This window comes from Oncorhynchus gorbuscha, linkage group LG06 (assembly GCF_021184085.1).
Source record: "Oncorhynchus gorbuscha isolate QuinsamMale2020 ecotype Even-year linkage group LG06, OgorEven_v1.0, whole genome shotgun sequence".
Lineage (NCBI taxonomy): Eukaryota > Metazoa > Chordata > Actinopteri > Salmoniformes > Salmonidae > Oncorhynchus > Oncorhynchus gorbuscha.
Window position 1 is genome coordinate 69,663,432 of NC_060178.1, and position 72,089 is coordinate 69,735,520.

Below are 72,089 nucleotides of genomic sequence, written 5' to 3' on the forward strand. Positions count from 1 at the left end.
GGTGAAAATATTGTTGTTTGAAGTTTTTTTTGTTTTTTGTAATAGACGAGGCAGTTTCACAATTACTGATTCCAGCTTTAAGATGATTAATCACCAACACATTCATTTGGAAAGTTGGATAGTTGATGTGTGAGCTGTGTTAAATTGTGTGTTTTACCTGGAAATAATGACTTATCTGATGCTGAGAGATAAACAGAGAAAAGGGCATAGGGCCATAGAATCAATAGTAAAATGCTGCAATAGGACATTCATCGAATTTGTTCACAACTTGTTACCATATAAAATGCATTAGCATGACATCAAATACAAAATAATACCAATGTCATATGTCAAACACCATCAGTTATGTAGCCCCTGGGGTTTTGCCATCCACCCCCTCCCTATATGAATGTGTGACTGTGTGGGTAGAACAGGTGCACGCTGGTACACCGTTACATGGCTACCTCCTGCCTCTCCGTGTGTTGTGTCCTCTTTAGTTCAATGTTCCTGTAGTCGAAAAGGGCTTTGAGATCAACCTTGTGAAACACCTGCATCCTTCCTTACCCCCCTTAACCCACCCCTTGTTTCAAAAAAAATACTCCACCGCTCTCCAACCTGAGCAAGGGGGGATGGAAGGAGGTAGTTGGGGAGGGGTGAGATCGCTGCTACCCTATAGGCTCTCTTTCAGGGCTTTAGTGTAGAGAGAAGTCGGCTTGCTGTCCCACTGTGTTTCGCCCCCCTGAACGCGCACAAGACGCCCATTCATGTCCTTCACCCCACTCCTTTATCCGCCCCCCACCACCTTCCCCTTTCCTCTCTTCTACCCCAGCTGAGGCAATTCAACTCGGGCCAGAAGCAAGGACCTTTAATCTAACAGAATGTACCAGGTACGTGAACTATTTAACTGCTATGCTTGTTCAAGGGGGTCGACAAGAAGGCTAAGGTAACCAATGTGTAACCAAAAGCCCCAACATTTATCCTTGGAAAGGGATGAGTACATTTCCTTTCCGTTGTTCCCAACAAAGGCCAGCAGGCACAAATGGTCTGCAATCAGTGTCACCGGGAAGTGGAGAGCAATTTGTTTCTATTAAACAGGACAGTCCCCCTTCTTGATTTTGTTGGCTTTTGTCCTGCCAGGTAACCTGTGCCAGTCATGGTCTTCAATGTGAGCTTCCTTTGACCCCCCCCCTCCCCAAAAGAAGAAACCCTGCTTACACACACAACCCTGCTTACACACACAAACATACATGCGTGCGCTCACAATCCCCCAGTGGTGATAAAGAAAGTCAACTTAAATGCGACATTCAGGGAGAGGCCTGTTAGGCTGGCTACTGCACCTGGTGGTGATTTGTCTCCTCCAGTTCATGGTTGGGTCACTGCAACACACCACACTCCCCATCATCCCTCCCAACCCCACAATCATCCACCCCTCCCCCAACCCCCAACATACAACTCCCCTCAACAAGCCTCTGTCCTCCTAAACCATAAGCCATCTCCCAGGCCTCTGTACCGTGCCACATCTGTGACTGCTTGACCCCTCTGATTTATCCTGGTCCCTACGAGGCAGAAATACAATGCTGGCCCACTGTAATTCATCCACACTGCCCCCCATGCTATACAGGCTCATTCACACACTGTGACAGAAACAAGAAGGCTGCTTCCACAAGAGGGTGTATCTTTTTTATATTTAAACCCCAGTGTGAGCCATCCATTCAGACAGTGCTTCAGATATGATGGTTATTGAGTGTGACTGTATATCAGTCAGGATACCGTAATGCATGCCAATGGATAAGGGCAGTTATTTTGGTGGTCCTTCTGTAGCTCAGTTGGTAGAGCATGGCGCTTGTAACGCCAGGGTAGTGGGTTCGATTCCCGGGACCACCCATACGTAGAATCTATGCACACATGACTGTAAGTCGCTTTGGATAAAAGCGTCTGCTAAATGGCATATATTATTTTACCACACAATAAATGTGTTTATGCTTATGAAACAAAGTGACATGGCTATTGGTGACTGTTTCATATTTTTTCTACAGTATATATATACATATTTTTATATAATGTTTTTCTGTGTATTTTTCAATACATTTCAAAAGTATATATATATAAAAGATTTACCTAAATTTGTGTAGGTGTAAATCCTCCTCTCCAGGATTGGAAAGTGTCTGTATGGTGACCGATACAGTAAGTAAACAGTTCAAATATGTGGTAGGCCTACTTGGGATTTGCATAGCCCTGATAAGGTATTCAGGTATGGAGCTCATCTGAGAAAACATCTCAGTTGTCATATCTAATTAAAATCCAAATAGGGAAGTTGTGGCCTCAATATATTATACTATAAAATTTCACTAGAAAAAAAATCATCCTCTCTTTACTTTCCTCTACTATCTTCCCTATTTGTCTCGTCTCTTCCTATAACCTATTCCTATTCTCTCCTCTCGTGCAGTTAGCCACTGGACACATATGCTTCAATTAATTTAGCTAATGAGTACCTCTAAAAGACACGCCCCCCTTCCACTCCATCTAACACCCCCACCCCACCCCACCCCAACCCCCTCTTCCCTCCTCCTCCTCTCTTTGTATCGACGCCCTGGGACCCCATCTGGGTTCTTTAGGAGGCATGAAATGCACAGAAATTATTAGTAATCATCACACACCATCAGAAACTGATCCTAAAGCTGTAATTACATGATAAATGTCCGCCTAACACATGCCCCCTATTTAGCAGCACCCTGGAGACTGGGGATAATAGACAGCTAACAGGGATCTGCAGAAAGGGCCTTTCAGCGCTAGCCTGGCCTATTGTCTACACGCCAATACACCTCTGCCTCCGTTTGGCAACACAGACCCCAATCAATCCTCCCTCACCCTGTTTAATTCCTCATCCTCAGCCACCTTTAAGTAGACAATTATTTGCGCCACAATGCTGATGGTACAAAACACTTTCACATTAAAGAAATATATTAATATGGACTAATTTCAGGAAATGTTGCAACATTTTGAATGCAGCTGGCTGTCTTTGCCCGATTTACTTTTTAGCTTGTTGTTTTCTTTTACCCTTCTATTTAAAGCTGTGAACCTGATATGAGCACAATTATTTTAAAATAGCGACTGTTTCTTGATCACCTGTCAACCAGGCCTGGGCTGTACGACACACATTATGCCATGGTTGCAGTTGGAGTTTCAACTTTAACATACAGGACGAAATGTGTGTATTTCGATAATTCTTTCACCAGTATGGTACCGCAGTTGCATGGGGGCGCCAGCAAGGTCTGAGCTGTTTTCCCCAAAAATGATTCCTTGCTAACTTCTTACATTTCTACGCATTATGCCATGGGGCAAAGAGAAAAATGAGTAGTTTTATAGCTAGTCTCATGCTATTCTACACATTTTTACATGAGGATGATGAGAAAATATTGCTGTTTTAAAGCTAATATTGTGAATTTCTACACATATTGCCATGGGGCTGACAGAATTGAGCATTTTTAAAGCTAATTTACTGTAATTGATTTTTTTTTCTGACGTGTTCATGTGCAATTTGGGGAATGCGCTTTTTTGGTGTAGGGGGCCTTGCACGAGCTGCAGGGGTGAGTGGTACACCAGTGTCTTACACTGAGGTGATGTGCTGTTTATGTTCCAAGGAATAAGGTCGGTCTGTAGGTGTGTCACACCTTTCAAGACAGATACACTATTCAAAAAGTATTCTACTCAGAGGCAAAGCATACTGTATTAGCTATGACTTTATGCATTCTGTTAATTACCGACACGTGATTCGGCTTTTAAGGACGAGCCTTAAAATATGTGCATTTTGGGGATTAGTGTCCTAGAAAGTGGATTCTTACAACAGCAGTCAAGGGGATGTGAAAACATGGTTCAAATAGGCCTTGCAGTATAACTGATACCTTGTTGCTCTGCAGTTTTAATGCAAATAAGGAATACATGAACAAATAATGGTTCATATGTTGTGACATTTCTCCTCATATTTGTTTTTGCATTTTCCAATAAACTGCTTTGGACTGAACATTGCAATGAGCAGATGTTGACTTCAACACCTTGTGCGCCTCTATATCAGATATGCATGCAAAAGAGTATGTTTTTATCTTAATACTGATACCAAATGAGGAATTAATGTTTGTGAAAAACAAGCTCTATTTGCCTGAGATTTGCCTACCTGGCTTCAAACAATGGCCAAGTCGTTGGGAATATGGTATATGTTAGCCAGGTGGCCGGGTGCTTTCAGGCCGTTAAGCAAATTTGATTTCTACCGTACGCTCACCTTGTAAGAATAATAACACTGATCCTTTTTACAATGTGTTGATTCATTACACTTCTCATTCAAAGTCATATAACTGATTTAAAGGACTTGCAGTGACTCTTGTGGGAAGCTTGTTTTATCCCCCTCCCTAGCAAAATGACAGTTGAAATGAAAAATTGAAATAAATAAGATCGTAATAACCAAGTGACTGCTCAGTTTGTGTTTTTTAAAAAACAAATGTGACATCAGGCAGACCAGACGTACTGGATATGATAAGAGCATGATGAAAACTCTCATAGGCCTAACAGTTCTTCAGTTTGCCGCTAGGTGGCAACAGTTGACCTTTTCTCTTATATTTGAATGAAAAAAAATGACCTTTATTTAACTAGGCATGTCAGTTAAGAAAACATTCTTACTTACAATGACAGCATACCAGGAAACAGTGGGTTAACTGCCTTGTTCAGGGGTAGAACAACAGACTTTTACCTTGTTAGGGATTGGATCTAGCAAGCTTTTGGTTACTAGTCCAATGCTCTAACCACTAGGCTACCTGAAATCTAAGGCTGAAGAGAAGGGACGTGTTATTCTATGGTGTTTATGTATCTACAGTCAAAGAACAACATAAAATATGTTTATTAATCTAAGAAGATATCTGTATCCCCAAAAATAATGTAAGGTTTTCAGTATTCAGTTCTTATATGCATAGTCACTTTAACCATATCTACTGTTCATGTACATACTATCTCAATCAGCCTGACTAACCGGTGTCTGTATGCAGCCTCGCTACTTTTATAGCCTTGCTACTGTATATAGCCTGTCTTGTTACTGTTCTTTTGTTTCTTTTCCTACCTATTGTTCACCTAATACCTATTTTTGGCACTATTGGTTAGCACCTGTAAGTTAGCATTTCACTGTAAGGTGTAACACCTGTTGTGTTCGTCCCGCGTGATAAATACACGTTGATGTAATTTGAACAGTCCATGGTAGGAGTAAGCAGATTCTAGATGTACGTAGGTAGCCTACTGTATGTGAACTGGACATCATAGGACTCCTGCAGTTTTAATCTCTGACTGATGTCTGACTTGTTATGGTAATTAGTATGAGTTTTCCTGGTCAGGACAGGTAGTTTCTGTATCACAGTTCTCCTTCTTGTCACCTCCGCTGTATAATGCATCAATACATATCTGGGTTTCACAATCGGATTATTGTAGCCTTCCTCAACTAATTTTATCTTTATTTAACTAGGCAAGCCAGCTAATAACAAATTCTTATTTTCAATGACAGCCTATGAACACTGGGTTAATTGCCTTGTTCAGGGGCAGAACAACAAATGTTTACCTTGTCAGCTCTGGGATTCGATCTTGCAACCTTTCGGTTACTAGTCCCAACGCTCTAACCACTAGGCTACCCGCTGCCCCTAATCTGAAATTGTACCTCTGTTTACACAAATGCCAACTGAAAATCATCAATTTCACTCACTATCTACATTTGTATTTAAATTATCCCCATGCACAACACTTAATGGTAGATCATAGTATTATGCAAACAACAACTGGGCAACTCTGTTGGTAGGCGATACTTTGTCTACATAATAGCAATTAGGCCCATCTTATTTGTGTCAGAGGACCTCCTTAAAATGACCACAGACACAACTGTCTTTTTTTAAAGGTTAAAAGGGCTGCCAAACCAAAACTAAAGTAACCAAGACGCACAAAGAATCAAAAGCACAGGGATTTGAGTGAAACCACACAATGTCACAGACATGTCAGCTATTTCCTAATTGATATCTCCAGCCATTCAGTCAGTCAGTCATTGAGTTGCTAACAGCGCTCAGCAATGCCCTGAATGACAGGGACAAGAATTCCCCCTGGGGATGGGCTGTCAGGAGAGTCGTGTGGACAGGGACACTTCTCATTAACGTCTGTTAATGAGGAGGAATGCCTGGTGATTGTTGGATCTTGACGCCCGCCCAGAGAGAGTCGGCATGTATGTGCTTTTCCCTGAGCTGGCCTCTTAGCATCAGCTCTTTGACTGGCAGTAATGGAGACTTGGTCAAGGAGAAAGAGCATTCCACTAGGCCAACACTGAGCAACACAGTTTCTGTGGCACTCTGACATTCTGTTCCTCAGGACCTCAGCTACATGAATACTGTAATTAAAGAAGCACCGGTGCTAGCATAGAATATATTATACTGTTACAATAACCATATCGGTGAAAATGTCTATAGGTAAAAATTGCAAAGGTATATTTGGTATTTCATTAAGATCCCCATGACATAATACAGAACATTAATAGACAAGAACAGCTCAAGGACAGAACTACATCAATTGAAATATGGCACACGTAGACTACATATCAATACATGAACACAAACATTCTAGGTCAAATAGGGGAGAGGCGCTTTGCATTTAGGCGTTGTTAAAAAACCATGTTTGCTGTTCATTTGAACAATATGATCTGGAAGGGAGTTCTCTATAATACTGTATGCTTTGTTGAATTTGTTCTGGATTTGGGGACTGTGTGTGTCAGAGCTGTGTGTAAGTTGCAAACCATTTGGAACATTCAACACATTAATGTTGCAGTCAGTCTCTTCTCAACTCCTAGCCAAGAGAGACTGCCATGCATAGTATTAATATTAGCCCTCTGATTGCAATGAAATGCAAGATGTGCCACTCTGTTCTGGGCCAGCTTAACTAGGTATTTCCTTGCAGTACTCGACCACATGGCTGGACAATAATCAAAATAAGACAAAACTGCAGCCTGCAGGACTTGCTTTTTGTAGTGCAGTGTCAAACAAAGCGGAGCATCTCTTTATTACGGACAAACCTCTCCCCATTTTTACAACCAAATAATCTATGTTTTGACCATGACAGTTTACAAGCTAAGGTAAATCCAATACATTTAGTCTCCTCAACTTGTTCAACAGCCACACCATTCATTACCAGATTCAGCTGAGGTCTATAATATATAGAATGATTTGTACCAAATACAATGCTCCTAGTTCCTCAAAAAGTTCTACAGTCACACCATTGAGAGCATCCTGGCCGGTTGCATCACCGCCTGGTATGGCAACTGCTCGGCATCCGACTGTAAGGCGCTACAGGGTAGTGCGTATAGCCCAGTACATCACTGGGTCCAAGCTTCCTGCCATCCAGGACAAACACACACATGTCATTGACCCCCCCCACCACCTTTGTTTTTACACTGCTGCTACTCTCTGTTTATCATATATGCATAGTCACTTCACCACTACATAAATATACTAATTACCTTGACTAACCTTTACCCCCGCACATTGAGTCGGTACCGCCTGTATATAGCCTCATTATTGTTATTTTATGGTGTTACTTTTTATTGCATTTTTTAAACATTATTTTGTAAATATTTTCATAACTCTATTTCTTGAACTGCATTGCTGGTTAAGGGCTAGTAAGTAAGCATTTCATGGTAAGCTGTCACGTTCTGACCTTTATTTCCTTTGTTTTGTATTTATTTAGTATGGTCAGGGCGTGAGTTGGGTGGGCAGTCTATGTTTGATTTTCTATGATTTGGGATTTCTATGTTTCGGCCTAGTATGGTTCTCAATCAGAGGCAGGTGTCATTAGTTGTCTCTGATTGAGAATCATACTTAGGTAGCCTGGGTTGCACTGTTTGTTTGTGGGTGATTGTAAATGTTAGTGGCTTGTATCAGCACAGGTCTCATTTTGTAGCTTCACGGTCATCATTGGTTTATTGTTTTTGTTACTATTTTGTATAGTGTTGCAGTGTTCAGTGTTCTCTTTATTAAACTTTACTATGAACACATACCACGCCGCATATTGGTCCTCTGATCCTTCTCGCCTCTCCTCTTCAGATGAAGAGGAGGAAGACCGTGACATAAGCCTTACACCTGTTGTATTCGGCACATGTGACAAATGAAATTTGATTTGATGTTTTGGACCAGTTTATTACTGGCCACCTATTCCAAACAGACTGCAACTCTTTGTTAAGGGTTTCAATTACTTAGTTAGCTGCTAGCAGAACCCCTCGACAACATTCCGCTGAAAAGGCAGTGCGCGAAATTCAAAAATATTTTTTTGAAATATGTAACTTTCACACATTAACAAATCCAATACAGCAAATGAAAGATAAACATCTTGTTAATCTACCCATCATGTCCAATTTCAAAAATGCTTTACAGCTAAAGCACAATATATGATTATGTTAGATCACCACCAAGTCGAAAAAACAGCCATTTTCCAGCCAAAGTTAGGAGTCACAAAAAAAATATATAGAAATATAGATAAAATGAATCACTAACCTTTGATGATCTTCATCAGATGACACTCATAGGACATCATGTTACACAATAGATGTATGTTTTGTTTGATAATGTGCATATTTATATCCAAAAATCTCAGTTTACATTGGCGCCTTACGTGCAGTAATGTTTTAATTCCAAAACATCCGGTTATTTTGCAGAAATACTTATAATAAACATTGATAAAAGATACTAGTGCTATTCACAGAAATAAAGATAGACTTCTCCTTAATGCAACTGTTGTGTCAGATTTCGAAAAAACTTTACGGAAAAAGCATAATCTGAGAACGGTGCTCAGAACCCAAAACAGCCAGAGGAATATCCGCCATCTTGGAATCGACAAAGTTAGAAACAACACCATAAATATTCACTTACCTTTGATGATCTTCATCAGAAGGCACTCCCAGGAATCCCAGTTCGACAATAAATTACTGATTTGTTCCATAAAGTTCCATCATTTATCTCCAAATAGCCACTTGTTAGTGTGTTCAGCCCAGTAATCCATCTTCATGAGGCGCAGGCACTTCATCCAGACAAAAACTCTAAAAGTTCCGTTACAGTCTTTTAGAAACATGCAAAAAAATGTCTGGAATCAATCGTTAGGATGTTTTTAACACAAAACATCAATAATGTTCCAACCGGAGAATTCCATGGTCTTCAGAGAAGCACTGGAACAAGAGGTAACTCTGTCTGGAGCGCGCGTCATGAGACCAATGGTCTCTGCCAGACCAATGAGGCCAAGCTTTGAAAACACACAGCTCTGACCACTTCCTGGTTGGATTTTTCTCAGGTTTTCACCTGCCATATGAGTTCTGTAATACTCACAGACATCATTCAAACAGTTTTAGAAACTTCAGAGTGTGTTCTATACAATACTAATAATAATATGTATATATTAGCATCTGGGACAGCGTAGGAGGCAGGTCACTCTGGGCACGCTATTCATCCAAAGCAAAAATGCTGCCCCCTTTCCCAACAAGGATAGAGAAAACCCTCTATTAGATAGAGAGCCCTGAATCCACAATATGGCAGAGGTTGAAAATCCATAACACATAAGTTCTCTCAACAACAGGTTATGGTCAATAATGTCAAAGGCTACACTGAAATCTAACAGTACAACTCGCACAATCTTCTTATTATCATTTTTTTTCAACCAATCATGATACATTTGTATCAGTGCAGTACAAGCATGCTAGAAGTATGTTGTTCGTTTGTTTGCAGAGAAATAGCATTGTATTTGGTCTAACACAATTTTTTCCAACAGTTTGCTATGAGCTGGCTACAAGCTGATTAGCCTGCTGTTAGTAAAGGCGTCTTTACCACTCTTGGGTAGCAGAATGACTTTGGCTTCCCTACAGGCCTCAGCACAAAGACTTTCCTCTCGGGTCAGATTACAGATATGACAGATAGGAGTGGCTATAGAGTCAGCTACCATCCTCAGTAGCTTTCCATCTAAGTGGTCAATGCCACGAGGTTTGTCATTATTGATCGATAACTATTATCTTTCCACCTCTTCATTTTATTTTTTATGCATGAGAACTATGGTTCACCGTTGTTGGCATTTCCTGCTTAAGTTTTTTAATTTGACCTTTATTTAACTAGGCAAGTCAGTTAAGAACAAATTCTTATTTTCAATGACGGCCTAGGAACAGTGGGTTAACTGCCTGTTCAGGGGCAGAACGACAGATTTGTACCTTGTCAGCTCGGGGATTTGAACTTGCAACCTTCCTGGTCCAACGCTCTAACCACTAGGCTACCCTGCCGCCAATTGTCCACTTTGCCAATGAAGTAATCATTCAAATAACTGGCAACATCAAATTGTTTTGTGTTAGACCCAAACTGTTACAGACCTAAATCCATCCTGCCCTGCCTTTCTAAAGTCTTTGAAAGCCAAGTGAACAAACAGACCACTGACCATTTCGAATCCCACCGTACCTTCTCTGCTATGCAATCCGGTTTCCGAGCTGGTCATGGGGGCACCTCAGCCACACTCAAGGTCCTAAATGATATCATAACCCCCATCGAGAAAATACAGTACTGTGCAGCCATCTTCATCAACCTGGCCATCGCTTCCGACTCTGTCAATCACCGTATTCTTATTGGCAAACTCAACAGCCTTGGTTTCTCTAATGACTGCCTCGCCTGGTTCACTAACTACTTCTCAGATAGAGTTCAGTGTGCTCTTGCTGCTGGTGATTCTTTGATCTACCTCTACGCAGATGACACCATTCTGTATACATCTGGCCCTTCTTTGGACACTGTCTTTACAAACCTACAAAAGTGATTCAATACCATACAACACTCCTTCCGTGGCATCCAACTGCTCTTAAATGCTAGTAAAATGAAATGCATGCTCTTCAACTGACCGCTGCCCGCACCTGCCCTCCCGACTAGCATCACTAGTCTGGACGGTTCTGACTTAGGATATGTGGACAACTGTAACTACCCAGTGTCTGGCTAGACTGTGAACTTTCATTCAAGACTCATATTAAGCATCTCCAATCCAAAATCAGATCTAGAATCAGCTTCCTGTTTTGCAACAAAGCCTCCTTCACTCATGCTGCCAAACATACCCTCGTAAAACTGACTATCCTACCGATCCTTGACTTCAGCGATGTCATTTACAAAATAGTCTCCAACACTCTACCCAGCAAATTGGTTGCAGTCTGTCACAGTGCCATCCGTTTTGTCACCGAAATCCCCATATACTACCCACCACTGCGACCTGTATGCTCTCGTTGGCTGGTCCTTGCTACGTATTCGTCGTCAAACCCACAGGCTCCAGGTCATCTATAAGTCTTTGCTAGGTAAAGCTCCAACTTTTCTTAGCTCACTGGTCACCATAGCAACACCCACCCATAGCACGCACTCCAGCAGGTATATTTCACTGGTCATCCCTGAAGCCAACGCCTAAATTTTTCTGCCTTTCCTTCCAGTTCTCTGCTGCCAATGACTGGAACAATTTGCAAAAATCGCTGAAGTTGGAGACTTATTTCTCACTCAATTTAAGCATCAGCTGTCAGAGCAGCTTACCGATCGCTGCAGCTGTACACAGCCCATCTGTAAATAGCCCATCCAACCAACTACCTACCTCATCCCATTTTTGTTTTTGTTTTTCTGCTCTTTTGCACACCAGTATCTCTACTTGCCCATCCTCATCTGCACATCTATCACTCCAGTGTTAATTGCTAAATTGTAATTACTTCGCCACTATGGCCTATTTATTGCCTTACCTCCTTTTGCCATTTGCACACACTGTTGTGTTATTCACTGTCCGTTTGTTTATCCCATGTTTAACTAACTCTGTGTTGTTGTTTTTGTCGCAATGCTTTGCTTTATCTTGGCCAGGTCGCAGTTGTATATGACTGGCCTGTATGTGGGACGTGTCCCACCTGACCAAAAGCCAGAGAAAATGCAGTGCGCCAAATTCAAATAAATTGCTATAAAAATCAAACTTTCATGAAATCACACATGTAAGATACCAAATTAAAGCTGCACTTGTTGTGAATCCAGCCAACATGTCAGATTTCAAAAATACTTTTCGGCAAAAGCAAACGATGCTATTATCTGAGGATAGCACCTCCGTAAACAAAGAGAGAGAAGCATATTTCAACCCTGCAGGCGTGACACAAAACGCAGAAAAAACTATATAAATCATGCCTTACCTTTGACAAGCTTCTTCTGTTGGCACTCCGATATGTCCCATAAACATCACAAATGGTCCTTTTGTTCGATTAATTCTGTTGATATATATCCAAAATGTTCATTTATTTGGCACGTTTGATCCATTTATTTTGCGCAATGTGACTACAAAATATCTCAAAATATACCTGTAAACTTTTCCAAAACTTTTCAAACTACTTTAGTAATACAACTTTAGGAATTTTTAAAGTAAATAATCGATCAAATTGAAGACGGAATGATCTGTGTTCAATACAGGAAGAAAACAAACTGACGCTACCTTTCTGGTCACGCGCCTCTAACAAACAGTACACTTGAAGTGACCCTCATTTTGAACAGGGCTACTTCTTCATTACACAAAGGAAAAACCTCAAACAATTTCTAAAGACTTGTGACATCCAGTGGAAGCGGTAGGAACTGCAAGAAGGTCCCTTAGAAATCTGGATTGAAAAGAGAGTGACCTCGAAAAAAAATCGGAATGGTTTTTCCTTAGGGTTTCGCCTGCTATATAAGTTCTGTTTTACTCAGACATGATACAAACAGTTTTAGAAACTGCAGAGTGTTTTCTATCCAAATCTACTAATATGCATATCTTATCTTCTGGGGATGAGTAGCAGGCAGTTGAATTTGGGCATGCATTTCATACGGATGTGAAAATACTGCCCCCTGTCACCAAGAAGTTAAATAAAAGTGAAATTTAAATTTAGAAAAATAATTAATAAGCTATCTGATACGATGAAGGATGGAGTTGAATTTGTCTTTCTGCCCATAATTTCATTTAAGTACTGCAATGTTTTTTTTTCTCTCCATAATTCTTTATACCATTATACCACCAGCCAGACTTATTAACCACTCCTTTTGCCCCATCTCTTTCAACCATACAGTTCTTCAATATCTCATCCATCTACCGAGCCTTGACAGTTTTAACAGGCAGTTTCTTAACAGGTGCATGTGTATCAATAATTGGAAAAAGCTATTTAATAAATTCATGAACTACAGGTTTGGATGCTCCTTAATAATCACATCAGACCAATAAATATTTTTAACATCATTCACATGAGAGTCACAGCAAAATCTTATGTATGATCTCTTATACACTATTTTAGGCCCAGCTTTCGGAACGTTGGCTTTCCTGCATATACAGTGCAATCGGGAAAGTATTCAGACCCCTTCCCCTTTGAATAATTTATTTACATAAGTATTCAGACCCTTTGCTATGAGACTCGAAATTGAGCATCAGGTTTCCATGGATCATTCTTGAGATTTCGCTACAAATCGATTGAAGTCCACCTGTGGTAAATACAATTGATTTGACATGATTTGGAAAGACATACACCTGTCTATATAAGGTCCCACAGTTGACAGTGAATGTCAGAGAAAAAACAAGCCACGAGGTCGAATGAATTGTCTGTAGAGCTCCGAGACAGTATTATGTCGAGGCACAGATCTGGAGAAGGTACCCAAGAAATGTCTGCAACATTGAAGGTCCCCAAAAACACAGTGGTCTCCATCATTCTTAAAGGGAAGAAGTTTGGAATTACCAAGATTCTTCCTAGCGCTGGCCCCCCGGCCAAACGGAGCAATCGGGGGAGAAGGGCCATAGACAGGGAGGTGACCAAGAACCGGATTGTCACTCTGACAGAGCTCCAGAGTACATCTGTGGAGATGGGAGAACCATCCAGAAGGACGACCATCTCTGCAGCACTCTACAAATCAGGCCTTTATGGTAGAATGGCCAGCCCGAAGCCACTCTTCAGTAAAAGTCACATGACAGCCCTCTTGGAGACTCTCAGACCATGAGAAACAGTATTCTCTGGAGAAAAAAAACGCAGGATTTTGCAACTTTTCCTCCCTAATGTAAACACCTATTTCTGTTAGCGGGAGCACATTGATTTAAATTGATCTATGTACATAAGCACAATAGCGTCACACTACTCAAAATCTAAAAGATGATTGATAAATCACATTTCACCATGTGAGCAAATTTCACCCCTCTTGTGTATAGCATGAGTAGATATGTCATTTGTCTTAATGCAATGCTGCTAGCTAGCGTAGCCCTTTGCGTGACCCATAATTTGCCACTAACAACTGCTGTGGGCTGGGTAATGATGGCTTTTCATTAGTGCTAGTGGCCTAGACCAGGATTAGTTTAGCAAAAGGGTCCTTCCTGTAATTGCATACCATTACAAATATAGTAGGTAAAGTGTAGAGGGGCCATCCATGCCCCTTTGCTAACCGTTAATAGTAATTGAACAATTAAACTTTAGCGACTCAATTACCTCTTCACAACAACAGAGCTATGGAACATAGAGGCAGTAATCATGGTAGATATTGTTTATGGGGGAAAGGATTTAAGTGGATGATAGATAATGCTGATATTATCTACCAGTGCCTGGATGCTGCTGTAAAACATGACAAGTAAACAGAAAATGAAGATGGATGAGGAAAACCTGTAAAGGGAATTTGGTTTCAGGTTCCATTGTTCAATTTTACTTTAAAATATAATCTAATGTTACTAGCTATATTTTGAATTCAGAAATGAATGCCTATTTTGATGATTTATTAATAACTAATTAGGTATCAACTTCTACTGATTAGTTATATAGTTAACTGAAAAGTAATGCTTCAGCCTGGTCCTCATTCTTGAATGTGGAAACAAAAACACCAGACCCAAATCACTGGGAGGGAAAGAGTGCTCTTCACCAAGCCCATATTCACTCCAAGTAGGAAACACACTATGCAGCTCCTCATTAAGTGGAATTAAAACTGTGCAGGTTTATAATTATCAAATAAATCCTGATCCACATGAATGGATTAATGTGCATGCCATAATTCTCCCTCACTCAGTGGAGCTCTGGCAGTGAATGAGTCTTTTGTGTCCCCCAGTAGGGAAGCTTTTGTAAAATTACACCCGCGCATAATGATGCTAATCATAAATTAGCATTTTAAGATAGGGAACTGTGTGTGTGTGTGTGTGTGTGTGTGTGTGTGTGTGTGTGTGTGTGTGTGTGTGTGTGTGTGTGTGTGTGTGTGTGTGTGTGTGTGTGTGTGTGTGTGTGTGTGTGTGTGTGTGGGTGGGTGGGTGTGTGTGTGTGTGGTGTGGGTGGGTGGGTGTGTGTGTGTGTGTGTGTGTGTGTGTGTGTGTGTGTGTGTGTGTGTGTGTGTGTGTGTGTGTGTGTGTGTGTGTGTGTGTGTGTGTGTGTGTGTGTGTGTGTGTGTGCGTGCGTGCGTGCGCATGTGTGTAATAATTACCACGCCTCTTGATTTCAAAGTATGGCCTAAGCAGTGGATTACATGTAGGAAACATCCAATAACAAGCAAGCATTGGTAAACATCACTTCGTTTTGCTCTGGGCTGCCCACTCTCTCCTTGTTTGATGACAGAATCAAGAGAGGATTTGATTCTAAGAAGTGACCTGTTTTTTTATTCAGAACACTCTTTTTTTCTACTATTTCTCTCGCTCAATGTTTGCTTGTATGTTTGGATCAGAATTAATAAGATTAGTGGTTGTTTGGGTGTACCCATCAATCAGTCATCATCAATCAGCCACCTTTTGTTAGTTTGTAGCTGGAGAGAAAGCCCTCCCTCTCCCTCCATCTCACTCCACCTCTCTCTCTCTCTCTCTCTCTCTCTCTCTCTCTCTCTCTCTCTCTCTCTCTCTCTCTCTCTCTCTCTCTCTCTGTCTCATTGCACAAACATGCACACATACACAAAACTGAAAGACAAGACACACGGGGATGATACTAGATTCAAGTTTCAATTCATGACTGAAAGTAGCAGGTGTGTGTTTCATTCCCCACCAATGAAAGAGGCCCTGCAGTGTGGACTCCTTACTGTAGGGGGTTGACCTCTAAGCAAAAGAGACAAAGAGACCAATCTAGAGATAGGGCCCACTCAGTGTCCACTTATCACCAGGCTGGAACCCTGGACAATTAAAACCTGCTTGTTTGATGTCACAATTAACATTGGACTGTTTGCTTGGTCATTAATCTCAATATGGTTTCAATTCTCCTCTATTCATTGGTGCATCTGGGCCCTACCCACTTATGGTTATGTTCATGGAAACATTGGACATGATGAAAACAAGAGGAACCAGCAACAATTCCCCCTCTGTTTATCGTCTTGTATCGCTCTTTAACCATTCTTCAATGATTATTACTCAACTTGTGAGTGTGACTGATTTAGTGTGTTATGAGGACTGAAGTGATGTTATCACCAAGATGTCGTGAACATACTTGTAGAAAGCGAGGAGCCACGAGGGTCTTAGAATTGTGTCAGTCTGGTGCTCGTAGGTCTTGTCTGTCACGATAACTATAATCTTTTTCAGTTGCCAGACAGTGACTTTCTAAGTTGTGTAGTTGTATACTCTTTGCATGAAAAATACTGTTTATTTCATTGAGTGAACCACATATCAAAATGATAACTGACCTAGTTTGTCTTCAAACAATCGACTATGATTATAACCATCCTGGCACCACAGCTATCGTGTCATTACATTTCAATACCATTTTCCTAACCACAGGATTTCATTGTTCGAGAATTATTTCCTGTAAACATAACCACTGTTGTTGGACCTCCAGGTAAATGCTTATTGGCTGTTATTTTTAAAGACCATACTGAGCCGTGTTGCTTTGTATTAAGTTTAGCCCTGCTAAACAAATTGAGTTTATGTTTTCAAAGCTTATGACATTACTGTGAAAGGGATATAGCTTTATACACCAGGAAACTAGCCAGTTTCCTCAACACGAAAACCCCTAATGGTTCCTTATCTGGTTCTTAAATGACGCTTGACAGCTAGCTGAAACCAGCGCCTGCTCTGGTCTGGAACAAACTGGGGGTTGTTCTTCTAAGCATCTTCCCCTTTTGGTTGTGATATTAACATGATCAGTTTTTGGTTTGGGTGTGAGGTCATTTCCATACTGCTGTTTACATTGAGTTTTCTTAACGGTCTCCCCAAATGTCAACGATTTTTTCAGTCTTAGGTGTATGTTTACCTTACTTGTGTTAGGTAAAATTGAGAACTAAGAAGTAAGGTTCCCGAAAATGACATGGGGTTTTTACACTCATTAATTAACTATTAGTGGCTGGTTGGTGTGAGACCAAACATGTCATTCATTTTTTTTTAAAGAGACAATGAATAATAGTCAACACACCAGACAGTCAGAGTTGTAACAGTACTGGAGTTAGCTATGATAAGCTAATTGCTCATTCTTGTCGGCAGACCCTGGCATTCCTTACGTTTTCACTGTTGTCACAGAGAAAGCACTGTAAGCAGACAATCATGCGAGACTTTCAGTGATGTGTAATATCAACACATAACACAGGAAGGCAAGGTCCTAGATCGGGCTCATCCACAGCTGTGAATCCATCTGTACACTAGGTGGTGCCCCATCTCTTTAACCAGATACAGTAGAATCAGGTGGCGCCTCTCCTACTGTAGTGCTCAGTAGGAAGGTGCTAGATGTATTCAAATGTTTAGGCTACTAGTTTAACCCTCTGTTCAATCTGCTAATATGCTTGTGTTTATAGACGGGTTGGTTGTTTAGCAACAAAGCGGACCCGTGCTCAACTATGTGGCAAAACAGACGGGGTTGGCTTAGATTGTTGACATGTAAACTATATTTCGCTTCCAAATGTTTATTGAAAACATAAATACAAGTGCACAATGAGTGCTTGTTGTCTCTCAAATAGAATGTTATACTTGTTGGTTCGCTAGCTAGCGAATTTGAGCTATATTCGTATAGACATGACATTGGTCAAAAAAACTCAAAACAAGACATGGTATCAATAACAAGACACAATGCGCTGAAATGAGCCACTTCTTGTCATTGTTGCAAGCTATCTGGCCAACCAGAATCACGTCAACACGGAATTCTGCCCCATTGAAGTGTCCGCATTGTTTTTGCGTCGTTGTCAGCTAAGCCATCTATTGTTTATTCAACATGACTGACCTCAGAAGCATGTATGCTAGAGGGTTTTAAGGGTGTCCTCATTGCATCCACCACCCAAGGAAAGGCAAGCTATATGTATAAGCAGATCCAAGATATCTAGCATAATATGTATTAAAATTGTACTTATAAATATGTATGTTCACCTGAACAGAGAATGGCTTTCTGTACTACACACTCATGCACACATACAGTACATACAGTTTATGCCCCCCCCCTCTCTCTCTCTCTCTCTCTCTCTCTCTCTCTCTCTCTCTCTCTCTCTCTCTCTCTCTCTCTCTCTCTCTCTCTCTCTCTCTCTCTCTCTCTCTCTCTCATACATGCACACACTCATACACACACACATTCCCCTCCCTCCTTTGCTCCGTTTGTCTGTATCCCTATAGAGGACTATTCTTCCTCTCACTAACTCATAATAATGTTAACCGAGGAGAGAAAACTAATGATAGTTGATTAAAAGTAATTCAGTTGATGAAAGCCCCAGTGCCACTGCTAAGAGACTCCAGTTTCGGCTTAGGAGGGCCGCAGCTGGAAGTGTAATTACATGGGTTGATTTATACGTGATTAAAGCTCCTATATAAGTCACCCCTTTTGAAAAGAGCAGTTAGCTACTTATACTTTTCCCCAAACTGCAGCAATTTCGCATAAAATGAATGTATGTAGCTCCTCCGAGAGCATATGGTATATTTCTCAGCTATTAATAATTCAAGGCGAATGAGCAAAAATTAGTTGGCTCGGTTACTGCCACGTTTGTCCCACATTAATTCCGCCAACGTTTTGTAAATGGAGCTATTAGGCTTAAAACAAAGCACGGTGAATGGCCACGGTTTGCCATGCTTAGGAAAAGAGAAGGCCTCATTCGTACACCTGTCATTCTCTAGTAATAGTGCACTATTAGGGGTTGCAGGGAAAAGACGTCACACCTATCATACCTTCTGTAACTGAGAAAGCAACGGGAATTGAGATCTTTAAACAGCCCTTCATCATACAAAGGTAGCTTGGTGTCTGTGCGGCAATCATATCTATCCTCTAGATAAGAATATTTGTCACACTCTTGGCGGTTCTAATTTGTTTCAAGATTATAAATATATTTTGGGTAGACTGTAACGCATTATTTGGTTGCACTATACCATGTTATTTCTTGTTATCCCCTTCAATATCCATGGTCTTTTTTGGGAGGGTTAATGTATCTCTTCGATTAGCCTCTAACAACACTAGATTAATGAACAGGTGTCCTTTGAGAGGTATTGCAAAACTTGACACCGTGCACACACACTTTCAGTTTTCCCATTCAAGTGGGCTCTATACTACTCACAAACAAGCACATACGCGTAAGAATGCACGCGCGCACATACACAACCACACAAGCCGCTCAATGGGACTGAGCACATTGTTGCTTTAACCTTCTGTGCCAGTCATTCCTCTCAGACATCCAAGCCTTGGCAGCCAGCTCTATTGGCTTTTTGTCATGGAGCTTTGGCTCCTACGGTCGGGAGAACAAAAAGGTGAGAAAATAATCCTCCCTTTCAGGTCTTTTCCTCCTCAAGTGGTGGTTGTGAGAGTAAAGAGGAGGCTGGGGAGTGTGGGGCCCCTATGCTCAGGGGCTGTTAAGCCCAGCAGATCATTAGGGTCTGAAGAGGGGCCACACGTCAGAGAGTCTGAGACTTTCACCTCTGGCCACTCCAGAGCATTCACCGGGGGTGAACTGTGAGTAAATGGCCTGACCTGCACAATAGCCCAATGCCCTCCACTGGATGCTTGAAGTTGGACACTGATATGGTGGACTGATGGAGAGAACAGGACTGAGGGAAGCTATAGATTTCCTTTCCAATCTCCAGGACAATGTTGAGTTTTAATGGCAGGGTAAAGAGGGATCAGGTGCGCACTCTTTTACCTCTGTATTCTTCCATCTTCTGTGGCTGTGCAGGACTACTGGTCTGGTAGACTCTCTGGCAAGACAAAGAGCTGTGTAGCTAGAAAAGAGTGAGGTGTGTGCCCTTTGGTCGGGCACGAAGTCATAGTCAGTAATATAGTACATGTAGTTTCTTCCGTTACGTCCCATTATGTGATGGATATGCATTATAATATATACATTAGCCCACAGGAAGAGAGCAGTCATAGTGAGGTCATAGCTCTTAACTAGTTCATCATCGTCAATAAACGGCCAATGACAAGTACGTTCGCATTGGCTGATTCATTTATAAAGTGTGCATTCTCTCTCTGTCTCTCCCTCTCTCTGTCTCTCTCTGTCTCTCTCTGTCTCTCTCTGTCTCTCTCTCTCTGTCTCTCCCTCTCTCTGTCTCTCTCTGTCTCTCTCTGTCTCCCTCTCTCTGTGTCTCTCTCTCTGTGTCTCTCTCTCTCTGTCTCTCTCTCTCTCTCTCTGTGTCTCTCTCTCTGTGTCTCTCTCTCTCTCTCTCTCTCTCTGTCTCTCTCTCTCTCTCTCTGTCTCTCTGTCTCTCTGTCTCTCTGTCTCTCTGTCTCTCTGTCTCTCTCTCTCTCTCTCTCTCTCTCTCTCTGTCTCTGTCTCTCTCTCTGTCTCTCTGTCTCTCTCTCTCTCTCTCTCTCTCTCTCTCTCTCTCTCTCTCTCTCTCTCTCTCTCTCTTTGGTTTGAATGTCACCACTCAGCAGGAGGATTTAACGTTGCTTTTAACCCTCACTGCCACTTAATTACCTTGACATTTACCCAGCATTCAATCAACTCTCTACCAGCAAATGTATCCCCATCACTTTTTTGTATTTCAGAAGGGCACAGTAATTATGCATGTTGTTAAGAGTCTCTGCTAAATGGAACTATACATCGACAACTACGTACAGTATACTGCAGGCATTCTATTTGCCTGTTTCATCTACAATACAATCGTGGCCTTACAGTGACACAGGAAAGGACAGAAATACTATTCATGGAAGTATCAGATGAGTAAGGTATTGAGGATAGGAACATGCAGCACTCTCTCTCCCCTTCCTTTATTGCCCAGGTTATTATCACATGGCGTGATGGTGTGATAGGAGTGGAACATGCAGCAGGGGCTCGTCCATCACAAGCGTCCGCAACCCGAATTGAGATTACATCTGCATTTGAATTAGTAACATTATTCTCCAATTTGGCTCAGAGTGAACATTGTTCCATTGAAGATGAAATTAAATTAGAAACTGAGTGAGTCTTTAAATTCCAGATTATAAATCACGGAATATAATTCACCTCCTCGTACCTTAAGGGCAATCACATTATCCTAAGCGATATTTTATCCTCAGACCCGGCAAGTGATATCATCATGGCGCTCAGTCACACAAATCATGTTTTCTGGGGAGCAGGAAATACTTATTTCCCTCCCGAATTAGACATAAAATATGAATATTGTCTCCTGTATGAACACTTGTTTTACATGAAATGTAATAGTCCTTTGGAGCTCATAAACATTGTACCAAATTACTTTATCTAAGTGATAGAACTAGTCACCTTTCAACAAGATGAATCCTGTCAGTTGAAAGAGTTGAGATTTAAAGAGTTGCTTCTCCTTTATCTGCTTATACCTGATGGGGAGGTTCTAGGGGGAGTCTATGGTGAAGGCCTATCACGTTGAGTGTTCAGTGTTGTTCACTATCCAAATGGAAGCCGTGAGGACATTCAGCAAGAGAGTGCTAGAATAAACCATTGTAAATAGTAAATAGTGCTCTAGAGCAGGGTTCACTCTGAATGACTAGCCCTTAGTAGTTTATTTCCAAAAAGTAGTTGTATTTGTTTAATGGATAGTTCACCAAAATTTACGAAATGACGTATTGATTTCTTTACCCTGTAAGCAGTCTAAGGACAAGGTATGACAGCAATCTATGCTTTGGTTTAGTTTCCCTGGCACTGTTTCCACCTGCCACCGTTTACGCGGCAGCGTAGCCTAGTGGTTAGAGTGTTGGACTAGTAACCGGAAGGTTGTGAGTTCAAACCCCTGAGCTGACAAGGTACAAATCTGTTGTTCTGCCCCTAAACAGGCAGTTAACCCACTGTTCCCAGGCCGTCATTGAAAATAAGAATGTGTTCTTAACTGACTTCCCTGGTTAAATAAAGGTTACAAAAATAATAGAAATCAAAAAGCATTTGTGGCACAAATTCAGGTCATGGGACTGATATTAAGATTTTCCTCACTTCACGTTCAAATCACTGTACACAGCTTCTCAATCAATTGTATATACTTTTGGATGAATTGTTTGTAACTAATCATGATTGTAACTACTCATGGGTGAACATTGCTTAGTTAGATAATACAATATGAATTGGCCTTAGATGCATACGGTGGCCAAACTCTTTGTCTGTTCATCTGAGTGGCTATGTGCCCACTGCCCAGGCCGTATTAATTATAAATACACTCCACTAAACCCAAATACTATGATGTTTCCATAAGCAGGAGAGATCTGGGGGTGATAAACATTTTTGTTGATCAGATATGAATCACGTGAGGATTGGGTGCAGTATTGAAAGGCCATAGAGAAGTGATTGTGCTTGAATATCCCTTTCAGTTTGATATCGCTACTGCTTCATTTGATTTCTGTTTAGTTTTGCCCATTGTTGTGGTTTTATTGAGGTGGGCCGTTTCATCAACCCAATCGGGACTTCTGTTATTCTGTTTTTAGGTTCAACTGGGTTGATTCCAAGCTTATTGCACATTTGCCAGACACAATCTCGGGTATTCAGAAGTCTTACATTTAATTACTACTATCTATTGTTGCGCTAACATGGTGCTATGTGTGATAGCGTGCTTATGTGTGTTCGCGCGAGTGTTGAATGTGACTGAACTCCTGCAGCCTACATGATATACAGCCGTATTTTCATGGAAACAATGCTTTGGTGCTTTTCCCATTAAAAGCAATAAACCTTGACAGTCCATTGGAGATTCACCCCAGAGCACTGCACATACTGTATAAGATCCCAGACATGTACATACAATATTCCTCTGGATGCCTATTGAGTGATTGATTTCGGGGGCCATGTTTAATGTCATCATCAATACTAGCCTTTGGACCTAAAGAAAGGATTAGTAATAGCCATGCCATAAACACAGTGCTAATGCATATGCATTGGTGTGTGCAGCACAATCCGTTGCCATGCCTTGCAGTGTGTGTGTGTGTGTGTGTGTGTGTGTGTGTGTGTGTGTGTGTGTGTGTGTGTGTGTGTGTGTGTGTGTGTGTGTGTGTGTGTGTGTGTGTGTGTGTGTGTGTGTGTGTGTGTGTGTGGGTGGGTGGGTGTGTGTGTGTGTGTGTGTGTGTGTGTGTGTGTGTGTGTGTGTGTGTGTGTGTGTGTGTGTGTGTGTGTGTGTGTGTGTGTGTGTGTGTGTGTGTGTGTGTGTGTGTGTGTGTGTGTGTGTGTGTGGGTGGGTGGGTGTGTGTGTGTGTGTGTGTGTGTGTGTGTGTGTGTGTGTGTGTGTGTGTGTGTGTGTGTGTGTGTGTGTGTGTGTGTGTGTGTGTGTGTGTGTGTGTGTGTGTGTGTGTGTGTGTGTGTGTGTGTGTGTGTGTGTGTGTGTGTGTGTGTGTGCGTGCGCAAATGTGCATATATGCATATGTGTGAATACTATCTGTGTCTCTGTGTGTATATGCATGCGTGTGTGCATGTGTGGGTTTGCTTGGAGTTGAATCCATACATGTCCTGTCAAATGGAAAACACACACACGCAGATCCAGTTTTATTCATCTTCTCATCTTTGCATTAAGCCATGTTGGGAATCTTATGATTTAAGAGGAGTTTGATCTGAATGACCCTGGATGTTTGACCTACCTGTGTAGAGATGTTCCTGTCCTGGGTTAGCATGGCTCTGTTAGTCAGAGCAGGACGGTAATGACCACTCTCGGATACTCGGAGCCACAGGGCATGGATGTGATGGGCTCCAGCTCATCCACATATTAATATTAATACTAATAAAAGCAGTCTGTCTGGCTTGGAAACATCAGCTAGTCTCATGCACAAGTAAAAGCCCATTATAACTGTAACCGGGCTGTGTTTGCGGACAGACCCTTTCCCAAGGTCAGTTTGAAACGTTTGCCAACAGGAAACCTACACAGAGTGATGGTTGTTCACACTGTTAAGGAAAAACATGCATTATGTAAATTATTCTTCTTTTGGAATGGAATAGACAACTACAGACAGCATGCTAATGGCTGTAATATGGAAACATTTTAATGGTTTGCGATGTGTGTGTGTGTGTGTGTGCGCGTGTACATGTGTGTAACCCCTGCGTTTGTGGTTTTAGCCTTTGCCAAGCCATCTATTTGTTTAATTCCTTGGATGGGGGAAAACAGTGTACCAGGAAATGTTTTTGTGTGCTGTACCAGTACCAGTTCATTTCCAAAGTGGTTTGTTAAATGTTTGTGTACACACACAGCCAATATAATGTCAGTTGGGTAAGGTCGCTGTTGCAAAGGAACACAATGTATCCATGTCTCTCTGCCACCTGTGGGAGGAAGTTAGCTAGGAGGTAACAGTCAGTTGTAATTGCCACATTTATAATTTGGCCCATGATGCAGTATCATTACCTGGAAGCATTTTTATTTTTAATATTTTTTTTATTTTACCTTTATTTATTTAACCAGGTAGTCTAGTTGAGAACAAGTTCTCATTTACAACTGTGACCTGGCCAAGCTAAAGCAAAGCAGTGCGACACAACACAGAGTTACACATGGAATAAACAAGCGTACAGTCAATAACACAATAGAAAAAAAGAAAGTCTATATACAATGGCATGAGGAGGTATGGCAATAAATAGGACATAGTAGCAAAGTAATTACAATTCATCAGATTTAACCCTGGAGAGATAGATGAGCAGATGATGATGAGCAGATGATGGTGTGTAAGCAGTGATACTGGTGTGCAAAAGAGCAGCAAAGTAAATAAAAACAATATGGGGATGAGGTAGGTAGATTGGGTGGGCTATTTACAGATGGACTATGTACAGCGGCATCGATCGGTAAGCTGCTCAGATAGCTCATGTTTAAAGTTAGTGAGGGAAATGTAAGTCTCCAGCTTCAGTGATTCTTGCAATTCATTCCAGTCACTGGCAGCAGAGAACTGGTAGGAAAGGTGGCCAAAGTAGGTGTTGGCTTTAGGGATGACCAGTGAGAAAAAACCTGCTACGGGTGGGTGTTTTTATCGTGACCATAGAGCTGAAATAAGGTGTAGCTTTACCTAGCATAGACGTATAGATGACCTGGAGCCAGTGGGTTTGACGACGAATATGTAGCGAGGGCCAGCCGACTAGAGCGTACAGGTCGCACTGGTGGGTGGTATAAGGCGCTTTGGTAACAAAACGGATGGCACTGTGATAGACTGTATCCAATTTGATGAGTAGAGAATTGGAAGCTATTTTGTAGATGACATCACCGAAGTCGACATTGTTGATATATAAAGAAAAGAGTCGGCCCGAGGCCCTTGAACTCTGTCTGCGAAGTAGTTGGTGAACCAGGCGAGGCAGTCATTTCAGAAACCAAGGCTAACGTGGTGACTCTGCTAGCTAGCCAACTCTGCTAGCTAGCCAACAGCTAGCCAACGCTAATAGCGTCTTCTGAGGATCGGTAGGATATTTAGTTTTACTTGGGTAAGTTTGGCGGCGTGAGTGATTGAGGCTTTCTTGTGAAATAGAAAGCCAATTCTAGATTTGTTTTTGGATTGGAGATGTTTGATTTGAGTCTGGAAGGAGAGTTTACAGTCTAACCAGACACCTAGATATTTGTAGATGTCCACGTATTCTAGGTCAGAACCGTCCAGACTAGTGATGCTTGTCGGGGGGGCGGGTGCGGGCAGTGAACGGTTGAACAGTATGCATTTGGTTTTGCTAGTGTTTAAGAGCAATTGGAGGTCACAGAAGGAGTGTTGTATGGCATTGAATCTCGTTTGGAGGTTAGTTAACACAGTGTCCAAAGAAGGGCCAGATGTATACAGAATGGTGTCGTCTGCGTAGAGGTGGAGCAGGGAATCACCTGCAGCAAGAGCGACATTGTTGATATATAAAGAGAAAAGAGTCGGCCCGAGAATTGAACCCTGTGGTACCCCCATAGATACTGCCAGAGGTCTGGACAACAGGCCCTCCAATTTTACACACTGAACTCTGTCTGCGAAGTAGTTGGTGAACCAGGCGAGGCAGTCATTTCAGAAACCAAGGCTATTGAGTCTGCCAATAAGATTACGGTGATTGACAGAGTCGAAAGCCTTGGCCAGGTCGATGAAGACGGCTGCACAGTACTGTCTTTTATCGATGGCGGTTATGATAACGTTTAGTACCTTGAGTGTGGCTGAGGTGTACCAGTGACCAGCTCGCAAACCGGATTGCACAGCGGAGAAGGTACGGTGGGATTCAAAATGGTCAGTGATCTGTTTATTAGCTTGGCTTTGAAATACTTTAGAAAGGCAGGGCAGGATAGATATAGGTCTGTAACAGTTTGGGTCTAGAGTGTCACCTCCTATGAAGAGGGGGATGACCGTGGCAGCTTTCCAATCTTTAGGGATCTCGGACGAAACGAAAGAGAAGTTGAACAGACTGGTAATGGGGGTTGCAACAATGGCGGCAGATAATTGTAGAAGAGAGGGTCCAGATTGTCTAGCCCAGCTGATTTGTACGGGTCCAGGTTTTGCAGCTCTTTCAGAACATCTGCGATCTGGATTTGGGTGAAGGAAAAGCTGGGGAGGCTTGGGCAAGTAGCTGTGAGGGGTGCAGAGCTGTTGGCCGGGGTTGGGGTAGCCAGGAGGAAAGCATGGCCAGCCGTAGAGAAATGCTTATAAAAATTTCAGATTATCATGGATTTATCGGTGGTGACCGTGTCGCCGAGCCTCAGTGCAGTGGGAAGCTGGGAGGAGGTGCTCTTGTTCTCCATGGACTTTATAGTGTCCCGAAAACTTTTTGGAGTTGGAGCTACAGGATGCAAATTTATGTTTGAAAAAGCTGGCCTTTGCATTCCTGACTGACTGTGTGTATTGGTTCCTGATTTCCCTGAACAGTTGGGGACTATTTGATGCTATTGCAGTCCGCCACAGGATGTTTTTGTGCTGGTCAAGGGCAGTCAGGGACATGCTTATTTAAGATGGTGAGGAAATTACTTTTAAAGAATCACCAGGCATTGGTGATGAGGTCAATATCCTTCCAGGATACCCGGGCCAGGTCGATTAGAAAGGCCTGCTCGCAGAAGTGTTTTAGGGAGCGTTTGACAGTGATGAGGGATGGTCGTTTGACCGCAGACCAATAGCAGACGCAGGCAATGAGGCAGTGATCGCTGAGATCCTGATTGAAAACAGCAGAGGTGTATTTGGAGGGCAGGTTGGTCAGGATAATGTGTATGAGGGTGCCCATGTTTACGGATTTAGGGTTTTACCTGCTGTTTTCCTTGATAATTTGTATCAGAGTGAGGGCATCTAGCTTAGATTGTAGGACTGCTCGGGTGTTAATTATATCCCAGTTTAGGTCACCTAACAGAACGAAATCTGAAGATAGATGGGGGGGCGATAAATTCACAGATGGTATCCAGGGCACAGCTGGGAGCTGAGGGGGTCTATAACTGGCGGCGACAGTGAAAGACTTATTTTTGGAGAGATTCATTTTTAAAATTAGAAGCTCGAATTGTTTGGGCATAGACCTGGAAAGTATTACAGAACATTCTCTGCAGTAGATTGCAACTCCTCCCCCTTTGGCAGTTTTATTTGACGGAATATGGAAATCTCTGAATTTTTGGTGGCCTTCCTAAGCCAGGCTTCAGACGCAGCAAGGACATCAGGGTTGGCGGAGTGTGCTAAAGCAGTGAGTAAAACAAACTTAGGGAGGAGGCTTTTGATGTTAACATGCATGAGACCAAGGGTTTTTCGATTACAGAAGTCAACAAATGAGAGTGCCCGGGGACACGCAGGGCCTGGGTTAGCCTCCACATCACCCGAGGAGCAGAGGAGGAGTAGGATTAGGGTATGGCTAAAGGCTAGCAAAACTGGTCGTCTGGTGCGTTGGGGACAGAGAATAAAAGGAGCAGATTTTTGGGCGTGGTAGAATAGATTCAGGGCATAATGTGCAGACATGGGTATAGTGGGGTGCTGGTACAGTGGAGGTAAGCCCAGGCACTGAATGATGATAAGAGAGGTTGCATCTCTGGACATGCTGGTTATACTGGGTGAGGTCACAGCATGTGTGGGAGGTGGGACAAAGGAGGTATCTAAGGCATGTACAATGGGACTAGGGGCACCGCAGTAAACTAAAACAATGATGATTATCCTAAACAACAGTATGCAAGGCATATTGACATTTGAGAGGCATAAAGCGAGGCATAAAGCAATCACGGGTGTTGATTGGGAGAGCTAGCTAAGTCAACAATGGGTAAGACAACAACAGCTAATCAACTAAGTCAACAACAACAGGTAAAATGGCAATGAATGGGCAGAGAGGGTCGGTTAACTACCCACAGGGCCTGAGTTCAGGGCTAGGGCCGACAGATAAACAAATGTAAACAAAGTGGAATACCGTGATAAATGAACAGTCCAGCAGGCATCAGCTATGTAGCCAAGTGATCATAGGGTCCAGTGTACAGCAATAGATGAAACAGGGAAGCCGCTAGTTAGTCGTTACTACGCTAGCATGCGGGAGACACAGTGTTTAAAGTTAGCAGTCCAGGGTAAGTAAAAGCGTCTGCTCCGTCGTCCGGCAAAGGCCGGTTGAAGGCACAGCTGATGGAATTACGCCTGCGGACCAGTAGTGGTGGTACGGCGGGGCGCCGTGTCAACGAAGGGACAGGGCCAGATGGCAAAATTTGCGGTAGTTGTGGTAATTTCGTTTGCTAGCCGGGAGATGCGCCTGGCTCAGGGCTAGCTTCTGGGCTGGGTCACTCAGTGGCAGCTAGCTAGCTGTGATGATCAATGGTCCAGGGTTTACGGCTGGAATCTGCCGTTGTAGTGGAGGAAAAACAGTCCGAGGCTGGCAGGTATTATCCAGGCTAAAAAAACGGCTGGTGCCTGAGCAGAGGGTAAAGGCCGCTAGCAGAGGCTAACAATGACTAGATAGCTAGTAACTTAGTTAATTAGCTGGTAACCTTCTGATGAAGGTTTTGGCTATAGGGTCTAAAAGAATAGCGTATCCGTGTCACATTGAGTAAGGCGGGTTACCGGAAGGTATATTTAATTTAAAAATGGAAAAAGAGATTGAAAAATGAATTGGAATATATACAAAAAAATAAATAAATACAAAAAGTAAACAAATGTATTATCACACAACAGACAGCGAATTTGCAAATTGCAAGATTCTAAAACTTCAGGACGTGCCTTTCTATGTTTGTATCGTAGCCAAGAATTTCAAGCACAAGGGCAATGAGAAAATAAAACAAATATGATTTTAAATTATAGTTATTGAGCTGTATCAAAGTCAACACTGTCACAGCTTATTGTGAAATAGTCACAAATTGCTTATTTGTGACAGGCACATAAAAAATAGTAATCGCAATGCATTTTGTGTGTATCACACAATTTTTTTCTTCATAACGCATTTGTGTACATTACACAAATTCCAATTTGCTGTGGCTAACATTAGCTAGGCTAGCTAGGTGGCTAACGTTAGCTAGGCTAGGGGTTAAGGATAGGGTTATGGGTTAAGGTTAGGTTTAGGGGTTAAGGTTAGGGTTAGGGTTAGTTAATATGCTAGCTAAGTAGTTAAAGAGTTTAGGAGGTAGGTTAAATGGTTACGGTTAGAGTTAGGGGAAGGGTTAGCTAACGTGCTAAGTATTTGCAAACTAGCTAAAAAGTAGTCAGTAGTGTCATGTTTTGTCTTATATTGTCTTGTCATTTTGCTTTCCCTTCTGTTCGTTTTCCCCCTGCTGGTCTTTTTAGGTTCGTTCCCTTTTTTCTCTCTCCCTCCCTCTCTCTCTTCTCTCTATCGTTCCGTTCCTGCTCCCAGCTGTTCCTATTCCCCTAATCAATCATTTAGTCTTTCCACACCTGTTCCCTATCTTTTCCTCTGATTAGAGTCCCTATTTCTCCCCTTGTTTTCCGTTTCTGTCCTGTCGGATCCTTGTATATTGTTCACCGTGCTGTGTCTTTGTCTCGCCCTGTCGTGTCGTGTTTCCCTCAGATGCTGCGTGGTGAGCAGGTGTCTGAGTCTGCTACGGAGTATTGCATATTTCCTTTTCTGGAATAAAGACTCTGTTTTCGCCAAGTCGCTTTTGGGTCCTCATTCACCTGCATAACAAGTAGTTGCAAAGTAGCGGAAAAGCAAAAGTTATCTATGATGAGATTCAAACACAAAACCTTCGGTTTGCCAGACATTCACATTATACGCCCATCTTAAGAAACCTACGGTCTTTACATGTGATTGAAGTGCACTTTATAAAAAATCATGTAATGTACAGAAAAAAATATATATACTTTTTCATGTGCCTGTCACAAATGTCCAACAAGCAATTCTTGTCTATTTCACAATAATCTGTGATACTGGGTTGATCAAAGTCAATTAAATAAATGTAGAGGATGTTGACAGAATGGAATGAAAACCATATTTCAATGCTAATAGCCATGATGTCAGTTGGATGGCCTATTCTTAGAATTTCGATGGAATTCAACAGGAAGGTAAAAATAAGGAGGAAATGAGCCAACAATGGGCAATATGGTTTCATCTGTATTTGCCACTACAAGAAATGCATATAACTACTGGATGCTTTGGGTTGAGATGCATAGAGGCACTGTACAATTTGTGCTTATATTTCTGTGTATCAGGCCTGTGTATCTGTGAACAGGCATGGCGATATCTATCCTGGTTCACTACAAAAGAGAAGACAGAGGAGCAGCCCAAAAGGCATTCCAGAAGGTGTAGAGTGCTAGCAGTTTCCACCCCCACCTGGACTTCCTTGAACCAAACAGAACCTTTCTGTGTCAGTACTCTGAACAAGAGGGGGGCTGAAGGGATAAAGGACTCTATTCTCCTACTACACAGCCTATTAGGCTTCACAATACAGTCATGTATCAGGATATTTTTTAGTTGAGCAAATTAAACTCTGAGCCCCTGTGGTTTTATGAAGGAGGATGCTTGACACTGTCACTCACCCCAAACAAAGACACGGAGACACATGAATGCCTTAAAAGATGGCTCCCCACCATGAATATTACCCAGAGAAGAAAATGCAGGAGTGAGTAAAGAGATTGAAAGAGAGATGCCCTAAGCTCCGATCTCCTATCCTGTTGTGAAGATGTACTGTACACAAAGTAGAAAGCTTGTAATGATCTGGGGTGTTAACGCACACCACAGCTCCAGGAAGTGATTCAACTAAAAGAAAAAAGGGGGGAAGGAGAATCTAAATAGTTGCTGGGAGGGAGTTAAAACAAAACCTCCAGACTAAAACAAGTTTGTGCCTCTCCTGAGGGGAGAGCGACGCCTGGTAATATTTCACCACTGATGTGCCCAACAATACACGCCTGGTGACAAATAACCCAGGACATGATTGAAATCTGACAAAATAACACTATGTTTTATAATAACGTCCTCCAGCAGAAATATGGCTGTAGTAACTAAACAGTGCTTCATCACCCCATGCCACTCTCAACGGTTCCCCATTAAGGGCCAGATCATTGTGTTATGCCTCCTCCTCTCCTCAGCTGACCGCTGGACTGACAGTATAGGCTTGGCGCTCTGACATTGACAAATACTTGCACTGACAAGGCTACAAATCACACTGAGACAAGTTTTAAAACTCAATATTCACTCAACGTGCATCTGCTATATTCTCATTAGAAGTGTAATAATATGGTAGTCTCTCTCTCTCCCCTTTTTTATTATTACGGTATTGACAGCCGACCATAATAACGTTGTGCTGCTTTTATGCCATGGAGTGAAGAAAGGGTGATAGAGAGAAATGGAGGACAGGGTTAATGGAGGCCTTGGAATAAGTGAGATGGTTGAATGCTTACATGGTACAGTAGCAAAATACTGTTTTTGAAAATAGAAAATACAGTACCATCCACCCCTTCTACCTTCCACCACTTACATTATTCCTACATGTTTCTTATTTATTAAGTCAAATGGTCTTCATATTTACCTAAACCATGACTAATTTCGATCAATCTTGTTCATCACTATTATCATTATTATGATTGGATGCTGGTTCCTTTGCCTTGCTGGTTCCTAGTCCCATGTTCTGTGTGTTCATCTGTACAATCTGAACTCATAATTATAGTCGAATCTGTCGTTGTCTTCAGCTTTGTCAACTACGTAGGCCCTAATATGTGCATGATACGTGCCAGTACGTGTGCTTAAGGGCCTTTGTTAACATAAGGCCAAATCTGTAATGTAGCACAGACAATTAAGTGTACAAGTTTTGTATAAATGCAAAATCCCTCACTGTGAATTATTTAATCCCTCCTCTCCAGTTCATTTAATAGAGCTCTTTCGGCTGCAATTTGAGTCACAGAAAACTAATTTCATTCTGCTGTTTGATTTAATTAGATTTTATGATATATGATATTGCTAATTCGGTGGCTCACCATGCATAGTCTGGGCCTGTCCCGTGCACTGTCGGCGAGCTGTCAGAACCCCATTTTTAACAGTATTGAAAAATTCAAGCTTTATTATTGCCCCCTCACTCATTTTCTCCCATCAGGAGGAAAGTAATGAGCTTTCCCCATCTTGTCTCTCTTTCCTTCACTTGCTTTACCGCGTCTCCTTTTACCTCTCATTCGCTCACCCTCTCTCACTCTCTTTCTCTGAGACTACCAGTGAGTGTTTCAGAGAGAGACAATACAAGGACAGGTACAGGAGAACAAGGGAGAGCAATATGAGGTAGGAATAGACAGTGTCAAGGAGAGACATAAAATGAACATAAGTACAGGAAGAGAGAGTAAGGAGGAAAGAGAGAGAAGGAATGGAACAAAATGAAAGGGTATCAGAGAGAAGTGTAATGAAAGTGGAAAGAGAGTGAAAGAGAGATGGACAGAGAGAGAGAGAGGAGGGGGGTGGGAAGAGAGAGAGGGATGGAGAGCTTGCCATACGCTCACAGTGCTCGGGGCTTGCTGCACTTGCATTAGCTCTCTGATTCATGAGTTAAGTTTCCCCAACTGCCCGCAGCTATTAGCTTTCTGTTCCTTTGGCTGTCATTTAGACTCCAAAGAGTATTTTGGTTAATGCACTGTTTTAATGAGAGCGCAGGGCACGCTAATATATTTGACTGTATGAAAGGTCACAATAGAAAACAAAACAGATTGGGGGGAATGTAGCACAGCGGAGGTGCTGTCAAGACGCAAGGCAGGTTTTCAGGGAGCGGGATTGAGGGGTGGGATGGAGAAAAAGAGGGGATGGAGGGAAGAGGGGGAGTGTTAGCCTGTCAGGCAGCCCACAAAGCACCGTTCCACGGCTCACTCCACATATATCCCCAGCATCCCGATCTCCCTAATAGGCCTAAAGAAACTGATGGGCTGCCACTCACCCCAACAGTTGCACCCCATCCATCACAGGCCTTAAGGAGAGAAAGGAAGAGAGATGGAGATGGAGAGGGGAGAGAATGGGGCCATGTAAGGGGCAGACACCTAAAGGAGGCACGTGTTTTATTACCCATATAATCACTAGTCTGATTGCCATACAAGCAATGGAGTCACACCTCAGACAATTTATGGCCATCCAGAAACAAGATTCCCACCAACCAGTTAAATATCTTAGTTGGAACGCAGGCCAGAGACAGGAGGTGGGCAGCTGGCTAACAGGGACGGAGGCCTGTCCAATATGGTGGAACAAAATTCCATAAAACTTTACTAATGTGAAGTAATTTCAAAGAAAGATTCCATCCGATTTCCCAATAACTTAGAACACGATCTTATTTGGATTCCCTTTGAACATGTTGTAATTTGTCATTCAGTTTGTGGATATTATTTTCAACTATCTTCAATTTGATCATACGATGTATCAGCTTGAATTACAATTATTTGTATGTTTGTGACTATTGGCTCTTAACCTTGGGAACCTAATATACTGTACGTAGGTCGGTTTACTTCACATCCACATAGGAAAATGACAGGCAAGGCAAAGTTATCACAGGTCTAATGAACAGTGACTCAATTGTGCATCAACAAGCACCGCTCTCCCTTCACTTTGCATAAAGTAAACATGTCTTTGGCGTGTCATCATAGGAAGACGGCGTGGGGCCATCACAGGAAGCAGAGTGGTGCAGACGTTTAGGCCCTGAACCCCATCATCCACTCATAATCAACGGTAATCCATTAAGAATGAATCAAACATTTACAGAGGTGCTATGGCAGAGAGGGAAGCCTATTCATCATAACCTCCCTCCACCTCCCTCCACCACCACCACCACCCTACCTCGTTTCTCTCCCTCTCGTTATGCTCTCAATCTTCCTATGCGAATGAGGCCAGGGAGTCGAGCTAGCTGACGCTGAGACTTGTGTACAGAAATGATCAACAAATATTCATCCATTATGAGGAGTGGGCAGAGAAGCATGCGACTTGAAAAGCCTGGCGGTGAGCTGAACTCACAGCGCCCCTTCCACGTAGCACTTATTCACCTGGGCAGGAAGTGACAGAACTGTCCAGGTGAATTAACAGCACATGTCAAGCTTTTTTTGTTATAAATCCTGGCCTACTGTAACCCTCATTTTCAGGTGCTGTGTATGTACACGGCTGATGATATATCAACACTACTCCCAGATGAATCATTCAGAGGGGTGATTCCAGCAGTGGAGTCAGGACGGGGTGAGGATTTGGACACATTGTTGAGGATGTGGTGTTTTGGGGGCGAAAAGTGTCTCTAATGTTCATTGTTGGTGCCTGTAGTGCCCTGGGCCCAGACTACTTCCTCAGTCCCCTATTACTGGAACCATTTGTTTATTGGGCCGTAATTACAAACTTCAAGCCCAGAGGCAATCAAGCAGAGACCAATAACCCTGTAATGATGTGTACATTGGAAACAGAATATAACCGCAAAATAATAGAAAGATTTGATTGCGTCTCAAAAAAAATCAATATGACCTTAAGACACCTGATATTGTAACGCTCGATTCTCGTTACATGTTGTGTTCATGAAGGTATTGCATGTTGCTTTTTAATGTGTCTTATAAAGCCTACGTGAAGTGTCTGCGAGATAAAACAGCATGTTTTATTTAGCTGTTTGGTGCGTGTTTTCTCCACACATAGAAGGTTTAAAACCACAACCTTATCTGAATAAAAAACATCCCATTTCCAGCACTCCAGAACCCATCTACAGCTCCTAGTGTAAGAAATGCAATCCCTATTACCGCTGGATAAAGTGTACCCTTTTTTTTATTTGAAATGAAAATGTCAGTAATTTCTTGGAGATTGATGACTCCTTGCATGCAGGCCCAATAAATGAAAAATAGATGAGGCTCAGTTCTCTCTTTTAATATTTAAGGCAATATTAAAGTCCTCTTACATCTCATAGAAATAGTTTTATTTTAAAGGAATAAGACCATTGGGCATTGTTTACTGAACACCTCATGCATATTTGATGTGCCCCGACGGTACTTAGAGAAATTCAAAGTCCGATGGAATCGTTACTGTTTTGTACGTATAAAACGACTTAAGAGGACGTAAAATGCCATTGCTGCACTCCCTTGTCGCTTGACGGGGAAATTCTCTGATGATGGTGGTGTTGCTGGTGCTAAGATGGAGGGAGGGGGTCGTACAATAGATGGCAGAGATTTTTTACTTCTTCTATTGGATTGTAAATGAGGAAATTGATGTTTAACGTGGCAGAGCGGAAGAAAGGGATTAATTGACATTTAAAACCAAGGTGCATGGGTAGAAAGAGAGGGAGGGAGTTAGAAGTGGGACGAGGGACGGAAGCAAACTAGAATTGCTTTGGAGATTTGAAACAAGCCAGAGGGGAAGGGAGTTCGATGGAGAAACAGAAAGTGATACTGTGGTATTACCGGGTAATTGTCTTGGTTAAGAAGTTGTTTAAATGCATTGAGACGGAGCTTACATATAAGACACACAAAGGGCAAAATCAACCAAAGGGGCTTCGTGCCACCATACAAAGCGTGATGGGCCATCATGACTTTGTGCATGATGTGCTTTCAGATGGTAGAAAAGTGTAATGTTCGTAGTTTAGACTCAAGTTTCGACTCAAGTTAAATGACTGACCCCAAAATCTAACTAACTGTGGGAACTTGGAGAGGACAAAGTTATATATCGTTCATGATGCGTTCTTAATGACAGGTATGCACTAGGGGTGAAACGCTTCACAAAACTTCACGGTTCGATACAGTAGAGTGGTGTCACGGTTCGGTGCGGTTTCGATACATCGACAAAATAAATGCCTGAGAAATATGTCATCTGTATTTCGATTTTCCATTTATTTTGGGTAGCTTGAATTCGCAGCATACGGAAACAAAGGGACAGCAAAACACAGCGGTGTCTGCCTTATAACGTTAAATCAAATGGTCATTTTAAACAGAACTTCAACAAGAGTGCATAGTCCAGCAGCATACATCAACACTAAGTCACATAGCAGTGATTAAACAAAATAGGACCACTTGAGACTGGTTACTTGAAAAAAAAAAAAAAACAGATTTTCAAGTTTTTCTTTAAAAGATTAGTCTATCCAGAGTATCTGCAGTGAGCACAGATCGGCTGTGGAGAATACCCTCTCGCTAGGGACAGGTCCCAGGCACTGCCAGGTAGCGCCTTGCTAACATGGCAACATGACGGTATATTAACTCTTTGGTCTTCCACCATGTAAGTGGATCAACATCCAGGGGAATATAGTCCACTTCCCTGTATGAGGTCAACTCCTCCTCTATGACCTTGACCTTTGACTTGGTTCCCTGCTCCTGGGTCGTGAACAACTCCCCTTTTCTGGAGGAGAACCCCTGTCTTCTGCCATCTCTGGAGAGGGGTTGGCTCCTGTGTTATCTGTGGCTTGACCCTGCAGAATTAAATTAGATTAAAATGACTATCTCTGAAGTGGCTTTAAAAATATGATTTGTTGTTGGAAATATATATCAGACACTATTATGACAATTACTATTATGAAAAATATTACTTCATAATTCATTGTTAAATCAGTAATTAATAAAATAATAAATGTCACATTAACAAAATAAATACAATTCCTGTTGTATATTGTATATCACAATGTGAGTTCATTGTAGACTCTCAGATGAGCAGCAGCATCCAGGTGTAGCAGGGACTTGAACCGGGGGTCCAAAGCGGTGCTCTTGTGTAAGAAGTCGTGGACACCAGGGTCAGCATATCTATGCTCCAGGTTAACTCTGATAGCAGTCTTGACATCCCTTACTGCGAGTTCATCTTCATCAGATGCCACCATTGATTTCAGGATCATTGTTTTCATAGGCAGGTCCATGGAAACTGACAGAATGCTTGCAGTGCATATCAGTGTTGTGACTGTTTTGAGAGGTTTGCGCACGTTGATAACTTCCTCTTCCTCTTCCCCTCTTCCTCTGCAAGTCTTATGTCATTTTCAGACAAAGTCACAATATCTTTGACATCCTTCCTCACAGCTTGATCAATCAGTGTAGAATACAGCGCAACTTTCTGCTCAAGATATTTCTCAACCATGTCAAGGCATGAATTGTATCTTGTAGCGACATCTTGGATTAGTTTGTGGTTTGGCAGCTCCAGCATCTCCTGTTTTGGCTTGAAAACATGTGCAGCAGTTGCGCTTTTATGAAAGAAGGCTACCACCTTCCAGATCTTTGCTAGGAGGCGAGAGATTGGATTCACTGACATTGTTTTTTGAGATGCTAGATTAATAACGTGAGCAAAGCATCTGCTCTGTGGCCCCAGTCCAGCTAGTGCTACTGCATTTACAATATTTCTAGCGTTGTCAGTGGTCACAGGAATCGTTACATTATCCCCCTCCAACTTCCACACTGCAACTACTTCCCTTAGCTCTTCCCCCAAGTTTACACTGGTGTGACTCCTCTGAAGGGGACGTGTTTGAAGGACATGGCATTTTATCTCCCACTCTGCCATAATGAAATGAGCCGTTACAGTAAGGTAGCTCTCTGTAGCTCTAGACGGCTAGTTGTTAGAGCAACAGACAACGTTTCGGACAACTCGCTCTCAAGTTGTTCTTTAGTTTTTTTGTATTTGGCAGGTATTAATGTCAGGGCAAAATGTGTACGGGAAGGAATAGTGATGCAAGGCGTGACCACTTTAAACATGTTTCTGAACTCTGCATTCTCTGCCACAGAGAAGGGTCTCATATCTGCCGCAATGAATTTTGCTATCGTTGCCTTGATTTCTTTAGCCCTAGCAGAGTCAGCCACATATTGTTGCCTGAAGGCTGTGGGGAGAAGTGGCTGCCGATTGGTTGTCGGTTAATTTCTTCGCCTAGTCCCACCGATTGGCACTTTGGGGTGATGTCGGCGCAAATGAGTAGTCCTGTTACTCGTATTGCCACTCGAATAGGCTATCAGCAATGTACAGAGCCTACATATTGTTGAAGTTTTATCCACAACTCATTGGCAATCCCGTTATAGTTTACATGGAAACCTAAATGTTCCCAGACAGCAGACCTGAATGATACTGGAGCATCTCCTAGTTCCAGCTTGCCAATGCTTGCCATGTTGCTCATTTGCATTTAGCTAAATGCTAATTCCTTCATAAGCTAATTGCTGCTTCAACGGTCTCTCAGCTCTGTTCTCGCTACGAGACGAAACAACTTTCTTTCTTTATTACTATGTGGATATTTTTCCCACATTAATTTATACGCCATTGGTTTATGCAATTATATATTTTTTTACAATTAAATATATATATATATATATATATATATATATATATATATATATATATATATATATATATTCTGACATTTCACATTCTTAAAATAAAGTGGTGATCCTAACTGACCTAAGACAGGGATTTTTACTAGAATTAAATGTCAGGAATTGTGAAAACTGAGTTTAAATGTATTTGGCTAAGGTAAACTTCCGACTTCAACTGTGTACTACTCCCTTAACAGAACAGTGCAAACTGGCTCTAACCAGAATAGAAGAGGAGTGGGAGGCCCCGGTGCACGACTGAGCAAGAGGACAAGTACATTAGAGTGTCTAGTTTTTCAGAAACAGATGCCTCACAAGTCCTCAACTGGCAGCTTCATGAAATAGTACCCGCAAAACACCAGTCTCAATGTCAACATTGAAGAGGCTGGCCTTCTAGGCAGAGTTCCAAAGAAAAAGCCATATCTCAGACTGGCAAATAAAAATAAAATATTAAGATTGGCAAAAGAACACAGAGGAAGATTGGAAAAAAGTGTTATGGAGAGACAAATCTAAGTTTGAGGTTTTCGGATGACAGAGAAGAACATTCATAAGATGCAGAAAAAATGAATAGATGCTGGAGGAGTGCTTGACGCCATCTGTCAATCATGGTGAAGGTAATGTGATGGTATGGGGGTGCGTTGGTGGTGGTAAAGTGGGAGATTTGTACAGGGTAAAAGGGATCTTGAAGAAGGAAGTCTATCACCTCATTTTGCAACCCCATGCCATATCCTGTAGACAACGCTTAATTGTAGCCTATTTCCTCCTACAACAGGACAATGACCCAAAGCACATATTTTTCAACTGTGCTGTGATGTTTCACAAATGTTCTGAACCTTTCTATTCTCATAGATAAATTAAAGATAACATTTTTTGCTAAGAGTATTATTATATTATTTATTTATTGACTATGACTTTTTAAATCACTCAGAGTTAGTGTGATTGGCCTGATTCACACAGTCTCCTCTGAACAGTTGATGTTGAGATGTGTCTGTTACTTTAACTCTTTGAAGCATTTATTTGGGCTGCAATTTCTGAAGCAGATAACTAAACTGAACTTATCCTCTGCAGCAGAGGTAACTCTGGGTCTTCCATTCCTGTGACGGTCCTTATGAGAACCAGTTTCATCATAGCGCTTGATGGTTGTTGCGACTGCACTCTTTAAAAAATTCAAAGTTCTTTAAATGTTCCGTTTTGACTGACCTTTTCGTTTTAAAATAATGATGGACTGTCCTTTCTCTGTGCTTATTTGAGCTGTTCTTGCCATAATATGGACTTGGTCTTTTACCAAATAGGGATAACCCTATTTTTTTTTTTTATATTTTTATAACCCCCCCCACACACACACAAGTCCACAAATGAACTTTTAACAAGGCAAACCTGTTAATTTAAATGAATTGACTACCTCATGAAGCTGGTAGAGAGAATGTTAAGATTGTGCAAAGCTGTCATTAAGGCAAAAGAGAGGCTATTTGAATAATCTCAAATATAACATATATTTTGATTTGTATACTACATGATATTTCACAGTTTTGATGTCTTCACTATTATTCTACAATGTAGAAAATAGTCAAATAAAGAAAAAACTTTTAAGCACCATTTTATCTTAAAAATGTCAACATAATCTAATCGCCCTCAGGGCTTTAAGAAAGTATTCAGACCCCTTGACTTTATCCACATCTTGCTACGTTACAGCCTCTAAAATTGATTCAATATATTTGTTTCTCATCAATCTACACACAATACCCCATAATGACAATGCAAAGTTTTTAGACTTTGATATGAGACTCAAAATTGAGCTCAGGTGCCTCCTGTTTCCATTGATCATTCTTGAGATGTTTCTACAACTTGATTGGAGTCCACCTGTAGTAAATTAAATTGATTGGACATTATTTTGAAAGGCACACACCTGTCTATATAAGGTCCCACAGTTGACAGTGCATGTCAGAGCAAAAACCAGGCCATGAAGTCCATCATTCTTAAATGGAAGAAGTTTTGAAGCACTAACTCTTCCTAGAGCTGGCCGCCCATCCAAACTGAGCAATCGGAGGAGAAGGGGGGTAACCAGGGAGGGAGGTAACCAAGGTCAGGGAGGTAACCAAGAAGTCCGATGGTCACTCTGACAGACCTCCAGAGTTCCTCTCTGGAGATGGGAGAACCTTCCAAAAGGACAACCACCTCTGCAGCACTCCACCAATCAGGCCACTCCTCAGTAAAGGGCACATGAGAGCCCGCTTGAAATTTTTCAAAAGGCACCTAAAAGACCTCCAGACCATGAGAAACAAGATACTCTGATGAAATGAAGATTGAAGCATTTGGCCTGAATGCCAAGCATCACGTCTGGAGGAAACCAGACGTGATGGATAAGAGCGTCTGCTAAATGACTTAAATGTAAATGTAAACATTTACATTTACATTTACATTTAAATGTAAATGTAAATGTAAATGTAAACCAGGCACCATCCCTACGGTGAAGCATGTTGGTGGCAGCATTAGGCTGTGGGGATGTTTTTCAGTATCAGGGACTGGGAGATTAGTCAGGATCGAGGGAAAGATGAACGAAGCAAAGTGCAGAGATATACTTGATGAAAACCTGCTCCAGAGCACTCAGGACCTCAGGCTAGGGTGAAGGTTCACCTTCCAACAGGACAACGACCCTAAGCACACAGCCAAGACAACGCAGGTGTGGCTTCGGGATAAGTTTCTGAATGTCCTTGAGTGGCCCAGCCAGAGCCCACACTTGAACTCGATCGAACATCTCTGGAGAGACCTGAAAATAGCTGTGCAGTGACGCACCCCATCCAACCAGACAGAGCTTGAGAGGATCTGTAGAGAAGAATGGGAGAAACTCCCCAAATACAGTTTTGCCCCGCTTGTAGTGTCTCAAGGCTGTAATCGCTGGCAAAGGTGCTTCAACATAGTACTGAGGAATTACGTAAATGTGATATTCTTAACCTGTTTTTGCTTTGTCATTATGGGTATTGTGTGTCGATTGATGAGAAACAAAAAAATATTTAATACATTTTCGAATAAGGTTGTAACGTAAACAAAATGTGGAAAATGTATAAGGGTCTAAATACTTATAGAACGAAATGTATGCTTTGTCTAATACATTGACAACTAAAATATATCAAAAGCAATATAGTACTATCAATGTAATGGTACAGATGTATGTGTGTGTGTATGCGTGTAAGTAAAAAAACATGTGGACTCACCCTACTTGCAAAGAAATGCCAATGCCATCCTCCTCTCTCATGTTGCCTAAACGGTGCCAGGACCATTCACAGTTGAGCTCACTCAGTTTAGCTCAACGCTGATTGTCTATACTTGTCCTTATTATTATTTTTCATCAAGGGAGGCACAATGCTCACTGGCTTCCCTTGTATTCAATGCTTCGGGTGGCAACAATATAATATTATTTTTGACCAGACAGGATCAGATAGATGGGCGCTGTTTCTCTCACTCAGATGATTTCTCTGCTCTTGCAAATTGAAGGAAAATTATGTAGCACAGAGACACGAAAGACAAATGAATTAATGTTTTTTTTTTTTTGGGGGGGGGGGGGGGGGTTGGCTTGCCTTGGCATCCATGAATACACGCCAGTGGAATAGCGATAGCATTAATCTCACCATTTGGATCACACTGTCGCTGTTTTTATAATCAGAAATCAAACAAAAACCCACTAGGCTATGTAATTTGTTGTCATTATGTCCAGAACAATTAATAAGAATAACGTTCGGGGTTTGCACAGTAGTCTATCCTGCACAGTAGACTTGGGGTCCAATCAGAGGCACAAAAACATATGAAAACATGAACTCATGACCTTGATGCTTTCGCTGTTAAATCAAACGACACTACTGTAAATCAAGCAGACAACAGATGATCAACATCAATTTGCTTGGGGTATTAGATCCAACATGGATCCATGCACAACTGTCTTTACCAGTGTAACGAATGAGATACATTCCTCACGAACACCTTATTTCCAGCATTTGGGCTGTTGTTGCATCAGCACTTGACTGTCGTTCCGAAAATTCATCCTGGATCAAATGATGATGTGTGAAAATGCCACTATGTAATTAATCAGCTGGACACGAAATGTGCATTCAACAAGTATTGTGTATCATTACTGAAGAACCACGTAAATGATTTAGGTATTAAGTATCAAGGTAAAGGTGACTCTTTTGGTTAGAACCATTCGATGTCGCTCTATTTTGGATTTGTGTGCCCATGAAAACTGTTTTCAACCAATAACATAAGGAGACAAGAAATGTTATGTAGTTACACTGTATTTCTGAGATCTCTATACAAAAAAAAACAAGATTCTTAGAGGGTTCAAGTTCAATGTCTGATTTAACTGATTAAAGCTTAATATATGATATAATGACAACTTACACTGCCATAACGCAAGGACAGAAAAGTAATACTATGTAGGCCAAACGCTACAGACGACCAATTTTCTGGATGTCTCATGATCTGACGAACACGGCTCTGGCTCTGTCACCTTTTACCGCCGATGTGGAAGTGCGACATCGACGGATGCAGTGGATGCAAAAAAAAACATATACTGTATATCTCTAGCTTAAACTGGTGGATTTTTATGGGGATTTTTGAATGATGTTCTTTAGATTTCCATAGGGGCACAGACATTGACTCCAGAGGGTTAAATAAACATATTAATTTTATTGAATATAGCTATGATCCCCCCTTATTTCTTAATGCAGGGATGGGCAACTTTGATGGGGGTGGGGTCCACAATCTGAACTCATCACGAGGGGCTGCAGTTGGGCGAATGGAGTGACATGGGCTAATTAAGTGACTATCAGTGTCTGACATAACAAGAGAACAACTTTTGATGCACAGCCAAATTTCAAAATTGCACCTTGTCTATTCTACTATTCTACCTTGCAACTGTAAGTTGAGACCCAGACCGAGTAAAAAAAATAAACATTTAAAAACAAAAATGTTTTATCCAAGGTCCTTCAATAGGGCCAGTTGCCCATCCCTATCTTAATAATGTAATGACATTAAAAAAATGGCTGATTATTATCAATGACTCATCAACAGGTGTAACAAGTTGTCCAGTGTCGGAAATCCTCACTGGTACCCTAGTTTATAGGAAGACCCTTACATGTGTTGCCTGGATGACACAGCAGAGGGAAATGAAGCCTTTTATCTGACAACAGGGAACTTCTACCTGCGGAGTGTTATCAAAGGCACTGGTTTCATAGTCCTCCCATATTTTCGATTGACCTAAATTTACACGCACATGAGTGCTTCTGTAACATGATATATTCAGAGATAGTGACTACTTGTACATTATTAAACTCTCCAAGTGGCTGCTCTGCTTTTGGAATGCTGTAATTATGCGTAATGGAGGCACAACAAGTGGCCCAAACACAGCTGTTGGCCTGCCTGCATACTGGTAGAATAGATAGTATTAATTGTTTCTGAACTGTAGCTACATTTGGCAGAGGTTGGCATTAAATGGAGTGCGGATCATATGTCTTGGTGGAGGATCTAAAAAGAAGCAAAGGATGTACATCTGTACTCAACAAGAAGCAAGGGTCCTATTCAAAACTGGGATTCCAGACTTCTGAAGATAAGATAAGACAACATTATTTCTGTACAGTGAGGAAGTGTACTTGAATCAGTGTACAATATGTACGTGCAATTTCATAAGGACAAGTCTCATTTTAATTTGGGCTATTCAAGTAAGTTTAGCGGCTCCAATAGTATGTGTCCTTGTGACACCTAGTGAAATCAGATCCTGTAAGCAGGAGGAGAGCCGGAGAGAGATGGAAGTCTGGGAGAGCCCAGGGACCTCTGTGGGACTTTGTCCAGAGTCATGTGACCTGTGTGTCCGACACTCTGGCACCAGTGTGGCTTTGTGGCAAAGAGATGCTGATGTGGTGAGAGAGACAGTAAAAATCTGTTATTCTGCAGTTCTTAATTGTATTGCGTTATAGGTTATTTTTGGATGAGCAACTGCATGGTTGTATGTGACAAATATTCTATAAAATGTATCATGTATTATTCATCTCCTCTCTGCCTTCTTCATGTTAACAGTAGTTTATATTTTTTATGCTTTACCTCTTTGGTTATTGTTGGAGAGTTGAACAGCTGTAGATGCAGGCATCTAATACAGATTCATACAGAACCCGACACAATATGAGGCAATATAGGAGCGGACTGAAAAGCTATTGAAATGCAAATAGCCTGCTGAGGCAGGAGCGGCGTGGAAAAGAAATTGGCTGGGATGACAATACAAGTAAACCACTCCAGTTTGTCAAGAAGGCCATGCTTTGTCATCGGACATGGAATGGATTTCAATACAAATGCTACTTCTATACTAAAAAAGAATGATAGTGATAAAAAAAAGAGAGGAGAAAGGGAAATAAAATAGTCACAGACAGTACACAACTCATGTGGTAAGACTGAGAAAGCGCTGTAAAGTTTGCGCTTTTTAGTTTATTGCTGTGTATTTTCCAAGCTGCCCCTTCACGTCTGTTGTTTTATGGTAGGCCATGAAAGTGAGGGATGTTGGCAGGGTGTGTGTGCATGTGTGCGTGTGTGTGTGTGTGTTTTAACGTATGTGTGCATGTGTGCGTGTCGTTGGTGAGGTTGGCACGCTCAATTAGGGGGACCCTGGCAGAAAGGGACGGGAGACCTCATCTGGACCCCAACCATAATAAATCACCTACAAGTGCTGCAGAACAATAACACAAAAAAAGTGCAAGGCATCCATTTCGCCAGCATTTACAAGAAATCAATATCAATACTTAATGCAATACGAGTGAAAAATGAAAAATGAGCAGAGATATAGGGGCATAATATACACTGAAATGAAAGACCTTGGAGTGTTGCCCTCCCCAGGGTTGTGGGTTATGGAGACTAAAGGTGTGAGGTGTAAACAACAAGCAATAGAAGAGAGAATGTATTTTAGCCCGTGTTCTTGTGTCATTTTTGTGTGTTGAGTTACGTGCAGATGTTTCTCACTGTGGGTCGTTTCACGCTACGTCCTTCCGTTTGGGTTGCACTTTGCTCTGGGTAGAACGTGTATTTGTGCAGGGGAAATTACACTATTTTGTATAGACATTTTGTCGTGAAAAAAGACCTCGGATGTGGTGGGATAGAGTACATGGAGGAGACAAACTGCAAACTGCTAAAACAATAACAAGTTGTTTAGCCAATAGAGTCGATGGAAGTCTTAGACGTGCTACAAAGGAATCATCCTCCGGAATAAAATGATGTATATTCCTTGTCAAAGCCATAATGTCCATTTCATTGTGTTAGTCAATGAACTGATGCTCTTTCTTCTGAAAGGTGGAGCTGAGTGGAGCTACTGTATAGGCCCACTGAGGAGTTCAATCACAGTGTGTGAATATAGTTAACAATGTACATAATATGGGGAATTATTTGTTCTGATTACATTTTCAAATCACATTTTATAGTGCTAATGGTTCAATGTCTGCAAAAAGATCATGTATGACCAATACCACCAAATCATGTAAGCACAATGGCAAAATACTAGTATGTTGTGTGTATATGTTAACATCTAACTCTCACATACTATCAGTTCAAATAAATGTCCAGTATCACAGTTAGTGTATTCACAGTTTTAGTCGATACTTTAGAAAAAGGTTGTTGGTCTACTTCTACTGCCAGGTGCATCACCGTACTGCGCTCAATTGGACTTGTCATCGTGTTGAAAGGACCTCTGAAGGGTGCTTTGTGTTGGATTCCATCACGTCTTCTGGTTTTGGTAAAGTTCAAACTGCTCCCCTTCCCTGCAGGGATAGTTGTTTAGTGGAAGTTTAAATGATTTTGTTGTCACTCCCTTTTTCTGCCCTAGAGGCAGAGGTCCTAGTCACTCCTTTTTAGACAGGTTCCCCTGCACACTTTGTCCACACCAACATGTATCCTTAAAATCCTAAAATAATTGTACAGTCACTACCATACCTTTCTCGACACAGTGTCATCTTAGCAAGTGCCGTAGGTCACAATACAGTCAGACAACTGAAGAAAATGAAGACTAACACGATATATAGCACATTGTAATATTTGGATAACTTGCCTTCCCCAAGCCAAACCTTCAGATGTTTGTTGTTGTCGATGATGCTGAGTTGTTGTTGTTGTTGTTGTTGTTGTTGTTGTTGTTGTTGTTGTTGTTGATTTTCCCCTGTGCAGTCTGTTTGTTTTCACACCAGCAGATGGCACTGCAGCCAAGTCCTCAGAAGCCAGCATTTCCACACTTCCATCTGTCAGCTCCTGTTGCCAGAAAGAAGAAGTGCAAATGTATTTATTTAGCAGAGGCTCAATGGGCTTATTCTCCTGTTGTTTTCAGAAGCTAGATGCAATGGGCGATAAGCTGAGAGAATATCAACCCAATATGCACAGAGCAGCCTGCATCTGAAGATGGCCAATGGCTCCAGCATCATGAAGAACACCGGCAATTTCCTTTAAAGTCAGACCTTGTTCAAATTACACTCACATTTCTCAGAAAACATAAACGATCCAATGATAAACAAAAATACCAATTAGTCTTTAGAAGATAAGAGTATTTTGGTATTGTCGGGGGCCGGTGTCGTGTTCTAGGAGGAGGCATTGTCATTTCTTGAAGTTGAGTCCCTTGGAGAGTAGATAAGTGTTTATTGGATTCAATAGAAAGCACGGGTCAAAGAGGCTAGATATTCTTACTGACTTGCATAATTTGTATCATATTTTCAATATAAGCTGTGGCAATCGCTGTGTGAGAAATTTGGCAGCCATTCCGTGTGGCTCTTTGAACCCTTCTGGCCCAGTTGTATTCTATGTTACACTTGGCCACTCTTAGAGGGCCAATATTCCCGGAACGATCCTGTTGACTTTGAGAGTATTCTGGATGTCATGGCTGGCGTTGGGAGGGGAGTTCTGTGGACCGAAGTGAGGAAAAGACTGTGGTTTGACATGGCAGGTGAGAGCTGTATTGTGCCTCTGCAGATTGACCTGAAGGGTAACAACAGAAGAGCTACTGCTAAGGTTTCTGGACATGGTTTGATGGATGCTTGTTCAAATTGTGTACCACAGATTGTTTCCTTAGCTCCATTTTTTTATACATAATAATTTTGTTTGTTGTGTTATAGCAATATAAAATGTCATGTGTACTGCAAGTGTTACACTATTGCATGTCGCCATTGGCAATGGAAATGGGACCTAATGACAAGTTCTGAACAAAACCTTGCAATGGGTGAGATTTAGAAGTTTAATCAAATACCTCACATTCGTTTTTCCCAGACAGATAAGTAAGTGATATAGAGTGAGACAAAGTTCACCCCTTAAATGCCCTGAGGGTCAATGAGCTCATAATTGAGCTGTATGGAATCCTAGAGGAATAAACTGGGGTGAGTCCCAATGTAAATCTGAACCTCTGTAGACTAAAGTTACAAGATTATCACAGTGATAATATCAATGAAGATAGATGGGAGTGTAACATGCAGTGTAAAAGACACTCTAGTAGTCCATCGCTAGTAATATACTGTAGATTGGTGCAAAAATATGTGATAAATAATATCAACAGAAGAAAAAAACATACAAATATATATATATATATTTGGTGTGTAACTTGTGACACTTGCATTGTGTGTTTTTAGTAGTCATAGCAAGGTGTGTGTGATTGTGTGGAGGATCCTTAGGCATATTGGCTCCATCCCGACAGAGATATCTGGAAAATACTTTCTTTTTTTTTACTTTCTTTTTTTTACTTCATGCAAAATTAAGTCAAATGTAACAGCGGTATTCATTTCTACTGTACTGAAATTGGGGTCGTTACACAATTGAGTGTACTTTGACCCATGAATTCGGTCAGTGACTGTAAAAGCTTCAAGGGTCTCTCTATCTCTTGCTTTCTCTCTCTCTCTTCCTCTCTTCTTCCATTTCTCTCATCCATGTCATCCATTTTTCAGCCCCTCTATTCTCATTCCACATTTCCCCTCCTCTCCCCTCTTCCCCTCCTCTCCCCTCTTCCCCTCCTCTCCCCTCTTCCCCTCCTCTCCCCTCCTCTCCCCTCTTCCCCTCCTCTGCCCTCTTCCCCTCCTCTCCCCTCTTCCCCTCCTCTCCCCTCCTCTACCCTCTTCCCCTCCTCTCCCCTCCTCTCCCCTCTTCCCCTCCTCTCCCCTCTTCCCCTCCTCTCCCCTCTTCCCCTCCTCTCCCCTCTTCCCCTCCTCTCCCCTCCTCCCTCCTCCCACCTGACGCTGACGATGTTTTAGATCACTTCCATTAACACTGGCATGCTGAGCGCTAATTACTCACTCACTCAGCGTTCTGGGCTGCCCGCCGCTCGTTTGGGTAACCAACGCCGCCCGTTGGCAAGATGCTTGTTAACTGAATGCACTTAATTATATAAGAAGATAATTACATGTAAATGTTGCATCTAAAAGCAGCCATCCAGCCCGCTTGCTGATTTAATAGGTGGGTATTGGGGATCCCTGTTTTGTTTATTTTAGAGTGAGACGATTAATTGACTTCACTGATGAAGTAAATATGCTGGATACTCTCTCAGTGGTGGCAGAGGCCCAAATTGGACATGGTTCATGGAGACATTTGCCATGTGTGGGGATGCTGTTGGTTACTCTGCATAAACCCAGAAAAAATGCATAAGGCTACAATATATTTACACATATCTCTGCAACTCTACTGCTCAATAATTCAGTGACACTAATGCATGCACTTTCCATTACAATATATACATTTTTTCATTACACTATAACTACAATATATACATTTATATATTTAAAATGTATATTTTTGGTTTGTTGAATGTATAATCCTGTTAGTGTATGGGTGCTGAATTGGATATGAACAGAACCTTTCATTTTGTGTTTATCAGATAGTAATGCTATAATATATATTAAGTGAACAACCCCTCTCCTTTAACCCCCGGCCTCAAAGCCTGCATCTTCCTCCAACTTTTATCCTGTCATTAAAAATCAAGTAGGACAATGATTCATTTATCACTATTCCATTGTCCAGGGCAATGATGCAGCTCTAAGTTGAATTTCATTCAAGCCCCTGTCAAATGAAAGATTATCTAGTGTGTTTTAAGAACGTGAAGTCAAGGGTAGAGATAGATAGGGGTCAGAGTGGGAGGGCTCCCGTGGGAGGTCCTGAGGGTCCAGGGGACACGCGTCGTCTATCATGGGGTAATCAAGGGGGGGTGGAAGGGGCCTCCCTACAGAAGCAGAAGGCTAGCACTCAAAGGACCAACACCAGGGTACTTCCAACAGCTTCCAACATCCAAACCCCCTCCCTGGTCAGAACCTCTCCAGCCCTAACAGGCGTCACTCAGACCTCCAGATGCTTGGAGTTCGATACTGGACCCCAAATATGTAATCCACCATACTCTCTTAGGGCTCTTTGGGTACCCCAAGGGGCTTGCTGTGTTAAAACATGATACGTTATTTACAAAAAAATATTAGTAAATGGAGGCCTCTTGGTTCTCCATTATGTTTCTCTGTGCTTTCAACCCGGCCCGGCATCTTTGAGAGGGCAACGTGACCCAGCGAGGATGGATGTCAGGAGATGTATGCCCCAGACACCTGGGCTGGACCACGTCCGTCTTTTCCAGTCAGCCCTCATGTCTCCTCGGCCGGTTTTAAATCACTCAGCTGGAGACATAACTGTTCCTTCACTTACCGAAATGAATGCCCATATTATGCGTTGGTGACTTAAAGCACCTAAAAACACAAGAACATATTTCATTTCACACTGTTCAAACACTACACAATGGATGTGGCACTTTTTTTGGGGACAATAACTTTCAGATAATGAATTGACATTTCGATTAGATGGGTTTTTTCGTGGCCACTGAGGATACAAATACACCGCAAGAAACCAAATATTGTATGGAAGAAGTGGACAGTGATTTTAATTTTTTTGTAATATGAGGAAAAATCCAAGCCATGTGACTGAATATATAATGCACTCATATGAACATATGACGCATATGTTATATTGAAATTGCAGTGAGGAGATAAAAATGTAAAATTCGGATAATGAAGACATCTTTCAATGAAACCGGTTACCAGCTAGAACATAATTTGTGTTGTTTTAAACCAAGGATCATGTTTATTTTATATACCTTTTTAGCCATTGATACTCAACTCTTTCTCAGACCCATTCACATGATATTCATGTGTCCCTACACCAGGACATGTTTTTTTAGATTACATAAAAAGATAACGCACTTATTTGTAAGCACTTAATTATGCAGCATGTTTGCTGTGTTCATTTGGAGGATATATGGATCGGTAGGTTGTACGTAGCAGCTGCTGTGGGAGGCTTGGGTGTAGCAGAGACACCGGATACTTCCCCAAGCGTGCTTTTACAGCCTCTGAAATGAGACGCATCTTTGATTTGCTCCCCTGTAAACAGACAGAGACATGAAGGAGCTCCAATCTCATCCACTGACAGCCCCACTGAACGGGCAACCAGGGTTTCTGTCCAACGCAGGACAAAGTCACCCTGAGACTCATCTGATTTTAGAACAGTTTTGCTACCACAGCTGTCAGAAATGACTGATGTCTATGCCCATGATGCTGTACCAGTCTGCAGCATGGGCTATACACAAAGTAAAATAAACTGAGACAGTCTGTCAAACTCTCTCATATTATAAAATATGTGTATCTTCGGGAATCAATTTCAGAGTGCAGAAGTAGCTCTGAAATAGTAAGCAACCTGAACATTGGTATTGACAGACAGAGCATAGATTACTGGTCTCCCTTCAGGGAGCCCCTCTAGGTCTGTCAACATGAGGGCCAGATCAGGCACATGAACCCAGATTTGACAGCCTATGGCTGCAGGCTGTAAAGGCCACCAGTGGTTGTCTGATAAGATAATACATTATGCAGAGGAAAGATAAAACCACAATGGGAAATAGTTGGTGTGATGAACAAAGATCAGGCGATAAGGGTGGCTCAGTTCCTAGAGGAAATCCACAGTGGTTGGGGCTTTCTAGTCTATGGAAGTCTTGAGTGTCTGTTGGGGCTTTGAGCAAAACCAACTGGTTCTGCAGTGGAAGTGAGCTATCATATACCGCTAAGTAGGTTTTTACAATCACTTCAAATAAACATATCTGGGGATTTATTTTCTTGTAGAAATACATGTTGGGTATGATGTTTCAGCACTATTAACCCTCCATTTACCAGCTTTTTAACACTTCAAATTACCATTTTGTAACGGCTGTTGGAAGGAGTGGAGGACCAAGGTGCAGCGTGGTACGTGTCCATGATTTTTTTTGTAACCGAACACTAGAACAAAAATGATCAACGCGACACAAACGAAACAGTTCTATCTGGTGTAGACACGCAAAACAGAAAACTACCCACAAAACACAGGTGGGAAAAGGCTACCTAAGTATGGTTCTCAATCAGAGACAACGATAGACAGCTGCCTCTGATTGAGAACCACACCCGGCCAGACGCACAGAAAAAGAAAACATAGAACACAAAACATAGAATGCCCACCCCAACTCATGCCCTGACCAAACCAAAATAGAGACATAAAAAGGATCTCTAAGGTCAGGGCGTGACACATTTAATAATTTTTATTGGGAAAAAAGCTGGAAACATTGACGTGTTTCGGAGCTGTATATAGGTCATGGAGTTTGATCCCTCACATAGGGAATGGAGTTGACAGCCATCAGGTTCAGGTGTTAGAGTGGTAATAAAGGTGATAATACACCACAATACTCTCATAGCTGTCATATAAGTGTGTGCATGCATGTGTGTCTGTGTGCTTGTGTGTGCGTGTGCGTGAGTATATCAACATATCAACCGTATCGGAGAATAATTAGCAGTCTGCTATGTGTGTGTTTTAGGTTAATCAACTGCGCCATCATATTAGCTCTGTGGCATAGATTGTTTAGACAGATTAATCACTACGTAATTGGCTGTAATGAGATACATCGGGTTTTTTTTATAAACTAATCCTGGCAGTCTAAATGAGCAGGGGGAAAAAGTTTAAACAATGTCATATAAATAATTAACCCTCTGCTGTCTACAGGTAACTGCCAAAATAAGGGAAACACTTAAGTAAATGAGGGATACAAAGTATACTGAAAGGAAGTGCTTCCACACAGGTGTGGTCCCTGAGTTAATTAAGTAATTATCATGCCATCATGCTTAGGGTTATGTATGAAAATGCTGATAATGCCCCCATTCACAGGGCACAACTGGTCACTGAATGGTTTGATGAGCATGAAAACGATGCAAACCAGGAATGGGCAACTTTGATGGGGTGGGGGCCACAACAAAATCTGAACTCATCATGAGGGGCCCTAGTGGCTCGTGGATCTGCGAACCCACAACCTTACCCACACATGCAGTCAGATCCGGTCCTAGCCTTCTGGGTGCCCTATAAGCGAGAGAAAAAAATTGCGAGCAAAACATTTTAGCAGCCCCCAGTTTTAGAGTTAATTTCCTGAAATTCTATATATTTTTCCATGGAGAAAAGGTTGCAGTTTTAAAGAAAGTTTGCTGCAATTCACAAGTTTGCTGCAATTTACATTTTAGAGAAGATTTTGCCATTTTACAACTAATTTCATACAATTCGACAAATTTTGCCATAGAGTGGAGCAAAATGTTTACAGTTTTGAATATGACATCTGAGTTCTTAAAAAAAGGCAAGAGAGGAAGTTTCCACACCACTCTCTCACTTGTCTTAGCTAGTTATTTTCTGATGATCATATTTTGCTCTTTTGTTGATTTGGCAACTATGTGTGTGTTTGCTCCTCTCCCTGTAAGCTTTACAGACACTCTCCCCCCCTTGGCTGCAATCCTTATAATTTAGTGTACCCTGTGGAACCCATGTGTAATTCTTGATCTCTGGCAACGTTTGGAACTGCTAATCTGTGGTCAAGAACGCCAAGTTCATATCAGCCTATGCTGCCCTTCAGTCCCTTGAATATATGGCCCTGATGAAGACATGGATCAACCCAGAGAACACTGCTACTCAAGCTGTTCTCTTCATCTGACTACGTTTTCTCTCATAGTCCAAGAGCATGGCGGCACAGAACTACTCATTTCTGCTAACTGGAGATGTTCTGTTTTCTCCCTCTCTCACCTGTCCATCTGCTCATTTGAATTCCATGTTGTTAATGCCACTTGTCCACTCAAGCTTAACATTGTTGTCATATATCACCCACCAAGTGCCCTTGAAGAGTTTCTCAATGAGCGTGACAGCTTGATAAGTCTGCCTTCGATACATTTCTTTCCAACTCTCTCTTTCCCCACCTTACCTCACCCTTTCCCAATCCCCTACAACTCACAAGGTAGGCAATATGCTTTACCTCATCTTTACTAGAAGTTGTTCACCACAATCTTTGATCTCTTTCTCCCACTACTCATTTTCTATCATATCATCTCTCCCTTCTGCTAAATTCTTCTCACACCTGTCTCCTGATTCTGCCTCTTCGACCCTACTCTCCTCCCTTTCCGCATCCTATGACTCGTACTGTCCCATTTCCTCCCGGCCGGCTCGGCCCTCCCCTCCTGCTCCATGGCTGAGAGACTCATTGCAAGCTAAGAGAACAGGGCAGTGGGCAGTTGAGGAAAAAATGGAGGAAAACTATATTTCTGGAGGACCTATCATCCTTTCACTCCCTCCTCTATACCTTCACTTCCTCTGTATCTGCTGCTAAAGTCACTTTCTAACCCTAGGAAACGGAATCCTCCACCCCCCCACCCCCTCTCTGCGGACGACTTTGTCACACACTTTGAAAGGAAGGTTATTGACTCCACTGGTCCCACTCACACAGAACTACCCTATGACTTGACCTCTTTCTCCCCTCTCTCCAGATGAAATCCTGTGACTAGTGAAGTCTGGCCACCCGACAACCTGCCCGCTAAACCCCATCCCCTCCTCCCTTTTCCAGACCATCTCTGGAGACTATTTTCCATTCCTTACTTCCTTCCTCAACTCATCCCTTACCACTGTGTCCCCTCTGACTTCAAAATGGCAGAGTCGCTCCACCTCCTAGGGATGTTGCGGTGATCGTATTAACCACCATACTGGTCACGAGTCTTGAAGGCAGTCATAATCCACATGACCGTTTAGTCATGGTAATTAGGCTTCTCCAAGCTCTGTTGCTGCTGCTCATTAGTAGCGTATCAAACTTGCTAACTGCCTGGTACTCAGCACTCTATTGTCCCTCTAATCACTCTGACATCAATTTAAATGTGTTCGGAAATCGAATCAAACACTTCATGAGAGCCCATGAGCTCATGTTGCGCAACATTTCTATAGGCTTTGCTATTGAGGGAGAAAATAGAGAGATTGCCACTAATAAAAAGAGGAGATTCCCATCAGCTTTCTATAGGTTACGCCTACAATATTTATTTCTCAACTGTCCTTATATTAAGTACATTGCTTATATTTACAACAGGAGTATAGCCTACCTGGCTGGCATGAAAATAAACCACGGGGAAAAGCGTCCTCCATCCGCTATTTAAGTGCAGAGATGACATATAATTTTCCTCACTGCCCCTGTTTCAATACAGGTCCATGATAATGGTTCATTCTAAATCAAAGCAAATGTCACACATATATTATTAGTATATGTAAAGACATGATTAAATAAAAAATAGTCTGATGGGTGACAATATTAGCATGTAATGTGGATTACATATTATCACTTGTGAATGAAACAATGCCGTTTTTTGCTACTTGTTCAAATTATAGTCTCACACCTCATGTAGCCTATCATTTTTTTTACAAGATTTGTATCACAACTAAAGTGGCCAAATAACTTCTTAAAATGAAGCACACTAATCTGTTTTAAAAGGGTGTGGAGCCTAACTGACATTTAAAAGCAGCGCGTGAGTTTAAAGTTAGGGGAAGATACTTTTCACCATAAAAATGCACCTTTATAATAAAAGCATTACATGCATAATTGAATTTGTGGTCACTTTTGATAATGGTGATGGAGCATTCGCGCTTATAGCCTACTATCATGTGCACATTGCTGCGCTTATAGCCTACTACCATGTGCGCATTGCTGCGCTTATAGCCTACTATCATGTGCACATTGCTGCGCTTATAGCCTACTACCATGTGCGCATTGCTGCGCTTATAGCCTACTACCATGTGCGCATTGCTGCGCTTATAGCCTACTACCATATGCGCATTGTTGCACTTATAATGTGAAGCAATAGCCCAATAGTTTAACATTTTAAGCTAAATGTTCTGATCTGTTGTGTCAGCCACTTGCCTAGTTGTATCTCCCATTCCTCACTTCCCTCTTCAACTCATCCCTGACCACCGGCTAAGTCCCCTCTGACTTCAAAAAGGCCCGAGTAGCTCCTCTCGAACACCTCCTCAAGAAACCAACACTCGACTTATCTGATGTCAAAAACTATAGATCTGTATCCCTTCTTTATTTTCTTTCCAAAACACTTGGGTGTGCTGTCTCTGATCAACTCTCTTGTTATCTCTCTCAGAAGGAGCTTCTTGACCCTAACCAGTCAGACTTCAAGACGGGTCACTCAACCTAGACTGCTCTTCTCTGTGTCATGGAGGCTCTCCGCACTGCCAAAGCTGACTCTCTCTCTTTGGTTCTCATCCTCTTATATCTATCCGCTGTCTTCGACACAGTGAACCATCAGATCCTCATCTCTACCCTCTCAGGGCTGGGTGTCTCAGGCTCTACACACATTTACATTTACATTTAAGTCATTTAGCAGACGCTCTTATCCAGAGCGACTTACAAATTGGTGCATTCATCTTATGACATCCAGTGGAACAGCCACGTTACAATAGTGCATCTAAATCTTTTAAGGGGGGGGGGTGACACACTCTTGGATTGCATCCCACCTGGCAGGCGGCTACAACCAGGTGACGTGTAGAGGATCTGTGTCTGCATCATGTAATCTCACAACTGGTGTCCCCCAGGGCTCGGTTCTATGCTCGCTCCTCTTCTCTTTATACACCAAGTGACTCGGCTCCGTCATATCCTCACATGGTCTTCCCTATCATTGCTATGAGAATGACACTCAACTACTTTCCCCCTTCTAACACCAAGGTGGTGACATGCATTTCTGCGTGCCTGACAAATATATCAGCTTGGCCCACCACCTCAAGCTCAAGCTCAACAAGACAGAGCTGCTCTTCCTCATGGGGAAGGTCTGTCTGCTCAAATAACTCTCCATCACGGTTGACAACTCCACAGTGTCACCCTACCAGAGTGCAAAGAACCTTGACGTGACACTGGACAACACCCTGTTGTTCTCTGCAAACATCATAGTAGTGACTCACTCCTGCGGGTTCATGCTCTACAACACCCGTAAAGTACGACCCTACCTCACACAGGAAGCGGCACAGGTTCTAATCCATGTACTTGTCATTTCCAGTCTGGACTATTGCAATTCGCTGTTGGCTGGGCTCCCCGCTTGTGCCATCAAACTCCTGCAACTTATCCAGAACACTGCAATCCACCTGGTATTCAACCTTCCCAAGTTCTCCCATGTCAACCCACTCTTCTGCACACTCCCCTGACTTCCAGTCAAAGCTGGCATCCACTACAAGACCATGGTGCTTGCCTACGGAGCAGCAAGAGGAACTGTGCTCAAACCCTACACCCCAACCCGAGCACTCCATTCTGCCACATCTGGTCTCTTGGCCCTGATACTGGAGGGAAGTCAAAGCTCTTCTCTGTCCTGGCACCCCAATGGTGAAATCAACTTCACTCTAAAGCTAGGACAGCGGAGTCCGTGCCTATCTTCCAAAAGCATACTCCCCCCCATGCAAGTTTAAATAGCTGGCTAGAACAGCTTACCAAATAAAAAAATGTTTGCTAACATGGGCTAACTGAGTGACTGTCAGTGACTGATATGATAAGAGAAAAACTGCTGGTGCACAACCACATTTTGTAATTGTACCTTGTGTATTCTACTATCCTAACTCTCAACATTAGGTTGAGACCCCAACTGAGTTCCCCTCCTAAACAATATACACTGAACAAAAATATTATTTCTCTAAAATATTGTACACACATTTGTTTACATCCCTGTTCGTGAGCATGTGTCCTTTGCCAAGATAATCCATCCACCTGACAGGTGTGGCATATCAAGAAACAGCATGATCATTACACAGGTGCAACTTGTGCTGGGGACAATAAAAGGCCACTCCAAAATGTGCAATCTTGTCACAGAACACAATGGCACAGAAGTCTCGACTTTTGAGGGAACATAAAATTGACATGCTGACTGCAGGATTGTCCACTATAGCTGTTGCCAGAGAATTGAATGTTCATTTCTCTACCATAAGCCGCCTCTAACGTCATTTTAGAGAATTTGGCAGTACGTCCAACCGGCCTCACAACCGCAGACCACGTCTAACCAAGAAGAGCCTGGACCTCCACATCCGGCTTCTTCACCTGCGGGATCGTCTGAGACCAGACACCTGGACATCTGATGAAACTGTGGGCTTGCACAAAACTGAAGAATTTCTGCACAAACTGTCAGAAACCATCTCAGGGAAGCTCACGTGAGTGATCGTCATCCTCACCAGGGTCTTGACCTGACTGTAGTTTGGCGTCATAACTGACTTCAGTGTGGAAATGCTCACCTTTGATATCCAATTGGACATTGGAAAAGTGTGTTCTTCACGGATGAATCCCGATTTCAACTGTCCTGGGCAGTTGGCAGACAGCGAGTATGGCGTCATTTGGGCAAGCTGTTTTCAACGTTGTGAACAGAGTGCTCCATGGGGACAGTGGGGTTATGGTATGGGCAGGCATAAGCTACAGACATCGTAAACAATTGCATTTCATCAATGGCAATTTGAATGCAAAGAGATACCATGACGAGATCCTGAGGACCATTGTCATGCCATTCATCTGTCTCCATCACCTCAGCGTGATCATTTTTTCCCTTTTGTGTCATGGAGGCTCTCCGCACTGCCAAAGCTGACTCTCTCTCTTTGGTTCTCATCCTCTTATATCTATCCGCTGTCTTCGACACAGTGAACCATCAGATCCTCATCTCTACCCTCTCAGGGCTGGGTGTCTCAGGCTCTACACACATTTACATTTACATTTAAGTCATTTAGCAGACGCTCTTATCCAGAGCGACTTACAAATTGGTGCATTCATCTTATGACATCCAGTGGAACAGCCACTTTACAATAGTGCATCTAAATCTTTTAAGAGGGGGGGGGGGGGGTGACACACTCTTGGATTGCATCCCACCTGGCAGGCGGCTACAACCAGGTGACGTGTAGAGGATCTGTGTCTGCATCATGTAATCTCACAACTGGTGTCCCCCAGGGCTCGGTTCTATGCTCACTCCTCTTCTCTTTATACACCAAGTGACTCGGCTCCGTCATATCCTCACATGGTCTTCCCTATCATTGCTATGAGAATGACACTCAACTACTTTCCCCCTTCTAACACCAAGGTGGTGACATGCATTTCTGCGTGCCTGACAAATATATCAGCTTGGCCCACCACCTCAAGCTCAAGCTCAACAAGACAGAGCTGCTCTTCCTCATGGGGAAGGTCTGTCTGCTCAAATAACTCTTCATCACGGTTGACAACTCCACAGTGTCACCCTACCAGAGTGCAAAGAACCTTGACGTGACACTGGACAACACCCTGTTGTTCTCTGCAAACATCATAGTAGTGACTCACTCCTGCGGGTTCATGCTCTACAACACCCGTAAAGTACGACCCTACCTCACACAGGAAGCGGCACAGGTTCTAATCCATGTACTTGTCATTTCCAGTCTGGACTATTGCAATTCGCTGTTGGCTGGGCTCCCCGCTTGTGCCATCAAACTCCTGCAACTTATCCAGAACACTGCAATCCACCTGGTATTCAACCTTCCCAAGTTCTCCCATGTCAACCCACTCTTCTGCACACTCCCCTGACTTCCAGTCAAAGCTGGCATCCACTACAAGACCATGGTGCTTGCCTACGGAGCAGCAAGAGGAACTGTGCTCAAACCCTACACCCCAACCCGAGCACTCCATTCTGCCACATCTGGTCTCTTGGCCCTGATACTGGAGGGAAGTCAAAGCTCTTCTCTGTCCTGGCACCCCAATGGTGAAATCAACTTCACTCTAAAGCTAGGACAGCGGAGTCCGTGCCTATCTTCCAAAAGCATACTCCCCCCCCATGCAAGTTTAAATAGCTGGCTAGAACAGCTTACCAAATAAAAAAATGTTTGCTAACATGGGCTAACTGAGTGACTGTCAGTGACTGATATGATAAGAGAAAAACTGCTGGTGCACAACCACATTTTGTAATTGTACCTTGTGTATTCTACTATCCTAACTCTCAACATTAGGTTGAGACCCCAACTGAGTTCCCCTCCTAAACAATATACACTGAACAAAAATATTATTTCTCTAAAATATTGTACACACATTTGTTTACATCCCTGTTCGTGAGCTGGTGTCCTTTGCCAGGATAATCCATCCACCTGACAGGTGTGGCATATCAAGAAACAGCATGATCATTACACAGGTGCAACTTGTGCTGGGGACAATAAAAGGCCACTCCAAAATGTGCAATTTTGTCACAGAACACAATGGCACAGAAGTCTCGAATTTTGAGGGAACATAAAATTGACATGCTGACTGCAGGATTGTCCACTATAGCTGTTGCCAGAGAATTGAATGTTCATTTCTCTACCATAAGCCGCCTCTAACGTCATTTTAGAGAATTTGGCAGTAGGTCCAACCGGCCTCACAACCGCAGACCACGTCTAACCAAGAAGAGCCTGGACCTCCACATCCGGCTTCTTCACCTGCGGGATCGTCTGAGACCAGACACCTGGACATCTGATGAAACTGTGGGTTTGCACAAAACTGAAGAATTTCTGCACAAACTGTCAGAAACCATCTCAGGGAAGCTCACGTGAGTGATCGTCATCCTCACCAGGGTCTTGACCTGACTGTAGTTTGGCGTCATAACTGACTTCAGTGTGGAAATGCTCACCTTTGATATCCAATTGGACATTGGAAAAGTGTGTTCTTCACGGATGAATCCCGATTTCAACTGTCCTGGGCAGTTGGCAGACAGCGAGTATGGCGTCATTTGGGCAAGCGGTTTTCAACGTTGTGAACAGAGTGCTCCATGGGGACAGTGGGGTTATGGTATGGGCAGGCATAAGCTACAGACATCGTAAACAATTGCATTTCATCAATGGCAATTTGAATGCGAAGAGATACCATGACGAGATCCTGAGGACCATTGTCATGCCATTCATCTGTCTCCATCACCTCAGCGTGATCATTTTTTCCCTTTTAATTTTACCTTTATTTAACCAGGCAAGTCAGTTAAGAACACATTCTTATTTTCAATGATGGCCTGGGAACAGTGGGTTAACTGCCTGTTCAGGGGCAGAACGACAGATTTGTACCTTGTCAGCTCGGGGGTTTGAACTTGCAACCTTCCGGTTACTAGTCCAATGCTCTAACCACTAGGCTACCCTGCATGGCCCCATGTTTCAAGGATCTGCACACAATTATTGAAAGCTGAAAATGTCCCAGTTCTTCCACGGCCTGGAAAATCACCAGGCATGTCACCCATTGAGCATGTTTTGGATGCCCTGGATCCACGTGTAGGACCGCGTGCACTTCATGCAAAGGAGGTGTGTCGCGCTGCATGAGGCAAATGGTGGTTACACCAGATACGGACTGTTTTCGGGTCCATGCCCCTACTGTGACCAACAGATGCATCTGTATTCAGTCATGTGAACTCCATATCTTAGGGCCTAATTTGTTTATTTCAATTGACTGATTTCCTTATATGAACTGTCAAACCTTTGAAATGGTTGCATGTTGCGTTTTCATTTTAATTCAGTGTATAACAAACATTAGGATTCCCTTCCTGGTATTGGGGCGGCAGGGTAGCCTCGTGGTTAGAACTTTGGACTAGTAACCGGAAGGTTGCAAGTTCAAACCCTTGAGATGACAAAGTACAAATCTGTTGTTCTGCCCCTGAACAGGCAGTTTACCTGCTGTTCCTAGGCCAATCATTGAAAATAATAATTTGTTCTTAACCGACTTGCCTAGTTAAATAAAGGTAAAAAGCCCCCCCAGTGTCTATATAATTGTTTTATTTTTTGAGTTGCCCACACCTGATGTAAACCATATGCCATGTCCGTTTCAGTCACCAGATCTCAACCCAGTTCAACACTTATGGGAGATTCTGGAGAGGCATCTGAGACAGCATTTTTCACCACCATCAACAAAACACCAAATTATGGAATTTCTCATGGAAGAATGGTGTCAAATCCCTCCAATAGTGTTTCAGACAGAGTTCCAGACACACGAAGGTGCATTGAAGCTGTTCTGGCTCGTGTTGGCCCAATGCCCTATATTAAAACGTTTTACGTTGGTGTTTCCTTTATTTTGGCACTTACCTGTATATGAATGATTGTTTCTTACTTCCAAAAGAAAACTTTATTTTAGACATTTCACTAACTGTGGCTTACATGAATAGTGATTATTGTATTTTCTCCCTCTTTTGGTCTGGTTTGACCTTTTCCTTTGTCCCTGTGTGGTGAATCAGGTTGGGGAGTTGTGAGTGCAACGGGAAGGCAGAGGCATTGCCTTCTAGACTGTCTGCCTCCAGTCTGTGAATTTGAAGCGGTGTGGTTGGCAAATGGCTTGCATGGCTAAAATGCACCAGTTAAGTTCTCTCTAGTGTAACTTGACTACACCTCTCCCTGTATAGATTAATGTGGGCCGGAGCTGCAAACTAAAATGCTGTTAATTTATCGGAAGATCTATTAGTGCAGATGGAGAGAGAGAGAGAGAGAGAGAGAGAGAGAGAGAGAGAGAGAGAGAGAGAGAGAGAGAGAGAGAGAGAGAGAGAGAGAGAGAGAGAGAGAGAGAGAGAGAGAGAGAGAGAGAGAGAGAGAGAGAGAGAGAGAGAGAGAAGAAAAAAAAAAAAACAGGGAGTGAGGGGTGGGAAAAACATTATTAGCCTCATGTTATTGGAAATGCATTTCATTTCTGCCTCATGAGGTTTTGTCACGTTCTGGCCTTTATTTCCTGTGTTTTGTATTTAGTTAGTATGGTCAGGGCGTGAGTTGGGTGGGCAGTCTATGTTTGTTTTTCTATGTTTTGGGTATTTCTATGTTTCAGCCTAGTATGGTTCTCAATCAGAGGCAGGTGTCATTAGTTGTCTCTGATTGAGAATCATACTTAGGTAGCCTGGGTTTCACTGTGTGTTTGTGGGTGATTGTTTCTGTCTCTGTGATTGCACCAGATAGGACTGTTTTGAGTTTGCACATTTATTGTTTTTTTTTGTAGTCAGTTGTTCATGTGTACCTTAACGTATTAAAAAGAACCATAGACACTTACCATGCCGCGTATTGGTCCTCTGATCCGTTTCGTTTCGCCTCTCCTCTTCGGAAGAAGAGGAGGAAATTCATTACAGGTTTCCATTCAGATTAAGCTTGTTCATTTTTTTTTTTTACCTCTGACATCCTTCTTGTTGGCCTAACTCAAGGCTTTAATCTCAAGGCCATTGTCCCAGTATTGTAAGGAAGCGAGGGTCCAGAACAACAGTTACATTAACTACTTAATGTTTTTAATTCATCTAATTATACCAAAGGAGGAAAGATGAGTGGCAATATGGAATGAGGTGGGGATGGAGAAATGAGAGGAGGCAGGAGCACCATTTCCTAGCTTTTGTACCATAATGCCAGATCTAGGCTTTTATACATTTCTCTTATTTTATTGTCTACCTTTTATTGAAGGGAAAAATTGTCGGGCGCCATTTTCAGTAGTGAGGGAGACAACCTGTTCAATAAGAGCACAATATACTTGTTTAAATGACCCTTTTCCCCCTATGAGAAAAACCATTAAGCTTGGTGCTTTGAGTAGGTTTTTTCTCTCAACATCATTCTTTCATTGTAGTCGGTTTACGCTTCATAACAGCTTTTATCAAATCTGGCTGTTAATCTATTAGAAGGTGATATTCGCTAGGGCTAATTTCTTGGCACCTTTCATGGATTGAAAGCACATGCAAAAAGCCTCTGTGCTGCATTTAGACTAATGTGCTTTCTGTTTGGATGTGATTCCCATTATAGCTCTGTCCAGGATAGTGTATTGAGAAATGTGTTTTTAATCTTGGCCATGTTAACTTGCCAGTTGACTGAATAAAAACAAGGAATGGCGAAAACGTTCTGTAAAATATATCTTCTGAAGTCATGCATCATTACTATTATCTGAGTCGAGAAAAACACAGAGAAATTGAGGGCAGACCTTGGGTTTAAAAGGTAATTGACCTGCAATTGCATATGTTTTTCTATAAGTTCTTTAATATTTTCAAAAGAGCACTAATCACTATCATTTTGCTACCATTAAGTGTTTATTCATAATGTACTGTATTTGTGTTTGTGTTTTTGTTGACACATTTTTACAATGTCAACTTGCTTTGTATTGTTTATTGAGATTTAGACCAAATATACACTGCTCAAAAAAATAAAGGTAACACTAAAATAACACATCCTAGATCTGAATGAATGAAATATTCTTATTAAATACTTTTTTCTTTACATATTTGAATGTGCTGACAACAAAATCACACGAAAAATTATCAATGGAAATCAAACTTATCAACCCATGGAGGTCTGGATTTGGAGTCACACTCACAATTAAAGTGGAAAACCACACTACAGGCTGATCCAACTGTGATGTAATGTCCTTAAAACAAGTCAAAATGAGGCTCAGTGGTGTGTGTGGCCTCCACGTGCCTGTATGACCTCCCTACAACGCCTGGGCATTCTCCTGATGAGGTGGCGGATGGTCTGCTGAGGGATCTCCTCCCAGACCTGGACTAAAGCATCTGCCAACTCCTGGACAGTCTGTGGTGCAACGTGGCGTTGGTGGATGGAGCGAGACATGATGTCCCAGATATGCTCAATTGAATTCATGTCTGGGGAACGGGCGGGCCAGTCCATAGCATCAACGCCTTCCTCTTGCAGGAAGTTCTGACACGCTCCAGCCACATGAGGTCTAGCATTATCTTGCATTAGGAGGAGCCCAGCATATGGTCTCATAAGGGGTCTGAGGATCTCATCTCGGGACCTAATGGCAGTCAGGCTACCTCTGGCGAGCACATGGAGGGCTGTGCGGCCCCCCAAAGAAATGCCACCCCACACCATGACTGACCCACCGCCAAACCGGTCATGCTGGAGGATGTTGCATGCAGCAGAACATTCTCCACGGCGTCTCCAGACTCTGTCACGTCTGTCACATGTGCTCAGTGTGAACCTGCTTTCATCTGTGAAGAGCCAAGGGCGCCAGTGGCGAATTTGCCAATCTTGGTGTTCTCTGGCAAATGCCAAACATCCTGCACGGTGTTGGGCTGTAAGCACAACCCCCACCTGTGGACGTCGGGCCCTCATACCACCCTCATGGAGTCTGTTTCTGACCGTTTGAGCAGACACATGCACATTTGTGGCCTGGTGCAGGTCATTTTGCAGGGCTCTGGCAGTGCTCCTCCTGCTCCTCCTTGCACAAAGGTGGAGGTAGCGGTCCTGCTGCTGGGTTGTTGCCTTCCTACGGCCTCCTCCACGTCTCCTGATGTACTGGCCTGTCTCCTGGTAGCGCCTCCATGCTATGGACACTACGCTGACAGACACAGCAAACCTTCTTGCCACAGCTCGCATTGATGTGCCATCCTGGATATGCTGCACTACCTGAGCCACTTGTGTGGTTGTAGACTCCGTCTCATGCTACCACTAGAGTGAAAGCACCGCCAGCATTCAAAAGTGACCAAAACATCAGCCAGGAAGCATAGGAACTGAGAAGTGGTCTGTGGTCCCCACCTGCAGAACCACTCCTTTATTGGGGGTGTCTTGCTAATTGCCTATAATTTCCACCTGTTGTCTATTCCATTTGCACAACAGCATGTGAAATTTATTGTCAATCAGTGTTGCTTCCTAAGTGGACAGTTTGATTTCACAGAAGTGTGATTGACTTGGAGTTACATTGTGTTGTTTAAGTGTTCCCTTTATTTTTTTGAGTAGTGTATTTTAGTAATCAGAGTTCATCCAGTCCTGATACCAAGAGCTTACATTTACATTACATTACATTTAAGTCATTTAGCAGACGCTCTTATCCAGAGCGACTTACAAATTGGTGCATTCACCTTATGACATCCAGTGGGACAGTCACTTAACAATAGTGCATCTAAAACTTAGGGGGGGGGGTGTGAGGGATTACTTATCCTATCCTAGGTATTCCTTAAAGAGGTGGGGTTTCAGGTGTCTCCGGAAGGTGGTGATTGACTCCGCTGTCCTGGCGTCGTGAGGGAGTTTGTTCCACCATTGGGGGCCAGGGCAGCGAACAGTTTTGACTGGGCTGAGCGGGAGCTGTACTTCCTCAGTGGTAGGGAGGCGAGCAGGCCAGAGGTGGATGAACGCAGTGCCCTTGTTTGGGTGTAGGGCCTGATCAGAGCCTGGAGGTACTGAGGTGCCGTTCCCCTCACAGCTCCGTAGGCAAGCACCATGGTCTTGTAGCGGATGCGAGCTTCAACTGGAAGCCAGTGGAGAGAACGGAGGAGCGGGGTGACGTGAGAGAACTTGGGAAGGTTGAACACCAGACGGGCTGCGGCGTTCTGGATGAGTTGAAGGGGTTTAATGGCACAGGCAGGGAGCCCAGCCAACAGCGAGTTGCAGTAATCCAGACGGGAGATGACAAGTGCCTGGATTAGGACCTGCGCCGCTTCCTGTGTGAGGCAGGGTCGTACTCTGCGGATGTTGTAGAGCATGAACCTACAGGAACGGGCCACCGCCTTGATGTTGGTTGAGAACGACAGGGTGTTGTCCAGGATCACGCCAAGGTTCTTGGCGCTCTGGGAGGAGGACACAATGGAGTTGTCAACCGTGATGGCGAGATCATGGAACGGGCAGTCCTTCCCCGGGAGGAAGAGCAGCTCCGTCTTGCCGAGGTTCAGCTTGAGGTGGTGATCCGTCATCCACACTGATATGTCTGCCAGACATGCAGAGATGCGATTCGCCACCTGGTCATCAGAAGGGGGAAAGGAGAAGATTAATTGTGTGTCGTCTGCATAGCAATGATAAGAGAGACCATGTGAGGTTATGACAGAGCCAAGTGACTTGGTGTATAGCGAGAATAGGAGAGGGCCAAGAACAGAGCCCTGGGGGACACCAGTGGTGAGAGTGCGTGGTGAGGAGACAGATTCTCGCCACGCCACCTGGTAGGAGCGACCTGTCAGGTAGGACGCAATCCAAGCGTGGGCCGCGCCGGAGATGCCCAACTCGGAGAGGGTGGAGAGGAGGATCTGATGGTTCACAGTATCGAAGGCAGCCGACAGATCTAGAAGGATGAGAGCAGAGGAGAGAGAGTTAGCTTTAGCAGTGCGGAGCGCCTCCGTGATACAGAGGAGAGCAGTCTCAGTTGAATGACTAGTCTTGAAACCTGACTGATTTGGATCAAGAAGGTCATTCAGAGAGAGATAGCGGGAGAGCTGGCCAAGGACGGCACGTTCAAGAGTTTTGGAGAGAAAAGAAAGAAGGGATACTGGTCTGTAATTGTTGACATCGGAGGGATCGAGTGTAGGTTTTTTCAGAAGGGGTGCAACTCTCGCTCTCTTGAAGACGGAAGGGACGTAGCCAGCGGTCAGGGATGAGTTGATGAGCGAGGTGAGGTAAGGGAGAAGGTCTCCGGAAATGGTCTGGAGAAGAGAGGAGGGGATAGGGTCAAGCGGGCAGGTTGTTGGGCGGCCGGCCGTCACAAGACGCGAGATTTCATCTGGAGAGAGAGGGGAGAAAGAGGTCAGAGCACAGGGTAGGGCAGTGTGAGCAGAACCAGCGGTGTCGTTTGACTTAGCAAACGAGGATCGGATGTCGTCGACCTTCTTTTCAAAATGGTTGACGAAGTCATCTGCAGAGAGGGAGGAGGGGGGGGGGGGGCGGAGGATTCAGGAGGGAGGAAAAGGCGGCAAAGAGCTTCCTAGGGTTAGAGGCAGATGCTTGGAATTTAGCGTGGTAGAAAGTGGCTTTAGCAGCAGAGACAGAGGAGGAAAATTTAGAGAGGAGGGAGTGAAAGGATGCCAGGTCCGCAGGGAGGTGAGTTTTCCTCCATTTCCGCTCGGCTGCCCGGAGCCCTGTTCTGTGAGCTCGCAATGAGTCATCGAGCCACGGAGCGGGAGGGGAGGACCGAGCCGGCCTGGAGGATAGGGGACATAGAGAGTCAAGGGATGCAGAGAGGGAGGAGAGGAGGGTTGAGGAGGCAGAATCAGGAGATAGGTGGGAGAAGGTTTGAGCGGAGGGAAGAGATGATAGGATGGAAGAGGAGAGAGTAGCGGGGGAGAGAGAGCGAAGGTTGGGACGACGCGATACCATCCGAGTAGGGGCAGTGTGGGAGGTGTTGGATGAGAGCGAGAGGGAAAAGGATACAAGGCAGTGGTCGGAGACTTGGAGGGGAGTTGCAATGAGGTTAGTGGAGGAACAGCATCTAGTAAAGATGAGGTCGAGCGTATTGCCTGCCTTGTGAGTAGGGGGGGAAGGTGAGAGGGTGAGGTCAAAAGAGGAGAGGAGTGGAAAGAAGGAGGCAGAGAGGAAAGAGTCAAAGGTAGACGTGGGGAGGTTAAAGTCGCCCAGAACTGTGAGAGGTGAGCCGTCCTCAGGAAAGGAGCTTATCAAGGCATCAAGCTCATTGATGAACTCTCCGAGGGAACCTGGAGGGCGATAAATGATAAGGATGTTAAGCTTGAAAGGGCTAGTAACTGTGACAGCATGGAATTCAAAGGAGGCGATAGACAGATGGGTAAGGGGAGAAAGAGAGAATGACCACTTGGGAGAGATGAGGATCCCGGTGCCACCACCCCGCTGACCAGACGCTCTCGGGGTGTGCGAGAACACGTGGGCGGACGAAGAGAGAGCAGTAGGAGTAGCAGTGTTGTCTGTGGTTATCCATGTTTCCGTCAGTGCCAAGAAGTCGAGGGACTGGAGGGAGGCATAGGCTGAGATGAACTCTGCCTTGTTGACCGCAGATTGGCAGTTCCAGAGGCTACCGGAGACCTGGAACTCCACGTGGGTCGTGCGCGCTGGGACCACCAGAGTAGGGTGGCCGCGGCCACGCGGTGAGGAGCGTTTGTATGGTCTGTGCAGAGAGGAGAGAACAGGGATAAACAGACACATAGTTGACAGGCTACAGAAGAGGCTACGCTAATGCAAAGGAGATTGGAATGACAAGTGGACTACACGTCTCGAATGTTCAGAAAGTTAAGCTACGTAGCAAGAATCTTATTGACTAAAATGATTAAAATGATACAGTACTGCTGAAGTAGGCCAGCTGGCAGTGGCTGCGTTGTTGACACTACACTAATCAAGTCGTTCCGTTGAGTGTAATAGTTTCTGCAGTGTTGCTATTCGGGGCTAGCTGGCTAGCTAGCAGTGTTGTTTACGTTACGTTGCGTTAAAAGAACGACAATAGCTGGCTAGCGAACCTAGAAAATCGCTCTAGACTACACAATTATCTTTGATACAAAGACGGCTATGTAGCTAGCTACGATCAAACAAATCAAACCGTTGTACTGTAATGAAATGAAGTGAAAATGTGATACTACCTGTGAATGCGACCGGGTAGTTGAGTTCTATACAGAAGACGTTGGCTAGCGTTGGCTAGCTAGCAGAGTCACCTACGTTAAGGACGACAAATAGCTGGCTAGCTAACCTCGGTAAATTAAGATAATCACTCTAAGACTACACACTCTAAACCTAAACAACACAATTATCTTGGATACGATGATACGAAGACAGCAAAGGCAGCTATGTAGCCAGCTAACACTACACTAATCAAGTCGTTCAGTTGAGTGTAATAGTTTCTCCAGTGCAGCTAATCAGTGGACGTTAGCTAGCTGGCTAGTGAAGACTACGTTAGGACGGCGAAATACGATAATTACGCAATTATCTTTGATACAAAGACGGCTATGTAGCTAGCTGAGAAGAAATTGCTAAGATTAGACAAATCAAACCGTTGTGATATAATGAAATATAATGAAATATAATGAAAAAGTTATACTACCCGCGGGAGCGAAGTGCAGATGCGACCACTCGCTCCAACCGGAACCGAGTGGTCGCAGAGAGCTAATGTTTAATTTATATTTTTCCAAATTGTGTAGCTAAAATAACTTTAATTTTCATATACTCATTGTGAAATGGGTCTTTTAAAGGGCCTAGGTGATTGGTGGGTAAGTGCATATATTCTAGGGCAACACAGGTTAGAACAGAGAGAAGTCAACTCTGTGTAATGGCATATTACTTCATGCTGAAAATGCATAGCAGTTCAGAGCCCCAGGACAGCAACACAATTAGACCCAACCAAATCATGAGTAACTAAAATAGAATTACTTGACACATTGGAAAGAGTTAACCAGAAAACAGAGCAAACTGGAATGCTATTTGACTCTAAACACTGAGTACACAATGACAGAATACCTGACCAATGTAACTGACCCAAAATTAACAAAATCCTTAAGTATATACAGACTCAGTGAGCATAGCCTTGCTATTGAGTGAGGCTGCCGTAGGCAGACCTGGCACTCGATAGAAGACATGCTATGTGCACACTGCCCACAAAATGAGGTGGAAACTGAGTTGCCCTTCCTAATCTCCTGGCAAATGTGTGACCATATTAGAGACACATATTTCCCTCAGATCATACAGATAACAAACAATTTGAAAACAAATCCAATGCTGACAAACTTATATCTATTAGGTGAAATACCACAGTGTACCATCACTGCAACAAGATTTGTGACCTGTTGCCACAAGGAAAGAACAACCAGTGAAGCACAAACACCATTGTAAATATAACCCATATTTATCAGTTTATTTATTTTCTATTTTGTACTTAAGCCATAATATAACATTTGAAATGGCTCTATTATTTTGAAAACTTTTGTGAGTGAAATGTTTACTGTTCATTTCTGATTGTTTATTATCTATTTCACTTGCTTTGGCAATGTAAACATGTTTCCCATGCCAATAAATTCATTTGAAATGAGAGAGAGAGAGAGAGAGAGAGAGAGAGAGAGAGAGAGAGAGAGAGAGAGAGAGAGAGAGAGAGAGCAACTAGCATGACGAGTGTAGGTTACAATGTCAAACCATACTGTATATTTAAAGTAAATTGTAAATGGTTCAATTCAACACAAATATTCCCATCTCATTACTGACTTTGGATGTTCTTTCCAACTCAGCATGACAAAGTCCAGTCAATTGACAACTTCACTCGATCCTTCTGCCTCACTAAACCTTTTCCAACATTTAGTCTTTAATCGTGCTCACATTAGGGGTCCAATGCAACCACTTTTCCCTTCAGCAATAGCTCAATCTGGCTAATTGGTTTCCGCACTTTTTCAATTGTACTGTATTGATTACAAGAGGTCATCTCAGTTTCAGAGTCAAACAATTAAAATACTTTTGCTTTGGTTGTGTTGTGTAAGTTCTGTACAACATTTTGTTGTACAGGTTTATGGGGAGGTACACATTTTTAATTACAGACCAGCTGGGGTATGGAGAATGCATCTTTGGACCATTCTAAAACTATAACAGATGAGCAGTGTGCTCTCTCTCTCTCTCTCTCTCTCTCTCTCTCTCTCTCTCTCTCTCTCTCTCTCTCTCTCTCTCTCTCTCTCTCTCTCTCTCTCTCTCTCTCTCTCTCACTCTTTCTCTCTCCCTCCATCTCTCTCTCTCTTCCAACCCTATTGTTTCCTAATGTTGTTCAGGGCAGTTGTCTTTTTTAAATAGACAGTCCAGTACAATGCACACCCTGATTGGGGAGTGCTGCACTTTCATCATCCATTTGTTTCAGGCCCAGGATGTTATGGGGCGGCCGATAGCAAATAAAGGGAAAATCAATGGGGCTTCATTAAAAGCAGCAGGCAGTCTTTTGCCTGGACACGGCTTAATTACAGTTTCACTGGCGTTTGCTTTAATTGGGGAGAATAAAGGGAGTGAAGTGGAGTAAATGGAGGGCATTAGCATATCTATCACTAAGAGAGAGAAGGCTGCATCGAACTTATGGCTGCACACCCCACCTTTACCCCTCAAACACACACACACACACACACACACACACACACACACACACACACACACACACACACACACACACACACACACACACACACACACACACACACACACACACACACACACACAC